We start from the raw sequence: 71,230 nt of genomic DNA on the forward strand, positions 1-71,230 counted from the left end.
AGACAGCTTCCCCAAGTGTTAACAGTATAATATCATCCTGGGTATTCTTTCACCATTTATTTCTCTTTGTTAAATAAATTATAAAATAATGTGTTGATTTAAACAGATTCTTTAAAATTTTGAAATGGACTGACTGTTCCAGACAGGAAAATAGTATAAGGTTTTTTTCTAAACATATTTGACCACAAAATCATCTACTTAAGCACATTTTAGGAGTAGGTGTTCCCCAGAAGATGTGTTGGCAAATTCATTTTAGGTGGTTGTTAGGTGAGCTAACAATCAGAGTGTGACTAACGCTCTGAAGAAGGAGGTTCAGAAGAAGGAATGATCACTGACTGGGTGAAGAAAATCAGTGGAGGCTTCATGAAGGAGGCATCTGAGCTGAGCCATGAACATTGAGGGAAATTTTGATGGGCAGGATTGGTATGTGAAAGCTTTTCAGTCGGAGGAAGAAGCATAAACAAGACCATAGAGAAGGGAAATCACAAACTTTTTTTCAAGAAATGGCAACTGTCCCTTGTTACATTTGCAAGAGACTCTTCTTAGGCTCAACCAACATTCACTGGATAATCACAAACCACACTTGGTCACAGACTACTCAAAAGGATATAGGATAGGAAAGATATAGCATCAGGCTTTCTGCTTTAGAGTCATAGTCATAACAACAGTCTATGAAGCCATCTATACAGCTGTTTATACAACTTTCCTGCTGCTGTTTTCTTTCCCCTTCTTCTCCAAGTGACAACTCAGGTTTACGGGAAGGTATTGGTTGGAAGGGGTCTCCCAGTCGCATAGTGGTAAAGGAGTCTTCCAGACATAGAAGCTCTATGCCTCCCTGAACCAATAGCTTTTGTTACAACTTCATGCTCATAGCTTCCAGCATCCCTAGAGGGGACATGTACAGTTACAAGCATCACCATACTTAAGTGCCAAGTGTGGTTTATCTCCAGGTATTTATAATTTCTCCCCATCTAGATGTAATTTACCTGCCAGAGATCATTTTAAATCATAAGCAATGTTGCCTACAGCTGAAATAATATCCAAGGGAATAGATATTGAATATTAACCAAAGTTCCAATTCTTATTCAGAAGATCTACTTTTTATACCTATACTCACCCCACCCCAACCCCCATCTCTCTCTTTTTATTGGGGAAGAGGCAGACACTGATCCAATTCTGGTCATAGATTGATTTTGAAAAGATGGTCAAAGTAGGAGTTTCTAAGGAGAAGCCATTGATTGTATCTAGAAGAATAAGAGGCCAGCTATATGAGGAGCCAGGCATGAGCATCTCAGGCAGAAGCAACAGCAGATATAAATACCATGAAGTGGCTGACTTTGTATACCCAGCTCTTAAATTTCAAAGTAGCAAAGGGGACTGGGACAATTTTTGTGGGATCTTGAATTCCAAACTCAAGAGTTTTGACCCAGTAACTTCCAGTTTTTCTGCTCACTATATCCTACCTTAAACAAAGCACAGAAAAAGACATGTTTGGTGCAAAAATACATAAATATATAAATATAACACTTGAATAGATTTCAGTGTATGTTTTAGAACCACTGAGAAGTTTAAATTAAGAAATAAATGTGTAGCCATCTTCAACACAGGATTAATCATCTGAAATAGAAATGACTGTGCTCTTTTAATCCATGGAAGTAGGCAGGTCTTCCTTTCCCTTTACTCCTTGTACCTTGAAGCACCCTATATGAATGATAAGCTTGTAATATTATAAGGTTTAGTCTCATATAGTCCATGTGAGAAATAAATATCTCATAGTAATAATGATAACCATCTGTTTTTTATTATGTAAATGTTAAAGCAGTATATGTTCCAATATTCTAGTGAAAAAAAAGGACATAATTTTCCAAATGATATTTCTACATAAGGAATCCCTGAGGTTTCACCCCATGGTTCTTTCAAGTAATGGTTGTTCAAAAGGCAGAAAGCAACAGGTGATGAAACTTTTTTTCTGTACTGAGTGTAACTCTTGAGTATTACAAAAAGATGTAGCACTTTGCACTTACTTGAAGTCCTTAATAATTGTTCAGTGGGTTTATGAATATCATCACCAGATTCCATATCTCAGGACACAGTGCCTGTACAAGAGCCTGTGGTTCAGTAGCTACCCCACCTGGAGACTGCCTGCTGTAGTAGGAATCTATGCTTCATGGCATTGATGCTCTCTCAAGTTCCCACATAACTCACTTAATCAGCCTCTCAGCCATACCTGACCTATCATCTGCTTTCCATAATGACAAGCAGCTCATCTGACAAACTGACTTGGGCAATATGGGTGAATGGTGGGGAAGAGCTGCATTTTCTTCCTCCAGGCAACATGATCAAGCTAGAAATGGAACTTAAAGACAATGCTTATGCACCACTCTCTCCCATCCTACATCCATGACTTTCAACTTCTATGACACATCTAATACATGGCTTTATGAACTCTGCCCATGGAAAGTCTTAGCCTACAGAGACGGCACAATCAGACAAGCCAGCAGGATATTTCTGAGCTGGACTCTTGTCTCCTCAGAAAGGAAAGGCCTGTCACATCTGCCTTTCCATATTCTAGCACATAATAAAAATCTCCATATCCATTGCCGATGTGTTAAAACCAATTGTGGTAAGCTCCCCTTACAGTCTGGTTTAGGATGCTTTTCATGTTCGTGTTTGATGATTAAAAACACACCATCAGGAGTCCAAGAAAATAAATTTATTAAAATTTGAAGGAAATAAATCCACAGACATAAGGAAAGTTAAATATAAACCGCAGGACACAACTAGTCATACTAGTGAATAATGGCTTCTGTGGCCAGCAAAGTACCAAAATGACATTCTGAGACCGATTGAGGTATTTAGCTATTTTTGGCTATAGAAATGTTGTCAGCCTATTGTGAAATTGTAAGATAGTTCTTCCAAACACACAACTTTAAGTAACTTTAGGTTCTACACTGATGATATTTAATATGAAACTAAATTATGTAGCTCTTGGAGAAAACCATAGCAGCAAGGTAGCAGAAATCTATTAAACATCTATTATAAAGTAACATGTTGAGCTTTAAACACCCATTCTAGCCTTTCATTGTCCTTCCTGCAAGAAAGAGGGAATTTAAAATTATCAACCATTAAGCTTGCTTCCTAAAAAAGTCTGAGCTAAATGGCAAATACTGTTTAAGTTAAAGCTAACGTCAAAATTTTACGATTCCCCCCAAAATGAGAAGAGATTCTTCTCTTTTAAATAAACCTTTTGGTGTGCTATTCCAATGCTCCTAAGAATGATGTTTAGGATATTAAGGGATTGGGAAATAACTTAAAAATTACTCAGCCTCTTCTTTTTCTTCTGACTACCTGCATTGAGGCCAATTCACTCAGAGAGGAAACAAAAAAATAACAAAACTTCTTTTACTATTTTAAATAAATTCTATAGAAGGTTTGGTGAGAAGTAATTACTTTGGTTTAAGTAATTTTGAGTTAATTATGGGGATTAAAAACTTTGTCCCTTGTTACCATGAAAAATGAGTATACCAGGGGGGAACCCCCCCAAAACAGGATTCATTTATTAAAAATTGTATATTCATTCATGTTTGTACATTCATTCATGTTTCAACTTCAGTCACCTTCAAAGTACTCTCTGATGTACTACACCTACCAAGATGCTTTTTCCATTGCTCAAAACAGTTTTTGGTGCCTTTTAGTGTTTCTGACATTTTTGTTTCACCTCTTCAACACTGGCAAAATATTTCTCTTTGAGGACTTTTTCATCCAAGGAAACAAAAAAACATCACTGAGTGAGATCAGGTGAATAGAGAGGGTGGGGTACTGTAGTCATGCCGTTTTGGGTCAAAATCTTTGAACACTCAGCACAATGCGGTCAGGTGCACTTGGGCAAACATGTTAAAAGAATCCCCCCCCAAAATTCACTGAAGCCAAAAGCAGCCCCTCACAATAACACTAGCTAGTACACTGATGCTAATGAGTTCCTAGAATGCTTATGTAACAAGGGGAAAGCCTGTACAACATGGGGCTTGCTCTCCAAAAATAATTCTGTTTTTTTGGCGGGGGGGTTCCTCTTCGTATGTGTCTGGTTAAAGGCTGTGAAACAAAAACCTATTTCTTGAACTCTTTGTTCCATTACCGGGTTAACTTCATTTGACCTGCTTCAACCTACACAATGCTTCTTGTACCTTATTCCCTTCTTAGGTAACTAAGAAACCAAATCAAGTTGAGTTTGAAGAAGTTCCACTGCAGAGGTTATAGAACTTGTCTCTTATAATCTGCGTTCACTGAAAAACTCACTCCACGTGCAATGCAGCATCTAAGCATCCTGGTCAACATGAGCCAGTTAGTTTCTACTTCTTTTAGCATGTAGTTCTCTTGCATGAGCTAAAAATTTGGTAAAGAAAAGTTTTGTCTTTGTTGGTCTTTTTTTTTCTTGTTTTTACTTTTTTTTCTGGTTCATGGTAAGTTGATCTGTGCAAACATTTGAAAGTTTTCTAAATTAACAAATCTGCTTAAAAATTCAGATAAAATAAGTATGTTTCAATAATGCAGATGACTACAGTCATTTTAGGATTGTTTAAGAAGTTTGTGGAGGTATAAAAGGGCTTTGTAAAAAACTAACTTGCTTATTTATTTTTCTTTAGGTGCATTGAAAAGCATTAAACCAGCTTTAAACTGTAGTTGCTACATTCCTTAGGTGGGTTGTCACAAACTACAGTACACAGTGTGTAGTGTAATATAAAATAGTCATGCTTGAAGACTAAATTATTAAAAATATCTTTATCAATTTTATGTCAAAATAAATGTTTTACATATCCAAACTATTTTTGCTTTCTTACCTGTGGTCTTAGTCCCCAATTATTTAAAAAAGAAAATAATTAGCCTGTGCTATGATTTGCACTCAATTTTCCTGAACTGTAAAAGCCACCTGATTTTTTTTTTTCTTTTTCAAAAAGCATGATTTACTATACATTAAAAACACAGTCATTCAATGCTTAGTATCACAAAATTAACACCCACAATAACAAGACAATCACTGCCACTAAAAGTCTTTGAGACAATTCTTTAAAATATTTACAATGCACAACAGGAATATCTATCTGATTAATCATTCTTCTCATTTTTTCTTTTTAATATCATGTTTCAACATTTCAGAAAAGGCATTTAGAATCCACATCCCATCTACCCACCCCCTCCAAAGGTTTAAACATTGTTTTGGTTTAAGCATTCATGCCCTAACCGATTCTTTGCCATTAAATACATAGCTCTTGAGAAATCAAAGGCTATGGCATAATTTTGTTCAGTTGGTCTGTGCTCACATAGCCACATGATGAGAGAAACTCTTTGTCAGGCAAGGGCAAGGCAGTCGCATTGAGTATGAGGCCCTGTGGAGACTGTACTATATGTATGGTGGTATAGTCTGGGACAGGCATCTCAGAACCCGGAGCACATTCTGCTGTCCCAGACTTCCCAGCAGTAGTGGTAAGGCTTTCTGTGGTGATATAAATGTCCTCCTGGTTAAAGCTTGGCACTACCTGTGATTTGACCTCGATGTGAGGGGTCACAGGAATGCACTTTTTGGCATCTGCTTCGCAGAAATAGGCATTGTCCATGATGAAGTTTGCTTGGCAGAGTGAGACCACTTCTGGATGCATGTCGCACTGGGATATCCCTGCCTTGCTCTTTTGACCCGGGGAAAGGACCACACTCCCTGCTGGTGTAATGTCGCTCACCTGGGCATAAAAGTCGATATTTGCCAGTGAACTCAGGTTGCTTAGCTGAGTATGGGCAGCTTGATGAGTTGACTCAGTTCCACCAATAAAAAGTGGCCGTGGTTTGTTTTCCTCTGCTAGGACAACACTGGGCTGTTGAGTAGCAGGGGAAGCATCAGGATAAGGTGAGTTATTTTGATTCTTCTGGTCAAGGCACAAGAGATCTGCTTCCCCTTTTAACCTTTGTGGCTGAGCAATCTCTGAGGTACCATCACACACATCACTGGCATTGAAATCAGCCTCCAGAATGTCAGGTTCATAACAGCTGGTACGTCCAGAGTCGTCATCCTTTGCCCCAAGGATATTAAGTGATTTCTGATGATCATTGCTTAGAAGTCTGTCTGTGTCTGATCCTTCAGTCTTTTCATCAGGGTCATCAATATCTAGCTCAATAAATTCAACCCAAGAGTCATCATTGTAGAATTCAGGTTTATAGTCATCATGAATGGCTAAGATTGTGTTAACCTCCTCTAATTTTCCTTCCTAGGAATCAGAAAGAAAATGAAGATGTATGAAAAGAACCTTATAATGATGAAATAGCTTAGCAAATAATGTTCAGAGATTAATTATGATTACAGTAAGAACAGTTGTAACTAAACATATAACAAAAAACAAGTGGAGAACTTTTAAATATAATGTGATATTTTTCTCACTTTAAGAGATATAATTTTTGGCCAGGCGTGGTAGCTCAAGACTGTAATCCCAGCACTTTGGGAGACTGAAGTGAGGGGATTGATTGCCTGAGCCTGAGGGTTCGAGAACAGCCTAGACAATGTGGCTAGACCTCATCTCTACAATCAATCAAAAAATTAGCTAGACGTGGTAGTATGTGCCTGTAGTTCTGGCTACTTGGAAGGCTGAGGCAGAAGGATCTCCTGAGCCCAGCAGATTGATGCTGGGGTGGCTGTGAGCATGCCACTGCACTCCAGCCTGGGTGACAGAGTAAAACTCCAACTCAAAAAAAAGAGAGAGAGAGAGAGAGAGAGAGAGAGATGTAATTTTTAAAGTTCTCTAAAAGATGAGGTACAAAAAAAATCAAACATTATACATATAGCTTACTAAAACTCTCAACATATTACAGTATTTATCAGGTATCAGTTAGTGTTGTCTATAATTTAGACATTTATTAATTACCTTGAGGAGATCTGGATCAATTCCTTTAATCTTTGGAACTGGAACTGGAGGCAGAATCAGCATCTTAATCCTTGAAAACAAATAGAATTCTAGTTTGACATAACTTAAAAGTCACATATTTTCTTATTTCAAAAGGTAGAAATAAGGGCTGGGCACAGTGTCTCATGCCTGTAATCCCTGCACTTTGGGAAGCTAAGGCAGGAGGATTGCTTGAGCCCAGGAGTTCAATATCAGCCTACACAACATCGCAAGAGCTTGTCTTTATAAAAAAAATAAAAAATTAGCCAGAAATGACAGCATACTCCTGTAGTCCCAGCTACTCGAGAGTGAAACGCTGACTCAAAAAAAAAAAAAAAAGAAAAAAGAAATAAAACATTGGCAATATTATTACTTTTCCAAATACTCTGGTATTTTACATGATTGGAATATGGAGAAGAGAAAGGAGATATTAAACAGTAAATGAAAAAGAAAAATTGTAGAAGAAAGGAAAAGAACAACAAAAAAGCCCTCATCTAAAGTCTATTTAAATTAAATTTGATTTTCTGATAATCTCTTAATGCTATTTATTGACAGTCAACTTTAGTATTTGAGAGTAAGAAATTTAATTCCATCTGAAGCTGATTTCCACATCAGCTACAAGGAAGGCAATTTTAATGCATAACTCATCAATAATTTGTAGAGAAGAGAAAGAAAGAGTCAGTCCTTATGGATCCAAGATTATTTGCACCCTTAAAAAAAGGTGAACTAAGATAAGTTAGCACTATATCATTCATTCTAATCATAAAATTATCTAAGATGATCTCATTAACCAGGATGTTACTTCAGGGTTCATTTCAGATGGAACAGACTAAATTAGAATTATATCTAACTAATCAGCATAGATTCATATATACAATTTTATGATGCATTTGCATGTTCTTTTCCTAATACTTAAATTATTTTCTTTGTCACAATTCATGTCAATGTCTACCCTGCCTGTCTTTTGCCTTGTTGTATGCCCAGTACATACATAGTACAATTTTTGGCACATGGAAGTTGTTCAATAAGTGTTTCTTGAATAAGTCTGAACAAATCATTTATCTATTTTGTTAATAGTGCAACTGGAGTTTGTGTTTTAAAATAAACATTTTTAGCTTTGGAAAAAAAGTTCAGAGATTATTCATTCCAACTAATGAGAATATTCATTTCATTGCTAAAAAAAACTTCTAAGTGTTCAAAGATCACACTATTGGACAGAGATGGTAACCTGATTTTTGGATATCAGGTGCTATTTCACTTAGTGTGAATAGATAGTCTGGTCTATTCATTGAAGAATACATTATGTGAACATTCCTGCCTGCCATTTTAATCCAAGGAATAAGCTAAATTCCATTTTATAAATTGCTTTGAGTAGACTCTACTATGCTTTACTCAGGAGGGAAAGTGTTAAAACAAACTGTTACTGAACAGCAGATCTAGAAGTCAATAATACAGATTATTAAAATAAGCATCATTTTTTAATGCTTCTGATAAATAAGACATTGTGAGATGTACTTTGCACTAATGACCTGTGGGCCTGTGCACTTGTTTTCATAAATAAAGTTTTATAAGAACACAAAGATCTTTACTTCTTTATATTGGCTTTGGCTGCTTTCATGCCACAGTGGCAGAGTTGAGTAGTTATAACAGAGACTATATAGCTCAAAAATTATCATCTGACTGTTTATGAAACAAGTTTGTTGACGCCTGCACTAACCATTTCATTTTGATCCTCACAACTACCAAGGAGGCAGATGACGTTATCTGTGCAAAGATTTAGAGAATTAAAGTCCAGGCTCTTTACTTCCTATAATTAGGGTTATGTTATAGCTTTTTACATTTTTGAGAATTTGAAATACACATTTAGAGATGAAGAACCAAATAACACAACAGCATGATAGGCAAAGGTTCCCAAAAGGCTAATATTTGATGTTGTGATGTGTACCTTTCTTTTTCAACGAGGATGATGCGTGTAGGCATATGTTAGTGATTTTCCAGGAGCTGTAGACCTTATGTTACAGTGACAGACTTTACACCTAAAGAACCCAAGCAGGCCATGCAAATGCATGAAGGAGGCCAGCTACAAAGTCATCAGGAGGAATGAGGATGGTGACAAACTGGAGAGCGTATGCCCTTCCCAAATGAGACAGCTGCTTCTCTGCTTCAGGACATGCTGCCATGCTAGAATATCAGTCTAGTTTCACTAGATCTTTCAGTTTTAAAAGATAATCTAGAAATATGGATTTTTGTGTGATAATTCTCTATTTTATAAAATACTTTGTAGCAAAATATTTGCTCTACAATAAAAACTAAACAAAATAAGATAACAAAACATGGACCAGTAGTCTGAATTTGGTTTTTAGTTTGCAACTTTTGTTTTACGCTTATTCAGTTACTTATTCCTCAATGAGTAATAGCTGGAAGGCTGGGTGGGTTGTAGGTTGGAAACCAATATAAAGAGAACCTGGCATGTAACTGTATTTGTGGCTTTATGTTCAAATATAAGTTACATTATACATTTTGCTAAAGTTGACTCTTCATTATCTGGATTAAGATGGGATGAAGTGTCTTGGATAATAAATTGTGGTCTCACAAAACCTCAAAAACATGTAGCACCTGAAGCCCTTCACAGTCCTAGCTATCTAGGAAAGACCTAATTCTTTGCATATCGTTTCAATGGTAGGCTACGTGTTCTCTCCTTGCCTGCTGACAATTACTTTCCACTATTTCTTACTTTTAGTAGAACGTGTAAATTTAGACAATGATAAGGTTTATAAGGGCAAAGAGAAGGAAAAAGTTAATTCTTTTTAACAAAAACTCAGTCTAGCACAGAATATTTGAGAGTACAATAAAGATTTCAAATCAATTTTATAATTTGGTGATTTTAACCAAATATTATAGTTAAGAACTTCATTATTCCTTAAAAAAAAGCCCACTCTTTTAGACAATCCTATTTGTTGAGAGAATGATTTTTCTCTCAAATATTGTTAGCTAATATAATCAAACAATATAATAAAATGACTTGGACTTCACAATGACTGGAAATTGACAGTGAATGTTCAGAGCAAATTACTTTATGTTCATAGTGAGCTTGTCACTGAAGTTATGTATAAGTTATTTCACCAAATGTACAGATCAGTGAACTCCATTTAATCAACAGAATAATTCAGCTCTTTTGTTGTTGGCACTACTTAAATACAAAAATTCCTTAAAACTAAAAATACACTTTTAAAATTTATGTTCCCCAAGCAATTGAAAACTGTGTTGTTCTGATTTATAACAGTTGTCATTGTAAAATAGAAATGTTGCCAGGGAATTAGATGCAAAATGAAATTCTTCAGAATGAATTTTGCTTTACCATTAGTTTACATTATAAAATTGGACGCAAGTCTCTATTGAAAATAATCCTTTCTGCACTCAGTTGGAGACTTTTAATATGCTTAACACTCTGGAATTCTAGCATTCCAAGAATTCTTTTTAATAAAATTCTATTTTTGAAGTATACAAATGCTCTCAAAAAACAAATTAAAATATTTTATAATATATTCATATATATTTAATTTTGATTTGTAGACTTTTGGCTTCAATTGGAGAACTTGTTTTAAATTCGGTAAGGTGACTGTGACCAATTGTCTTGGTTGCATGAAACAGATTTCCTGGGACATAGGACTTCCCATGCTAAAACCAGGAGAGTCCTAGGCAACCTAGACTGTTAGTCATTTTTTCCTATATTTTGTGTAAAAGATTTTCTGTGGTGTGTATTGAATTTCTTTTAGAAGAAAAAAAAGAATAATAGCATCTCACACCTCAAGGTAAATTTAAAGTTCATATAACCCACATTCTCATGTTACCCACAAGAATATAGATGCTTAGAGAGGTTAAGAGACTCAAATAAGGTCAAACAGCATTGGCAAAATAATAACTGGAAACGTAAATCCTTTGAATCCAAGATGAGACAGCATAGAATCTCTTCAAACTTAAAAATAATTTTAGCTGTGTTTACAAATGCAGGTGAAATAAAAAATCCTAATTACTCAAATAATTTAAATAAAACCATAACTTATTTGAAATCACCATCAAATGGTTTTATTAGATTAAATTATCTAGGTGGCTTTAGTTTGCCACTTAAATTTTCCTGTACATAAAGATTGTGTCACATTCAGTCAAAGGCACAGTGATACTCTGGGGTCCTGCAATGAATGGGTCAACTTGCTAGGGTCTTTAGGGGAAGAAGTACCTCTTTGATAAAGAGGTGTATATCACAAGGTGTGCACAGTCATTAACTTACGCCTCTTAATGTCCTATACAACTTCCCATATAGAATTTCTAAACCTGTGCATTTTCTATGATGAACACAATAACTTAAGTCTTATATAAATAGCAAATGTATAATTAGAGATAAAAAAATTTACTGGGTTAATTAAATTTTCCACTCATAATTTTTGTTATTTTTATTTTTATTTATTTTTTGTTTGCAGAGATGGTGTCTCACTCTGTTGCCCAGGCTGGTCTCAAACTCTTTGGCTCAATCAATTCTCTTACTTTGGCCTCCCCAAGTAGTGGGATTACAGGCATAAGCCACCATGCCTGGCCTCCACTTATAATTTTCAAAAGAAAATATCAAATGACAAATGGTAATACACATAGCAATCTAAACAACTTCCTTCATTAAGGAAGACTATTTCACACGTACCTTTGCTGTTTAGAAAATATGAATACAAATAGCATCACCGTTAGTCCAAATATTACAAAGATGATAATTAAGAACCATGGAAACCGGAAATCTGAAACACACAATAATATTTCATTCACAAAATTATGAATAGTTGAAACAAAATTCATTTTCCTTTGTATATAAAAATATTTCCTAATTTGTATTCTAGTGAAGTCAGTGATTTCACTTGATAACCACTGAAACAGAATGCAATGAGTTTTTCCTTTTCTAAGAACGTTTCTGTCCGCTTTTCCAATCCTTTTATATAAAAAAGTCAAAATAAAGAAATTGCATACAGTTCAAATACAATTAATATTTTTTTAAAAAAAACAAAAACAGCTTTAAGCATCTTATGTGTCCAGAAAATATAATAAAGGTTTTATTCAGCTTTAGGAAAAAAATGTATTGCTGGTTAACACACTACCTAGATAATGCCCACTTGGTTCCTTTCCTTTATATCTTTTTTTAAGTGTGATGCTATTTCTTAGCCTCCAGATTGAGGATCTCTCAAAAACATAGGGGCAGAGTTTTATTCATGAATTATAACAAAAATTTCTTGGGCGTGTGAAGCATATATTTTACATATTCAAATATATATTAACATATTAAATTAATAATATTATATCTATGTATATCTCCTTTGACAGAAAGACCACTACTGAGGCTCCTATCTTCAGGTTTTGGCATACTTTGTATCAGATTTATGGAATCTGGTAAAACTTCTATTTTATTCCAAAAGAATAAGTGCCTTCCAGATACCCTGCAGTTGGCTTTCAGTATCTTACCATGGTGGCAGAGGCTAATCACTTTTTAATAAGTAAGACAGGTGGAATTTACCTAAATGCTGCTTTTTAAAAAGTAGGCCTCTATGAAATCATAGTTTTTTTCTTATTTAACACGTTATTAAAATTCTTCAGAAAGATATTATAAGCATTTTAAAGAATTGGTAGGGGACCGAATAGCATTTGTATCTTGTGGTATCTATAATTTTATATCAGTGACATATTTTGGGAAATAACATAAAGCTTGAGTTTTTCTTCTTTTTTTAACATTGAAGAAAAAGTCAAATTTAAAAAATACATATTAAGTGAATTAAATGCCACCACACTAAGCTTAAAGGGCATGTGTCAATTGTACTTTTTTAAGCCAGAATTGTATTATATCAAATAGTTTGGAAACAAGAAGTCAGTTAACTAGAGTTTAGGCAAATGGTACCATGGAAATTTTCATTTCCGTGCTATGTAGTATCACGAGATTCTGCTTGTGGAGTAAATGCAGAAATATAAATATAATTTCTCTGTAGTCTGAGGTAATTCGTTAACAAACTTTAATTCCTCACATGACCCTATAAACTTTGTTTGCAATGAAGATGGACTATAGCCAATTTCCATTTGAGAGTGATACTATATACTTACTGCTCATTATTAATCAGTCTGCTTTATTTCTGTATCTAAAAGTTTTAATTCTTTTACTCTGAATTCATAGGTCTCATTTTTATAAAATTCAATCATATTTGTGGTTCTCCTACGTAGGGTCTTCCAATGTTCCACATCTCATTTGAGCATGACTAATACACAGCTTCTTAGGCTTCCTCTTGGTAAGAGCCACACCTTGGCTTTCTAAAACCGGTAAGCACCTGCCATTCATTGACTACCTATGCTGAGTATTAGGCTTTTTCTTAGATGCCACATCTATCTATATAGATACAGACTTTCTTCCCTAGTCACTAGAAATATACTTTTCTGATTATAAACTCAAAACAAACTCATTGCAGAAAATTTTAGAATTGTAGAAATAGATGGACAAAAGGATCACCTGAAATTCCACTATCCAGAGATAACCGCTGTATTCCTGTCTCTAAACTTCCACTTACCCTAGGACTTTTTCTGAATTAAATGATTTGAAAACTAAATCCTCCTGCTTTTGCAAGATGGTAAGCTTGAGGTTTCTCATCCTGATACCTGATGGTAATATATTTTGAATTAGACAACATGCTAACAGTGTGGGGATGTCTCCACTTTTATATTGACAAAAATCATGTTAGCTGCCATTTATATTTACATATATATTTTACCTTCTTCACATGCAAATGGGCTCATTTGAGGAAGTGTTACATAGAGCACCTCACTGAATTCACCATATTTTTCAGAGTTTCGTTGTCTGGTTCTTACACGCACTTCATATTCTTTATCCAGTCTCAACGAGTACACTGGAACTGATGTTGATAATACAGGGTCCATCTTTAAAGAAAAAAACATAGAAGCCTATTGGTTAGAGTCAACAATTAAATACAACAAACTCTGTGGGTGTTCCCCTATTTGTATTCAGAATAGATTTCTATAAAGTGGATAATATTTTAAAATGAACTTTTGGAGTTTGCTATTTAAAGGAAGACTGAGACAAATAATTATGTAAAGAATCAAGTCCTCAAATTTACTTTGGTATGAACCCAAAGATATCACAGATTTGTTTTTAAAACTGCAACTATATCTTTGCATTAGGCTTCCAGATATTCTACTAAGATTAAAACATGATAGAATTATTATGAGTCAGAATTATAAAGAAGACTACAGATATGTTGTCTATATATTTGGGATATTACAGTTTCTATAAAGAAAGGCACTCTATAAAAAAGATACCTGCACACACATGTTTATCGCAGCATTGTTCACAATAGCAAGAACCTGGAAACAACCATGCTGCCCGTCAAAAGAGAACTGGATTAAAAAAAATGTGGTACATATACACGATGGAATACTACGCAGCCATAAAAAAGAACAAAATCATGAACTTCGCAGCAACCTGGATGGAACTAGAGTCTATAATACTGAGTGACCTCTCACAGAAACAAAGATCCGAGTATCACATGTTCTCACTCATATAATGGACCTTAAACATCCAATGCAATACTATACGAAAATGACTGACTGTACTGGGAAACTGTGGTGGGGGGAGGGAGATGGGATTAACAGTAGCAAATATCTGTCTGGGAATGGGGAAACACCCCATATCAACAGGGTGTCTGAATGAAACGCAATTGTATACCTAACCCTAAACTGTACCCCACAACTTCACAATAAAAAAAAGAAAGAAAGGCATAACAGAAAAAAACACATATTTTCACACTAAAACAAATCATAGCCCTAGCAAATTCTATATATGTATTTATTAAATTCTGGGGTAATCATTCACATAATCTCAGAATCGATAAGGGTCCCAGAAAAATCATAGTAGTCCTTATTGAACTCTCAAATAATTGTATTAAAAGCAACTACCTAACTGATCTGCTTGTTCTAGAAGGCTTGAATCCATCTCAAAACAGTTTGCTATTTAAAATCTGCAAAAAAATTCCTAGAATCCGCTAGTAAAGAACAACAGGGTCTCATAACCCTTAATGTTAGGATATTCCTTTACCTCCCCAGGGAGTAAGTAGAGACTGTTAGACTTTTAAGACATATTCCTGTCAAAGAAGTAGACCCAACTAATGACATTTACCTCCAAGTCAAATATTCAAAGCAGATATTCAATGTGCTTTTCATATATTTTTAGGTAGAACACCTTGTTCTTGTTTATAGGAAACTTGGAACACTCACTTTTTCCAACAACATGGATTTTCACATCTAAAACAAATTTTTCTTTCTCCTTCAGTTAGTTTCTACTTACAAAGTACCTCTTTTTCCCCATGTGTATATGACATGGTTTGTTTACATCTTTTATAGGAGCCTTTAAATATATGGGACATTTACATGCCTAAAATGCTTTCTTTAAGGCAGGATCCCGAATATTATATCTATATTATTATTTTTCTTAAAATATTTAAAAAAGCCTATGTTTCCATTCTTGAAGCCCTTATTTCTCTGTTATTGCTACCAATACTACTTTCTTTAAAGATTTTATTATTGATAAAATAAAAAGGGGCCCTCAGTGATTCAATCTGTGGTCCCCTCTCCATCTTCCCTCACCTTTTTACACCAGCCACACCAAACTCAAATTTTGTCACATGGCTCCTACTGTACCTAACTCTGTCATCTGGGGATGCCTTTCACTAGTCAAAGTCTCAGTGCAAGTCATATTTTGCATTTCCAAAGCCCTGCTCAATGTCAGGTATACAGTGGGTATTCAAGACATGGCCTGAACATAGTAAACAATTCCATGCCACCCATTAAGTATTTACAGAGCCATAAGTATTGGTTTAGTAGGTAAATAGTTGTAAACAACTATTGATAGTACCTTTCTATGCAAAATGTATTTAATTTAAAAAGGCACAGTAATAAGTTAATTCATATTGTCAAATGGTAATATGAATTCCTAATACAAGCAACATACACTGTTTTCCTCTTTACTTACAAACCTCTATTCCTTTTAAACTTATAATATCTGTGATCAATAACCACTTATATTGTGAGTTACTTCAAGACATAAGTCAGTCATTATAGACAGGTTCTTGGTCTTTGTCTAACTCCCTTGCAAATTAACAAACTTATAAATATCATGAATAAAAGGTAAGTAACGGAAAAGTTAACTGACTATCTAGTGAAATTTAGCAGGAGTGCCATGAAAAGTGCAAGAAAACTATGTTGGGATATAGCCTGAAGAGATAATCAATGGGAGTTTTATAGTGGTGCCTCAGCTGAGACATAACCGCATGTCATGAACTTTTAGGGGTGAAACTTATGATTATTAAGTCTATGAATTCTAACATTCTGATTTATATCTTTGTTTTTTTGTAGGTGTTAAGCTTTTTTGTTTCAGTACTCCTCCACACTCTTAAAAATTATTAAGAATTTTAAAAATTTTGGTTTAGTTAGGTTATACCTATCACTTTACTATATTAAAAATTGAAACTGAAAATTTAAAATACTAATTCTTAGAATTAAAATAGTAAATTGACTTCATGTTAAAATAAATAATATATTTTTATAAAAGTTATTGTACTTTCCAAAACAACAAAAATTAGGGTGAGAAGAGTGACATTGTTTTACATTTTCTGCATATCTCTTCACTATCAGATTTAATAGAAGATGGCCATATTTTTATATCTGCTTCTTAATTAAATCTGTTAAAATATGTTGTTGTTGGCTGAATTGCCAAAACAAAAATGAAATCTGGTTTCACACAGATATATAGTGAGGGAAAAGAGGACTATTTTAACAACTTTTTCAGACAATTGCGGATATTCTTTAATACTACACCAAAACTAAAATGGTAGTTTCTTAAAGGTTAGTTGCTATGCGAAATCTGAAACCCTATCATTGAATTTTTAGTACTTGTTAACAGTAAAATCACCATTCTTCACCATTAGACCTGTCTTACAAAAAAATTCTAAAAAATTATTTAAGTTGAAAGAAAAGGATGTTAATTAGTACCATAAAAATATGAAAGTATAAAACTCAGTGATAAAAGTAAGTACACAGTCAAACTTAGGATATGCTAATACTTTAATGATGGCATGTAAATCATTTATAGCTTTAGTATGAGGGCTAAAAGACAAATCTATTAAAATAATAATAGCTACAATCATTTGTTTAAAAATACACAATGTAAAAAGATATAAATGTGACATTGAAAATTTAAAATATGTGAAAGGTATTATATGGAGTTTTTGTATGCAACAAAGTTGCTTTAACAGCTTAAAATATACTGTTATTACTAAGATGTTTTATATAAGCCTTATGGTAGCCAGAAAGGAAATAAAACTATACTAGATACACAGAGGAAGAAAGTAAGGAATACTTTGATATCCTATCTTCAACAATAAACAGATCATTCAGACAGAAAATCAATAGGGAAACATCAAACTTAAACTGTACTCTAGATGAAATAGACCTAACAGACATATACAGAACACTCCATCAGACAGCAGCAGGATACATATTCCTCTCAAGCACAGGGGAACATTCTCCAGGATCGATCATATATAAAGCCATAAAACAAGTCTTAACAAACTTAAGAAGATTGAAATTATATCAAGTACCTTTTCTGACCATAATGGTATAAGACTGGGAGTCAATAATAGGATAAATTTTAGAAAAGTCACAAAATCATGGAAAGTAAACAACATGCTCCTGAACAAGCAATGGATCAAAGAAGAAATTAATAAGGGAAATTAAAAAATATCTTGAGACAAATAAAAATGAAAACACAACTTACCAAACATATGGAATGCAGCAAAAATAGTTCTAGGAGGGAAGTTTAAACACTTCCATCAAAAAAATAAAGAAAGCTCTCGAACAACTTAACATTATACCTTAAGAAACTAAAAAAAAAAAAAAAAAAAAAAAAAATGAGATAGAGACTAGAAAAAAAAATAAAAGGGATCAATGAAACTAAGAGTTTTTTTTAAAAGATAAATGAAATAGATGAATCTTCAGCTAGGCTAAGAAAAAAGAGAAGCCTTAAATAAATAAAATCAAAAATTAAAAAAAGACATTACAACTGATACAACAGAAATACAAAGACCCATAAGAGACTGCTGTGAACTATTCCATGCCAGCTAATTGGTTAACTTAGAAGAAAAGAATACATTCCTAGACATGCACAACCTACCAAGACCAAATCTTAAAGAAATATAAAATCCAAAAAGATCAATAACAAGGAAGGAAATTGAATCAGTAATAAAAAGTCTCCTAACAAAGAAAAGCCCAGGACCTGATAGCTTCACTGCTGAATTCTACCAAACATTTAAATAACTAGTATCAATCTTTCACAAACTTTTCTGAAAAATTGAAGAAGAGGGAATACTGCCAAATTCATTTTATGAGGCCAGCATTACTCTAATACCCAAACAACAGAAGGACACTTCAGGAGAACTACAGGACAATATCACTAATGAACACAGATGCAAATATCCTCAAGAAAATACTAAAAAACTGAATTCAGCAGCACATTAAAAGGATCATTTACCATGATCAAGTAGGATTTATCCCAGAGATGCAAGGATTATTCAATATACATAAATCTATAAACATGATACACCAAATAAACAAAATAGAAGAAAAAATACATAATTAATAGATATAGAAAAAGCATTTAACAAAATTTAATATTCTTTTATGATGAAAACCTTAAAAAAATTAGATATAGGATGAATGTAGCTCAACACAATAAGACCATTTATGACAAACCAACAGCTGCCATCAAACTTAATAGTGAAAAGTTAAAAGCTTTTCCTCTAAGATCAGGAACAAGATGAAGATGCCCACTCATGCCACTTCTATTCAACGTAATGCTGGTAGTTCTAGAATCAGAGCAATTAAGAAAGAGAGAAAAATAAAAGAAAGAAGTTCAATTGTTCCTTCTTACATATGTCATAATCTTACATACAAATAACCCCAAAGATTCCAGCAAAAACAACACAAAACAAAAACGATTAGAACTGATAAAGAAATTCAGTAAAGCTGCAAGATACAAAGTCAACATACAAAAATCAGTAGTGTTTCTATACATTAAAACAAACTGAGAAGAAAATTTTTAAAATACCCATTTACAATGGCTATAAAAATAAAAATAAAATACTTAGGAATAAACTAAAATAAGGAAGTAAAAGACCTGCACACTGAAAACTATAAAATATTGATAAAATAAATTGAAGATGACACAAATAAATGGAAAGATATTCTATGATTACAGATTGGTAGAATTAATATTGTTAAAATGCCTATACTATCTAAAGCAATCTACATATTCAATGCAATCCCTACTGAAATTCCAACATCATTCTTCAAAGAAATAATAATTTTAAAAACCTAAAATTTGTATGGAACCACAAAAGCCTCTGAACAATCAAAGAAATCTTGAGCAAAAAGAGCAAAGCTGGAAGCATTTGCTGACTTAAAAACACTACAAAGCTATAGTAATCAAAAAAGCATGATACGGGCATAAAGACAGACACATAAACCACTGCAACAGAATAGAAAGCTCAGAAACAAATGCACACATTTTTGGTAAATTGATTTATAGCAAAGGTTCCAAGAACACACAATGAGGAAAGGATAATCTGTTCTAAATGATATTGGGAATACTGAATATCAAAATGCAGAAAAATAAAATTAGACCCTTATCTTACTCCATAAACAAAACTCAAAATGGATTAAAAACTGAAATGTAAGATCTGTAACTATAAAGCTACTATAGGTGAAACTATAGGTGAAAAGCTCCATGGTACTGACCTGGGCAACAATAAAAAAAAAAAAAATGACTCCTAAGACATAGGCAACAAAAGTGAAAATCGACAAATGGGATTGCATTAAACCAAAAAAATTTCTGCACAGAAAAGATAACAATCAACAGAATAAAGAAACAGTCCACAGATTTGGTGAAAATATTTACAGACCATACATCTGAGAAGTGGTTAATATCCAAAGTAAATAAAGAACTCAACTCAAAGGCAAGAAAACAAATGACTCAACTAAAAGAGTAGGCAAAGGACCTGAATAGACATTTCTCAAAAGAAGATATACAAATGGCTAACAGGTTAAGAAAAATGCTTGACATCTCTAATCATCAGATAAATGTAAATTAAAACCATGGTGAAACAGCACTTCATAGCAGGCATTTGTGTGCACAAGGACTTGGTATGGCTATTAAAAAAAAAAGAAAGATAATAAGCATTGGTGAGAATGTGGAGAAAAAGGGACCCTTTGCATACTATTGGTAAGAATATAAATTAGTACAGTCTTTATAGAAAACAGTCTGAAGCCTCCTCAAAAACTTAAAAATAGAACCACCAAAACATTCACTATATTATTCTGCTATTAGGTATATATCCAAAGGAAATGAAAATAAGTATGTCTAAGAGATATCTGCAGTCTCACATTCATTGCAGCATTACTCATCAAGATATGGAATCAACCTAAGTGTTTATTAACAAATAAGTGGATAAAGAAAGTGTGGTATATATACACAGTGGAATACGATCATCTTAAAAAAAAAAAAAAAGAAGTCTTGTCATTTGTGGTAACATAGATGAACCTGGAGGACATTATGTTAAATTAAACAAGCTAGGCACAGAAAGACAACTACTGCATGGGCTCACTTATATATGTGGAATCTAAAAAAGCTGAACTCAAAGAAGTGAAAAGCAGAATGATAGTTTCCAGTGGCTGCGGGTAATGTGGAGGGTTGGGGACATATTGGTGAAAGAATACAAAAGTTCAATTAGGAGGAATAAGTTTAAGAAATTTATTGCACAACATGGTGATTACAGTTAATAGTTGTGCTCTGTATTTTGAAAATCTCTAAAAGAGTAGAATTGAAGTGTTCCCAACACACAATAAGTATGTGAGATAATGCATATGTTAATTAGCTTGACTGAGCCATTCCACAACGTATCCATATTTCAAAGGATTCTTTTATATATAATAAATATATAAAATTTTTACTGGTCATTAAAAAATTCACAATTCCATCTAGTACGTTGAATGGGTCACTTTCCCTTGTATGATTTTGGTTGTAGTATGCACTGGTCATTTGGAAAATATTGGTTCACTGAGTTGTGAACTTTCTAAATGTTCACACATTTTATTTATTTATTTATTTTTGAGTTGGAGTCTCACTCTGTTGCCCAGACTGGAGTGCAGTGGCCGCTCCCGGCCACCGCAGCCTCGACCTGCTGGGCTCCAGCGATCCTTCCGCCTCCGCCTTCCGAGTAGCCGGAATTACAGGCGCTCGCTACCACGCCCAGCTGATTTTTTTGATTTATTGTAGAGATGAGGTCTCGCTGCCCAGGCGGGTCTCGAACCCGCGGGCTCAGGCAATCCACTTACCTCAGCCTCCCAAAGGCTGAGCCACCGAGCCCGGTTACACATTTTATTATACAATACAAAAAGTCATTTCTGTTAATATCACCATTTATCTCTTTGAGAAAAGCCTTCAAACACTGGCAAACTATCAAACTCACAGTTCAAATACAAATTTTCCAACATCCTGATTTTCCCTTGAGAGGTCACATTTTTCCATTGGCAACAATTACCATCAGATGTTTTTCTTGAAATGACAAGCTCACTTCATTCTCTTTGAAAAATGTTTGCTAACTCATATATGAGTAACCAATACTAGTTTATTTATTTTTAAAGTAAAAATGGTATACCATGCAAAAAAAACCAAACAAAAAACAACAAAAAAACAGCTAGTTCAGGGGCAACTCAGTCATTTAAGTGTTTTCTTCATGATAACATCAGTACCTTGGTATGCAGCAGAAGGGCTTTATCTGTACTTCCCATGTGACACAAAGAATATTAATAGGCTGCATACTCTAAGGTAGAGATTTAATAAAATTAATAATTTTTGCAGTTTTATCAAACACATTTATATGTGAAACTGGCTTCCCCCCACTTTCTTTACTGTAGTGCATGGTGGTGAAAAAAAAACAGTGACTAGTAGCATAGTTTGGTATTATTGCCTTGATCCATGCTAATGTGCTAAATGTTTTCCAAAAATTGTTTTTGTGCCACTAATGTAAATGCCAACATAGTATAAAAAGAAAATAACGTTTTAGTATATTGTGAACATAATATTGACTTTTGGACTTCCTGAAGGGTATCAGGGACCCTAAGGGTCTGTGGTTCACACTTTGAGAATCTCTGCCCCAGGTACCTAGCACAGTACCTTGTGCACAGTAGTTATTTCAGTACCTGGTTGCTGAATAAATGTTTGTAGCTTGGATTTAGAAAGTCTCATTTGATTAAGCATTCAACGAGGGGTTTTTTTTGCACCAATTTACAGAACAGATAACTAAATTAAAATGATTTGGAAAACAGAACCTCAAAGGCCAGCACTGTAGCTGTTCAAAGCTGCTCCAAATTTAACTTTCCTCTAATGACAAAATTGGCTTATTTTTCAGTGGTTCACTTAGTGGACATGGCTTAGTGACTCAAAATTCTGAGGGTGAGCTGTGCCAGCTTCCTGGGCACTACCTGATGCATGGTCAGAAACCACTTGGCTTGACCAGGGCTGTAGCTGTGGTTAGATAGATTTAGAATTAGTTATATTGGGAGCAGCATGATAATCTTGTTTTTATTCATATTATGTGCCATGTGGAATTTATCTAAGCACTGAATTCCATACACTTAGTAAGGAAGTGAGGGGTTCAGAGGTCAACCAGTAACATACTCTCTACTTGCCTACCTAAGAACCTCTTAACTTGATTCTTCTATGAGGTATGAAAAAAAATATCTTTCTGAAACCTCTAAAGGGCCAATTCCCTCCCTCTGTTTCCCTTCTGTAGACACTTATAAACTTATTTTAATAGGGATCTTATGAGTAGTAGCAACTAAAATCATGGGAAAATATTTGACTACAGTCCACTGATGAACTTGATCATAACCCTTCCCATGTTTAGCCACATCCCCAAAGGCAGCTAAGTGACCAGCCTTTAATTTTGCTCTAAAGTTAAACTGGACACCAAGAATAAGTAAAGAAATAGTTTTCCTTTCCTTCCATGGGCATCCATATAAATAAGCATGTCCTATCTTAAAGAATTCAAGATGATATTTTACTGATGAGATTAGTTTTTCTCAAATAAAAATTATGGAGATATAACATATGGTATTATGTCAAAAGGAAATCTAATATTTATAAATGAGAGAAAGATTGTTGAAATAGAAAGAAAAGTCAAAGTGTAAGATGTAGTGACATCTTACCATTTTCCATTGAGTTTCATTTACTTCTTTGTATTGAAGTTCATACTCCAGAACTATCCAACCTTTCTGAACATCCGCGTTGGGTGGTGGTTCCCATCTCACTTGGATATCCGCATGAATACCAGTTAAACTAATGTTCAGTAAAGTCCAGTTGAGGCCAGTGGGTGGATCTGGTTGTACTGTTCAATTCAACAGAGAATTAGTGCATCGAGAGACACAACTTGATATTAATGGAGTGTTTTCTTCTGGAAAGACCAAATTACTGTATATGTTTTGATTGTTCATACTCTTGATTCTTCTAATATTATTATAACTCTCATTTTATGAGTACCATTTTTTACTTTAAAATGATGTTTTTAACTTTTAAAAAAGACCCTCCAAAAATCCCTTTTTGAATAAAAAATAAGATCATTAAGTGTTTTTTTGAAGCTTTGCCATGTATTACATTTCTTTTAGCTCTGATAGCATTAATGCTTTGGGATTTTGGCAAAGGAATTCATTTTCACTTGAAACTGAAAAAACAGAAAGACCTACAGTATTTAGACATGGGACTGGTTTGGAGCTAGAAGCAGAAGAATCTTTTTGCTCCAAACTGTATGTGGCCTGGGGGAAGGAACCTTGCCTTATTCATTTCTGCATTGCTACCAGTACGTACCTTCTGCAGACCCTGATAACTTTGTGGTCTTCCTGGCCATATGTGGTCATTCCTTCAGACATAAAAAGGGTGCATTACATTGCTCTCTTAAATAATGATGATTCAGTGTTTTCTGTATTTTACTTAACTGCCATGTGAACAATCTGAAACACTGTTTTGCTCAGTGTCCATTGATATACTTTACATTCTCAGGTAAATTGGTTGCATTTTGCTTATGAGGACCTCAAAGATCATTATTTCCCAAAGGTTGATGAAGAAAAATGTAGATTCTAAAGCCAGGAACTATTTCTAAATGTATATTCTGGATAGTCCCCAGTAAATTAGTTCTACCTAAGTCTCATTACTGAGGGTTTTAAAAGTCACAGATACAGAATAAAATTTATTTATTTATTTATTTAATTATTCCATATGTAGAAGGTCACTTAAAGTGTTGCAAAGTCTGGTGCCCTAAGGTTGATCAGAGATAACCCTCTAGATATACACTGTGAGGAACTTTTACAAACTGTCATTTCTGGTGACCAAAGAGGGAAGTTTTTATATTCACTCAGAGAGAAGATAGATCTTCCAGTGGAGGAGCATGCTATTGACCACTGTAGACTAGACACCACTCTTTTAAAAATAGGAAAAGTTGCCGGGCTTGGTGGCTTAGCCTGTAATCCCGCGCCTTTGGGAGGCTGAGGTGAGTGGATTGCCTGAGCCCGCGGGTTCAAGACCCGCCTGGGCAGCGAGACCTCATCTCTACAATAAATCAAAAAAATCAGCCGGACGTGGTAGTGCGTGCCTGTAATTCCGGCTACTTGGAAGGCTGAGGCGGAAGGATTGCTGGAACCCAGCAGGCATGGCTGCGGTGGCCGGGAGCGGCCACTGCACTCCAGTCTGGGCGACCGAGTGAGACTCCAACTCAAAAAAAAAAAAAAAAAAAAAGGAAAAGTTTACATTTAACTAATCATGATTACATGATTACATTTGAAAATTAAATTAGTGCTAAACTATGTATGTCCACATAATAGCAGTAGTATCTCATCTTTGTGGATTTGTTAGAGATTGAGAAATTCCTGATAACCAAAATTTAGCCCTTTAAGTGACCCAACTATAAAATTATTTTTGATGGGAGATTTTCTAAAATTTATTACTTATCCTTTATCTTTAAAATTTCCTTTTCCACTTCAAATAGAGGACTGGAACAAGGTCCTTTTGGTGAAGGCCTGGTACCATTGTTATAAGCATAATAATAACTTCTTATTTACCGCTATACATGTGTCTATGTGCTATACTCGACATGCGAGATATTTAAAAAGTCTAATATATCCAAAACAAGCCCCGGTCTTCCTCTCCAAAACCACATCTTCTTTCCTCTTCCCTATCTCTGTTAATGGAGACAATATCCCTTCAGTCACTCAGGATAAAAACAATGAACACTTCCTTGACTCATCTTTTCCTCACCCAACCCACATTCTGTTAGCTATACCTTCAAGATAGATCCAGAATTCAACCACTGCTCACCGCCTTCACTTTCATAGAATGGAATCCAGCCATTTTCGGTATTCACCCCTCTTGCAGCACTTGCCCCCTCACTGTTTTCCTCCTTCAGTCTTTGTGGCCCTCTAGTCTATTCTCCATGTAATCATCATGACAAAGTAATTATCTTAACACTTCAGTTAGATCACATCATTCATCATCCAAAGCCCTCCAAAGACTTCCTTTCTCACTCCAAGTGAAAGCCAAACTCATTACAATGGCTTAAAAGGTCCTATAGATTTGACTCTTATCTGTGGGATCTGGTCTTTTACCAGTTTTCTTGCTCACTGTGTGCTAGCACCACCACCAGCTTGTTGTTTCTTGAATGAAGAAAGGCATGCTTCTGCCTCAGAATGTTTACCCTTGCTGTGCCCTCTTGCTGAAAATCCCTTTCCTCATATAGACACCCAATTATCTTCTCATTCCTTCTTTACTCAAATGTCACTGACTCGGGGAAGCCAATTGTGATAACCCTGCTTAACAAAGCAATGTCTCCAGCACTCCTAGTCTCTTTCCCTGTATTTCTCCACAGAATTGTCATTCTCCACCTTTCACAGGAATTAAATCTCATGAGGGAAAACATTTTATTTCTCCAGCATGGAGAACACCACCTGACCCAAGGAAAAGAATACAGTAAATATTTGCTACATGAATTGAATGAATGACAAAGGCCTAACTAACATATTACTTTAATCAAAAGCTTTATGAGGTAGCAGAATCTTAGCCCTATGAGGTAGTAAAATGCAAACATAATACATGAGGAAACAGGCTTGTAGTGATTAATATCTTTCTCAGGATCTACTAAGGTTGCCTTGGTTCTTTGCTTTTTCTCCTGTGAAGCCCCCTAGGCCACCAATTGTTTTATTGTAGTAATTTTGCCTGTCATCATATTTTGCCTTGATCATCTCAGTCTTCTAACCTCTCTATCTCTATTCTGTCCCACTTCAACCTACCTTCCATGCTGCAGCAAGACTAATTTCCCTGAGGCATTAATATCCTGACAGGTGGTATTGTATAGCCTCAAGAATAAGAGCATGGACTCTGGCTGTAGCTATACTGCCCAGGTTCAAATTCCAGCTTTACCTAATAGTTGTTTGACTTGAGTTTATCATTTAACTGGTCTGAACCTTAGTTTTATTGTCTGTAAAATGAAGATTGTAATAGAACCTATCTCACATAATTGTTATATTTGACACATGGTAAGTCCTTTTTGAGTGTTAGCTGTCACCATTCTCAGGTCTTTTCTCTATTTAAACATCCTTAAAAGCACCACTTGGCAGTAAGATGAAGTTTAAATTCCTTTTTGGAGCACATAAGACTACTGATGATTTCTCTAGTTGACCAGCAGACCTGCCTAACTGTTCTTGAATTCTTGAACATTCTGTGTTGTTTGTTAGTTTTGGAATTTAGTAACTGCTGGAAGGCACAATCCACTGTGATACCTGGCTTTAAATGGTAACGGAATGGTCACCTCTGTGAACCCCTTCTTCATCCCTCAGGCCCAGTTAGTCATTTATGCCTTTGGCTACCACATTGGTTGCTATGCATTCCACACATCTCAAGTCCAGCACCTGCTACAGTGTATCACAGGTATTTGCAAACAAACCTGACTCCCCTCTTTGACTATATCTTACTCATTCTGTAGCCACCATTTCCAGCACAATGACTGACACGTGGCAGGCACTCAGTGAAAGTTAGAAAGGTAAATGAGTAGGGCTTGGCTATTGGCAGGGAACAGGGTTAGAACATGGGTTTTAACCCAGTATTCTTACTACTACCCCATTCTACTATCTCATTTAGCTTCACCTCAACAGCTACACCCACTGATGTTAGAAAATATACTAAATTGTCTCTCCAAACTATGCAAGTGTGTTATCTTTTCTGCTTGGTACAGTTTTTTCAATTTTCTTCAAAGTCAGGCTATCAGATTTCATTTGTTTCTGTCTGCAGCTTCTAGCCACATTCTCCTGTCTCTTTAAGTCTGCTGATACCTAGGAAACTACATATAAGAACAGCACATCTGGGAGAAACAACAAGGAATTCCTATAAGCAACAAATGAGAGGCACCAAGGTCACCTTCTCAAAGTCCTTCTTTGATTCTATTTTGCTGTTTATACTATTACAGCATAAACATGAATATTCTCATTACAGTTGCTTATTTTGCTTTGTTTCTACCTTGTATCCACATGATAAGCAAAGGATAATTTGCTTATCTTTTACTTAGTTCATTAAGCTGATTATCTCCAATGTTTGTCTTGAGATCTTATAAACACGTCTTTATAAATTAATTGTGGTTGTTTTGTAAATGCAAAATTCCAAAATCATTATGTTTTGTGGTGGCTCAGTCTGTAATCCCGGCACTTTGCGAGGCCAAGGCGAGTAGATTGCCTGAGTCCTGGGCAACTTAGCAAAACAAAGAAAATCTAGACTTTGATTATAGCAATGACAGAGGTCAAAGGCCAAAATATTTAAGTAGATCTCAATATAATCATCATGTCAGGTAATTAGAAAAGAAGGAATCTCAAGAGTACATTAAATGTGCCACTGCAAAGGCATATAGATGCAATCCAGCTTCAAAGGCCTCTTAAAGGATAAGACTCCGCAAGGCTCCCACTCTTTCCTTTGGAGCATTTCCACCTGGCTGCTTTATGTCAACTTCACTTCCCCCTGCCCTTTTACTCTCGTTCACCAGTTGATCCCATGTCCTGTAAAACAGATCTCTTGTCCCTAAGAGCACTATCAAAACCTTCCTACTTGATTATACTTGGACTTTTCAGGCTTCCCCACTTACTTAGTCTAAACTATGCCAAATAAAACACAAACCTGAGATTTACCTATTTCCTCAACAGAGAAACACTTTTGATCCACCGTAACACCATTGTTAGTTAGCTTGATACAGTAAGGTATCCAAATGGAGGTATATGATGAATTAAAGTAACAGCTGTTTTCTCCAGCAGAGATATAATCGGGGCATTCTTTCCATTCTTGAGTCGATTCTTGAGTATTCCTTAAACGGAGGATAAAAAAATTAATTTTTCTGAAAATCATGCAATAGCTTAAGTCAAAGTGAGGTGCTTAACAGTCAGTTCAATAAATTGGAATAAAAATATTTTGTGGGAAAGTATTTTAGCAACATCATTTCCAAGAAGTATCCCATCCATGGACAATCTCATCAGTGTCTGAAAACTGTCAGGGGCCATTTGAGACTTCTGCCTATAGTAAAAACATCTGTCTATTGTATGCATATGCTATACCAGCTCCTTAATAAGGTGATTCCTAAGGTAGGGACTTCATTATACCCATTCTACAGATGATAGTTCTAAGGCTTAGGAAAGTTTCTAAAATGTTCATCTATTAAAACAACACAGAAAGTCAGTCTCCAAATTACAGAGATTCCCAGAGAACAGTGAAGTATTTCTCCAACTCATGGTAGAAGAAACTGAGGAAGCATGCTCAGGCTCCAGGCTGAGTGATACACTATATTCAGCCCTAGCACTGTATGAATATAATGATACATCAGATTTGGTTCCTAATTTCAGGTCAGAAGACTCACAAATTCCCATCTGAGTACTTTTTTTTTTTTTTGGCTTTTGCATTCATTACATTGATATTCTATGAGAATTGATTATGTATAAAAGACTTTGCTAGACAATACGGCAATTCTTTAGAATATAATAGAATTATTCCTGCCTTAAGGGAAAAAAAATTAAAAATCTGTATTACAAAGTTGTGTAAGTGCTCATTAAAGCCCTTGAGAGTGGCCGGGTTCAGTGGCTCAGCCTGTAATCCCGGCGCTTTGCGAGGCCAAGGCGAGTAGATTGCCTGAGTCCGTGGTTTTGAGATCAGCCTGGGCAACTTAGCAAGACCTCGTCTCTACAGTAAATCAAAAATTAGCCAGGTGTTGTAGTACACACCTATATTTTCAGCTACTTGGAAGGCTGAGGCAGAAGGATCACTGGTGCACTCTAGCCTGGATGACAGAGTGAGACTCCAACTCAAAAAACAACAAAAAAAGTCCCTGAGAATTCAGAAGAAGGAATGATTGTTTTAGCTCTTCATGGAAGACTTCAAGGTATAGGTGGGGTTTTTAGCAATCTGGAAGGATAACTAAAGTTTAATAAATGGTAATAGGGAAAGGAAGCGAACAGAGTGGTAATAGTGAACGGAAAGAACAGAGTGGTCAAAAGCACTGAGGTAAGGAAATATGGACATGAATGTGGTAAGGAAAGTAAGAAGCAGTGGAATAACAAGAAAGAACTTCCTTAAATTAGAATTGCTACTTTGATAGGGTAGTTCCTTATTCCCTTATTATTCACAAGCCTATTAGTTAAGAAGACTTATAAGACAAGGGGACATAAAACTATGTAAACTTCAATGAGAAAGAAGGAGGTAGGAAAGGCCCTGTGCAGGTAGAGGTGCCTGTGGTTGCCAAGCCAGACTATGGAGGTTTAGGACCATCCATCAGTGGGATGGGTTCTGGGCAATGAGAATATCACAGGCTGTAGAGAAGGCAGATCCTGGAAGGAAGGGAGGAGAAGCTGGGAGAATACACGTTTTCTTCTTTACAGCTGTTTTTCTGGCTGGTCTGTTTGTGATACTAGAAGGAAACTTGTATAGTAACAATGGGGTCCTTGAGACAGTTGCTCACAAGCTGTTGGAAAGAACTTGGTATTGAAATTTCAGACACTACAGGATCTGAGACTCTAAATTATTGCTTAAATTCTAGTTGAGATTCTTAAAAGTTGGACATCCTTGGATGAGAGGGAGATTCATCCCTGTTGGGAAAATATTATTCTTAATTATCCAAAATTAAGTTTTATTTTAAATAATATTTAAAACTTACTCTTTTAAACTATTAAATCTAGGCAAAAATCCAAATGGACTCATAAAACAGATAATCTGCCACCTGCTTTCACTGAGTCGAAAGCCAATTTATAGAAGTTACTCTTTCCTTCTCTTACTCCCAAAAGTTAAGTGCTTTAAGTTTTCTCCCAGACTATCTTGTGAAGTAAAAGTTAGAACTATAGAAATAAACCCTTATTAGAAATCAGAATAAAAAGCAGAAAACATGTTTTTCATCTACAGGTAACCAACTGGAAAAGGAATCATAAAAATACATCATTTACGTTTTAGGAGAGACTGCTATTCATGACATACAGTTCAGATATTTTTGGTTTAAATTTAGCCTCTCTCTTAGAAAAAAAAAAAACAGCAAGCAACAATGCCTTTTCTTCTAATTTCCCCCACAAGATTGCATGGAAAATGAATTTTCTTCCAAAAAGCCAGTGTAATTTTTTGAAGGGGGCTCAACTGGGAATGCTAAAGGGGTTGAGCCATAAGGGCCAAGTGTTCATAAGCCTACTTCCTTAGAACACAAGGCATTTACATGCAAGAAGCTGAGAACAGAGTAGCCCCAACGTGCTTCCCAGAGCCTTATTTTGCCATGCCTGTGTTTTGCATTCATGCTGAGTTGCCTCCAAGCTCAGGGGCTGAATTTGGCGCCATTTCCACCTCAGGGTGGCAGAGAGTGTTTTGAGTCAGCTGCCCTAACACGATGAGGCTGTTCTCTTCTGCCAGCTCACCTGGCAAGAAACAGAGTCAGGCAAAACACACGACTGCCTGTGGGCCACCCCTGGACTGTCCTGTTGACAGTCTGGTGTGTTTAGATTCCGTTATGCTTTAGCTATCAAGGTCAGGCCAGCAAAATGAAAGCCCACTGCACCACCCCCTCCTCTGTTCCTTTCTGCCTTCACTGACTTTAGTTTTGGATAAAACCCTGTCACAGTTTTATTTGTGTGTCACAGATGGGAAGTGTGTTTCTATAGTTTCAGGAGTTGCCTGGTAACTGAATTTGAAGAAACAATGACAAAAGTCAGAATGTGCATGTGTACTGTGCTCTTTGTGTTAGTGGATAATGAGAAGCCTAATATATTTGTACATTAATCATGCAGTCCAGCCCTGATATTCCTAAGCCCTCAATTCAACCCTTCTCAGATAAACCAGGCTATGAGTTTATGCTAGTTTGCCTAAGATATTTTAAAATGTTATATTTTTATAGAGAAAACACAGAATGCTAATTTTGCAAGTTTAATCATTAGGTTGTTCTTAGGGTGTTTAAGGATGCGACAATTCCTACCCCCTCTACCCTGGGATTTCAAATTCCACCAGGGCAAAAACTAAGACATCCTTCTGAATATGTCTAAAATTTTCCTGCCACCTGGTCATACTTTCAGCAGCACCCTTGTTAGCACAGAGCCTAGTTTGGACCAGGGATACTGAAAGGACTGAGTTGTGCTGAAGAGACCTGCAGACAGAGTTATGTGGGCCTGATGGATGAGGGTAAGGAGCAAATATATATTTGTGAAAGCTTCATTTCTTTGGATTTCTCCTTTTGCTTGTGCTCAAATTTGGTGAATATTATTAGGGTGGTTAAAAAAAAATGCCAAAAAGCTATTTCCATGAAGTGGGCCCAGTTTATGAGGTTCTGCTGTTTCTCTGTTTGGCTGATTAATTGTGCCTGTACAAGTAACTTATTTTACTTGTTTTAACTGAACTGGGTCTCTGAGATGCTGAAGTAAAGCATGAAATTGCACTTACTAAGTCTTTCTCTCTTCATTTACAAATAATATAATCAATTCTACACATATTCAAAAATGTTACCAAACATATTAGCTTCATGTTTGAATGTATTTATAGAAATCAGCTTTGTTTACTAGCCCTTATCTCTCTGCAGTGTCAGCCTTAAGAAAAAAAAATAGTGTATATGGTGCCCAACCATTTCATCTTCATGTGCTCTTTGGGTTATGTCCAAGAGACCTCTCTCACCCTGAGAAAGTATGGAAGGCCAGTCTTGGCCTTGAGATACTTGTGATCTCTAAGTGAAGCCCTCAGCTTTGCATTAAAAATAGTTATAATGCTATAAGGCATACTTATAATTACAAACAGTTAAGAATCAAAATCATTTTATAGCCCAGAAGTTGGAATTCTGTCATTATTATTTGAAATTATTATTATACTACCAATAATAACAGCAGCTACCGTTTACTGGTACTTGTTATGTGTGAAGCACTATGTAGAAGTATTTCTTAATGTACGATCTAATAATATCCTCACAAGAAACCGTGAGGCAAGTTTGTTATCTCTATTCTGCAAATGAGAAGGCCAAGTTATACACACACTGACTAATTTGCTGAGTATTCCTTGGTGAGAAAAGTGCCAGGCCCAGGCTGAAATGCAGGTTTGTTGGGCCTGAGCTCATGTCCTTTACTGCTGTCTGTCATCTTCCTTCCCTCTCCCAGCTCCTCTGTGGGGTAGAACATATCACCTTTAGGCTAATGAACAATAAGAGTCTAGAATAAAGGGTCCTTACTAACCTTGTAACTTGAAATGTTCAACACTAAAATTTTAAAAGATAAAAAAGTACAACATAAGAGTAAACAGCAAAGAAAATAATGACAGATGAAGGGGAAGAAAAAAACTACTTGGGTGGTGATTATATTGAAAGATCTTTGTTTCATTCTTCCTCTGTTATTTTACAGGACCACTGGTAAAAATGGAAAATTATTACAATCCCCCTTATTAAATTAACTAATTTGAGAGAAACATAAACTATTATCCACATAGCAACCAAGTTGCATCTTTTTTTTTGCCTTCCAAAACCCAGATTTTATCACATTTTTCTATGTTTATAGCCTTATTTTTATTTTTTAATTTTTATTTTGAAGATGTGGGGTACAATTCATGGTTAGGTATACAAATGGTCATTGTACAGGTAAAGTTTGGGCCTCATTTTGGTCCCCACATCACCTGGTTTGAGATCAGGTAACCTTATTGATGAAGTGTGCCCCTCCCCCACTCCTTGCTCCCTGCTTCCTCCCCTGGCAGTTTCCCACTATTGCCAATCAAGTTGCATCTTTTAAGACACACTTTTTTTCAAAAAACACCCATGACTTTCTACCAAAAATAAAGTAAAAATCAAAGCCCGCCCTGGCCTATGAGGTTTACTACAGTCTGGCCCTAAGTAACTCTCTGACCCCTGCCCATATCACGCTTTCCATTTTCAATCTTTTGCCATCAGTGCTGGCCTTTTGCTTTCCTCAAACATGCCAAGACTGCAATAGAGAGGCTTCCTATAACCTCCTATTCCAAACATCACTAAAGTCCTCTACACACACTCTCATCCACATGCACATACCCATGTGTATATACACTCAATCTCATGCACACTTTGACACAGTCACTCTCATATACACCCATGCACATATGCACACACACATATAGTGCTGAAACTCTTTATCCTCTTTCAAGCTTTATTTTTTTTAAAATAATGCATATTACCCACTGGCATTTTTAAAATATTTTAAATTATCTGTCTCCCTCCCTTTAAATAAATCTTGGCCAGGTACTGTGGCTCAGTCTGTAATCCCAGAACTTTGGGAGACTGAGGTGAGAAGATTGCCTGAGCCTGGAGGTTCAAGACCAGTCTGCGCAACTTGGTGAGACCTCATCTCTACCATAAGTCACAAAAAGTAGCTGAGCGTGGTGGTATGCTTCTGTAGTTCCAGCTACTTGGAAGGCTGAGGTGGAAGAATCGCCTAAGCCCAGCAGGTCGAGGCTGTGGTGGCCATGAGTGTGCCACTGTACTCCAGCCTGGGCAACAAGAATGAGACTCTAACTCAAAAAATAAACAAGCAAACAAGCAAATAATAAATCTATCTCCAGGAGGCCAGGAATTTTATCTTTTTGTAATCTTTGCTATATCTCCAGTGCCTAAAATAGTGCTCAGTACATAGTAAAGGGGCTAATTTTTTTCAATAAATTAATAAATAAATACATTTAAGTCATCAAGATAAACCACTTCTATTCCTATACTGCATGTGACTTAGTATACTTTAGTCAGCACATCCATGGAGAGAAAAATCAGAAAGGCATAAAGGTTGCACCTTCTAATATAGAACAGCTGTACAGATCCTGGGCTCTTTAAGCTACGATGAACCTCATCTGTCCAGTGGCATGAAAAGGTCTCTAGTTCAGGTGAACGGCACTTGGTGAATTTAGTCTTCCCAGAAGAATCTGTAGAATAAAAAGAAAAAGCAAGGCATGAAATCAGAAAGGTCTTATGTGGTTCAAATAAAACACCTACAGTATTGTATACAGAAGAAACAATTGGGATAAAGCCAATACATTCTGTATCTAGGAGGTGATGCCAGTGTCTTCCAGAAATGCTTTCTTTCTGGGGAGAAGTCTTAGAGTCTGTTAACTGCTAGTGCTAGCCCTTGATTCTAGAGACAAACCATTTTACCTTTATTTCAAGCATTATTTCTTAAGAGTGTTTAAGAAACCAGAGCTAGAGATGATTTGGGTACAGGTAGTTCATCTAGAAGGTGATCCCAGGAATTACAAGTGAAGGAATAAGGAGAGTAGGAAGGAAAGGGAGAACAGCTAATTATGTGTGTTATTGAGCTGGTTATCACAATGGTTAATTGCGGCCCAAACCCACTGAGGATCCTCTGAAAAACTGTACAATGTGTCCTCTGTATTATGTACTGAGTACCATTGTCCTACAAGGAATGGGAGCCTGGGACATTTCCCCAACAACTCCCAACACCCACTGGTTGAGGATACCTTGGTGATATTAACTCCTGTGCACTTGTAGGCTGCACCTGAACAGAGACTGAGGGTTCTTTCCTAGGCAGGCACATGGTGGTGCATGGTGCACCTGGGCACTATAGGTGGCTGTGCTGACATTGGGTGAACAAAGGGAATGTGGGGCTGGGACCACAGTATCGATTACAGGACCATTTTTCTTGTTATAGAATTTTGATAGAAAGTCACTTATGTTTGCATTATTTTAAAAGATTCAGCCAGTAAACTTATTAAATAGACACTAACTGTCAAAAAGTTACACATACATTTGTGTTTATTCTAACTTGGGAATTGGAGCGTGCCTCCTATGTTCGGATATTAGCCAAAGTCCCTTTGCATTAATGAAATCTACAGCTATAGATATGAACCAGAAAGGTCTGATGCAAAACCCATTTTTGTAGATTTTGGAGAGGGTCAAGTTGTTTTTCTTTTCTTTATTGCTCCTTATAGGATTAGACCTCAATTAAATTGTAAGCAATATATTTGTTCTCTTATCTAAAACTCTCATTCTTGGGCATTGGTGACACTATTTTAAAGTATCTTTATAAATACTTTAAAAGATCATTTAAAAATAAATACTATGCAAACAAACACATACAAATTCCTGACTTCAAATTCCAGGATATGTACCTGGTGTTCTGAACCAAAAATATGCCTCCCTTTTTCCTCTGGCAACACAGTCATAAGGGATGGAGGTTATAAATTTCCAAACCGATCCATTGTTTAGTCATTTATTCAAAAAACACTACTATACATCAGTTTTGTGCCAGAGCCTGTTCTAGGAATAGAGCAGGGAACAAACTGATAAAAATCTTGGTCCTTGTTGAGCTGCCATTCTACTGGGGTGGGGGATGTAGCGATCCTATGTAGAAGAGTGAGTTATGTAAGAAAAGATGACAGGGCTGGGAAATGGAGACTTCACCTCCCTTCCACTAACACCCACATTAATGTAATGAAGAAACTCAGGCTCAGGAAATATGCCCTTATCTGATAACACCTATTGCTCTGAATAGTCTGGCTACAATCAAATGAATCTTCAGAGAATTCTGAGTTGCAGATACACATCAACCTTGACATGTTGGAGACAGTAGGAATTTTTTTTATTAAAAAATTCCATGGTCATAATGTTGTAAAATATACTTTTTTTTTGCATGAAATGATAAATTTATAAGAGTTTTGGGGCATGGACAGCAGATGGACAGCCCTTTTTCTGTGGTCATTGTTTACTAACCCCTCTCATAACACTGAAGTGTAGGAGCCTGTGGTTACAAGTGAGTACAGTTAAAAAGGTGTGTATTTGTTAGACAAGCACCTATTATAAAGTATTCAGAAAAGTTCCTTTTTTCTATTAGTTAAAGCACTAAAAACACCACTTTAGGTTTTTCTAGAAAATTAGTGATTAATAAAAGTAAATATTTAAATCACAACATTTTTAATGCCTGCAGGATTGAGGAGATTATTTCACATTCTATTTGTACAGAAGACAAGAAGAAATGCACTAGATTACAAATTGAAAGATTTGCTTTCTAGAACACTAAATGCAAATGCCACCAGTTTCATATATTCCTTGTGTAATATGCCTGTCACATAATAGCAAGAATAAAAAAGCCACCCCCAAAACTTGAAACAGAAAACAAACAAAACCTTGTCAGCTGGAAACAAAAAACTTAAAAGAAAAAAGAACTAATATGAGACACATTTTAAACTTAGTATTCTTAGATTTATTGTTTCCTTTTAACTCCAGATGTATAGAAAGTCCTTGTTATCATCTCGTTCTAAGTGAGAAATAGGGCATTTATGGTTGTGGTGCTAATGTGATGAAATGTGTGCCTGCACAAAACCCTGATATAGAAGTATTGCAGCAAAACTATGTTTCTCTTCTTTTTTTTTTTTTTTTTTTTTGAGTTGGAGTCTCACTCTGTCACCCAGGCTGGAGTGCAGCTTTGACCTGCTGGGCTCCGGCGATCCTTCCGCCTCAGCCTTCCAAGTAGCCGGAATTACAGGCATGCGCTACCACGCCTGGCTGAATTTTTTATTTATTGTAGAGATGAGGTCTCGCTGCCCAGGCGGGTCTCGAACCCGCGGGCTCAGGCAATCCACTCACCTCAGCCTCCCAAAGGCGCGGGATACAGGCTGAGCCACCGAGCCTGGTTTTTCTTCGTCTTTTAAAGATCTTTTTCTCCCTTCCCCATTTCCTTTCCACCTTCCTTCTTTCTTTCTTTTTCCTTGTACCCTCCTTCTCTCTTTCTTCATTTGCTAGATCTATGTGTTAAGTGCTGTCACAGATAGCTCCTAAAGTGGTGCCCAATAATTCCTGCCTCCAATTATTCACAGTCTTATATATTTCCTTTCTTTGAGTAATTTGTTTTTAACCAACAGAATATGTCAGCATTGAGGTAATGTCATTTCCATGACTAGGTTACAAAGAACTGGGACTTCTGTCATTCTAGCAGACTCACCCTTTTGTTGATTTTGATGAAGGCACCTGTTGTGTAAGTTAGGACCACATGGCAAAGAATTGAAAGTGGCCTCTGGCCAACAACCAGCAAGAGAAAAACAACTTTTAATGACCTGAATCCTACCAACAACCATGTAAGTGTGCAAGGAAGTTAATCTTTCTCCAGTTCAGTCTTCAGATGAGACCACTGCCCTGCCTGATACTTTGCAGTCTTGTGAGATAGTTTGATGTAGAGGGCCTGGTTGATGGATTAACTTGGAGGTAGGACAGGAAATATTATTACCTGTTCTAAATGTTTGAATGTTATTGATACAGAATAAATTAGGTTAATAGATCAGAACTTGAAAGCAGTGTTCAAGAATGACATATGCCACATTTCTTAGCAAATGGAATGTATCAGGGTGAGTATGGGAAAGTGAGTAACTCTTGTTTTGGAGCCAAGAAGAACTGTATTGTGGCTGATTTCTTAGTTCTCCCTGTTCTAACTTTTACTGTTGTGGCTGAAGACATCCAACATTCCTAAAGTTTACCTCCTTTTGTCATCCTGAGGTTTTTCAAGTCTAAGAAGTACTGGCATAATCTTAAAATAAGCACTTTTGTGGTTATTTTTTTTATTTCACTATGAGGACAACAAATAGCCACTATGGACTCTCAGGTCCTCTCTGATGAGTCATTTGTGAAATAATACTATTTCCTGCTCTCTCATGATGTCTTACACCTTAAATCTAAAGACAGTGAAGTTAAACATCCATTTATAGCATCCCTGAAAAGAATGGTGCAATTGACAAGAAAGACTACTTTTGTACCTAAATTAATTCTAATTAAAATGAGTGTTCCAACTTAAGCAGTTCCACATTCTGAATACATGTTAGCATTAATACTGTTCAGCTCTCAAGAATATAGACAACAAATTAGGGTTTAATTTTCATTTCCTTTTTGAAGTCTTCATTTTGAAAATGAGAATTTTGACCCTTTATTAAGGTATTACTACTATTTATATCATGTCACATATTATATCAGGTTGAACAACTTCCACATATTATCTCATTTAATACTGACAACAACTCCCAAAGATTGGTATTATTTCTATTTCAAGATAAGTGAAACTAGAGGGTAGATAAGTTCAGTGAATTTCCTAAGTTCATACTCCTATAGGTACTGGAGATGGGATTAAAACACAGGTTTGTGTGAATTTAAACTAAACTCTGCACTAGCAAAAATAGTAGCTATTTAGTCACCAACCTTTATTTTTTCTGAAATAAAATTCCCAGAAGGAAAATGAGCTCAGATGTTCTCTTGTTATTAATCTCAAACAGAGGATGGGAACTTAGATATCTTGTATGGAGCAGGGGGTTGAAGGGAAAACTTTGCTTTCAGACCAAAATGTAGCTAAATACAACCAGTTTACAAATTCTTTTTGAGTTGGGACGGCCGTAGGTAAACAATAAGGAAAGGAAGAAAAGAAAGCAATAGTCCTTAATTTGGTTAAGAAAACCCATTGAATTAAACTTCTACAAAGATATACTAAAGAAAATATTTTATAGAATAGGTAAATGATCTTCAACCATGATTTTAATTCTAAATGATTAAATAAATTATAAGACCAAACCAGAATACGTGGTTAGATGTGCATGAAAAATGAGAAAGAACATACTGAATGAAAGAAAAGCACACTGGACCAAATGACTTCTGGGCCATTATGGTGCATTATGGATTCTGCTAACAAGTCTGCATATGCAGTCAGTCAAGATCTGTTTTAGAAGAGAAGAATAGTCACAGCATACTCAGTCACCCAGATCTGGATAAAGAATGATTATTGCTGTACATAAGCCAAAATGAGGAAATACTTATTATCAACTAAAATAACTTTCATATGTTCAGAGAATTGCATAAACTCACTGGTTCAGGCCAACTATGGTGAAATTGTAATGTTCTTTCCACAAATAATAAACAAGAGTTGGTGATTCCAGCAGAGCAAGGCTACATCCTTAATCATGCCTGCACAAACTTTGACTAATTTTTGGGTGACTGATTAGCCTAAATGTATCAATGATTTAAGAACACCTTTGTATTTAGCCTTTATATTTGAGTAAGGCAATATTACAGAATAGAACATGCATGATCCTCAAAGGTTTGATAAACGGAGATATAATTCTGCCATGAGAGAAAGAAACGACTGCATTCAACATCTCTGCTTTTCTAAGTCCCCTTTTTAGACAGGAATAGAATGAAGAGGGAATGACAATATGATAGAAATTAAGACTTCACAGGGATCACCACATGCCAGTCACTATTATATACATTATAGATATTCTTTTAATTCTCATAACTATGGAATGAAATGGCTACTGTTATTCTCACTATTGTATAGATGAGGAAACAAAGGTACAGAAAATTAAAATAACTAGCTCTGGGTCACTTGGTTACTAATTGTCACAGCCTTGATTCTAATCCAGCAGTCGCACTGCAGTGTCTGTATTCTTAACCACCACACTTGTGGCTTTCAATGGTGTTGAAAGTGACCTTCAGGAGAAATATTATACATATGTGTATATATTTATATTTAAAATATTTTATAATAAATAAGCACACCTGATACATACATATGTATATATGAAACAAAATATCTTAAAATTACTCTTATTACCTGCTGTGAATTCTGATTTCAATTTATAAATAATGCTGCCTACAATCCCATAAATTGATTTATTATGGGTCACAACTTTCAGTTTGAGAAACATTTCACATGAAGGTAATGTTACCTTCAGGACAGATGAAAATTAATAGAAATGTTGTTCTGCAATTATCTCAAAGCAAGGCAAGAAAGTTTTATTTATCTGGCATGGATTGTGAAATGATCAACAAAACTGTATTTTCCAGGTACTTCTTAATAATTTCTTAATATTTTTTCTAAAACATATTTTGAGATTCTCTGAATTATTAACAAAACATGTCAAATATCATTTGAACTTTTTAAAATGACTACATGGGGATCAGAAGTTATCCTGTTGAATTATGGTCTAATTACTTCTATACGTAGACTACTGGGAAAGACTGTCCTCTTGCCCCTACACTGAGTAGCTTCATTGCTTTTCTGGTGATATTCATGCTGTCACTGCAGTTTGGTATGACTCACACATAATTCCTTCCCAGAAATGATATAACTTATTAAAAACAATAACAATTATTTATCTGTGGAGTTGCCATGACAACTGATGGAAGATACCAGGAAATTATTTTGATAATACTGGATAGAAGCTGAGAGCACCAATTTTGACTCTTGACTGCCAGGTTCTAACCCTACCTCCATCCTTTACAATCTGTGTAACCTTGGGCAAATTACTTAACCTCCTCAATCTCCTTATCTGTAAAATGAAGATAATAATCATATGTCATAAGGTTATTGTGAAGATTAAAGGAGCTAATATATATAAATCTCTTCAAGTAGTGCCTGGTATAAAGTAAGCATTATATAAATGTTCACTGTTATTATTTCCAGCCTTATAGTCAGTTGTGATTGTCAGCTTATGATTTGCTAACTATTATTATCTAGGAAGAACAAAGGATGAACGTTGCTAAATCTGAGATTCATCCAATAATTATTAGTTTATTAGTATTAGTTGAAATGTGTAATTACAAGTCCATTGGTACCAGATGAAACAATGTGTAGGTGGTGATACTAGGTCAGCTATTTCCCTTGCTGTTCAGATTGATTTTCTTTGATTATGTTCTAGACAGTCATAGCTATTGAAACCTGAGTTCTAGATAATTGGGGTATCTTATTACATATTGGTATTAATATTTTAAAAATTCAAACAAAGGCTTTCTCTGTGTTTTCCTGATAAGCAAAACAGAATGCAGCAAGTCTATAAAAACACTCATGAGGGGAGGAGACTCATGTAGACATCCTGGGGCTGGCTCTCAGAGGATCTCTGGAACATTTAGAATGCTACCCGATGCTTTTCTCTGGTGACCTAGTCACTCTAGAATCATAGCAGAAGATTTATTGGTTTGTTGCCAATGTTCTTTTCAGGAAACTTATATTATACATGAAGAATGCCATATTGGAATTTTAGGAGTACACGTTCTCTCATTAGTAATTCACTCAACTCTTCTACCTCTTTGAGCCAAAGTCACCCTGAAAAAAACAGGCTGGGTGGTTGATTTGTTTTGTTTTTAAATTTTAATTTCTTTCTTTTTTCTTTCTTTTTTTTAAAGACATGCAGCCTACGTTTTTGTTGGGGGCTTCCTAGGTACTAGATTCTGTGCTATGGGGTATTGAGTTTACTGAGTTTGGACAAGTGCCTGACTCCCAGCAGGGTTACAATAAATACTAATGTTGAGAGAAATGAACCCCATTCAATTTGCTGGAGTCTTCTCTCTTGCAACTGCTTTGAGGCCAAACACCCTTCCCCAGAGTACTGTTGTCATTTCCAAAGTGCTCTTTTGTTTGAAGATCTTCAGGAGTTCAGGAATTCCTTCACTTAGGAGCACCTTAAACTACCTTTCTTTTTCTTTTTTTCTTTTTTTTCCGAATTGGAGTCTCACTCTGTCGTCCAGACTGGAGTGAGGTGGCTGCGCCCCGGCCACCGAAGCCTAGACCTGCTGAGCTCAGGCCATCCTTCTGCCTCAGCCTTCCAAGTTGCTGGAACTACAGGCGGGTGCGCTACCACGCTCGGCTAGTTTTTGATTTATTGTAGAGAGGAGGTCTCGCCAAGTTGCCAGGGCAGGTCTCAAACCCCCAGGCCTCAGGCAATCCACTAACCTCAGCCTCCCAAAGCGCTGGGATTGCAGGCTGAGCCACCGAGTCCGGCTAGGCTGCCTTTCAATAAAGGTTATAACCTGCATGAATGCTGTCAGTCTACCAAAATATGGTAAAAGATATCTGTAAATGTCTTGGTTTATTATTATTGTCAAAAGTACTTGAACTATCCTATAAATAATAAAATGTCAAAGAGCATATTTGAAAAAGATTGGTAGACTTTTTTTTTTTTTTTTTTTGAGTTGGAGTCTCACTCTGTTGCCCAGACTGGAATGCAGTGGCTACTCCCAGCCACTGCAGCCTCGACCTGCTGGGCTCCGGCGATCCTTCTGCCTCGGCCTTCCAAGTAGCTGAAACTACAGGTGCACGCTATCACGCCTGGCTAATTTTTGTGACTTATGGTAGAGATGAGGTCTCACCAAGTTGCCCAGGCGGGTCTCGAACCCGCGGGCTCAGGCAATCCACTCACCTCAGCCTCCCAAAGGCGCGGGATTACAGGCTGAGCCACTGAACCCGGCTAACTTTTTTAAACCTATGTAATTGCCAAGTGATTATGAAACTACAAATACTCAGTTTCAAAAATAATATAGGTTATTAACAAAAAAGGCTTCAAACCAGTGATGAAAACCAGCAAAAAAATTAACAAAATATTTTCAATTGGACAGTACTGAATGTAAAGAATTCACATTCAAACTTGATTTCCTTCATGTTTCTCTGTGGAATTGAGGAAAGTACAGCTGTGAAGTCTTCCGCTTTGGCACTTATTGGTTTGGGGTTGAGAACAAGAGTTCACAAGTTCTCCCCTGAACTGTTTATTTCTTCCTTTTCTATTATTTTCAATTAAACTCTAGTAAACTTTTCAAAATAGATTCCTGATGCATTAAAAAATTGTAGGACTGACCCAAATAAATGCATAGTCTGCATTCCCAGTTATTTTATGATGAATTTCAAATCAACTGAACTTTGTAATGTTTTGGAAAAGTATTTACAGTACTTACTTGTGGTCTGGCAGGCAAAGTTAACTGGACACAGCCTACAGACAGCGCATCTGTATAGCAGTGTCAGAAGACAGTTGCACATGTACAACTGTGATATTTATCATTTAATTTGTCACCAAAACTTGGTTTTTGTTTTTTCATTTAGCTCTCATAGAACACTTTCTTCAAAATATGTGTTGTATTTACTTCCCTTAGTACTCGTGATTGAACATAGTTTATACTAGTTTTTGACACTCAATCATCTTGCTTCTCTTTCTTTTTTCCTTCATAACATTTACATATTGCATTGAGTTTACTTATGAATTTCAAATTATTTCATTCAATCATCTTGGACAGAGGATCATATACTTCCTCATCTAATTTTAAATTTTTTCTCTTCTCTCTGATTTCAGGCTCTTTACCCATCAGCTCTAAAAAAGCAAAGTGATTGCTAATAAGCCATCTTAGATTGAAAGGTGGGGGCACTATTTCCTTCATGCTCTTTTCTCTGCCTAGAGAGAGGGTCCTGCCAAGGTAGGCAGAGCAGCTTAAAGTTCCAGTGATGTAGCCTTCTGGAAGACAGAAACAACATAACCTCAAAGACACATATTTACTGCCCTGAAGACAAAAGAACGTAGGGAATATAATTGCTATGGTTTCATTATAAAAAGGTATTCTGCATAGCATAGTTTTGAGATGTCAAAGGCAATTACACTGAACAATTATGCAAAAATAAGTAGCACTAAATTCAGTCAGATTGATTTTCTAGGGTAAAGGTAAAGATAATATAATTAAATAATATAGAGTATAAAGCAAGAGGATGCAGAGAATTGGAACGCTTATACATCTCTAGTAGAAATGTAAAGTGATATAACCACTGTGGAAAAGTTTGGTGGTTTCTCAAAAAGTTAAACACAAAGTTACCATATGACCTAGTAATTCAATTCTGTTCCTAGGTAGATGCCTAAGAGAAATGAGAAGATATAGTCACACAAAAATATGTACAAAAATGTTCATAGCAACATCATTTAAAATAGCTCAAAAGTAGAAATAACCCAAATGTCCATCAATTGATAAGTTGATAAACAATATGCGGTATAATCATAAAATATTGTTCAGGTATACAAAGGAATAAAGTACTAATACATGCTACAACATGAACCTTGAAAATATTTTTTTTTACATGAAAGAAGCCAGACACAAAGACCCCCTATTATAGCAGGGGGTAGTAGTCTTTTTATATAAAATGTTCAGAATAGTCAAATTCATAGAGACAGAAGGTAAATTAGTCGTTGCCAGGAATGAGGTGACTGGGAAACAAGGAATGGCTAATGGGAACATGGTTCCATAATACAGTCATGAAAACATTTGAGAGTTCAATAGTGGTGATGGTTGCACAGCATTGTGAATATAGTAAAAACTACTTTAAGATCATTAAAATGGTGAACTTTATGCCATGTGAGTTTTATCTCAATAAAAAACTAAAATATGTAAAGTAAAAAATTATGGTTAATGCTAACATTTACTAAATATAATTTTAGTTTTCTTCTTAGTCTGTATTGGACAATCAGGTTTTCAATGTAGAAACCATGGCTCACTAATTTAGGCCTGTCACTGTCACAACAGCAGGGATTTATCACTGCACAAAAGACACTACTAAATTCCTTGGCCATATAAAAATATCCTAAATGAAATTTAGTTGAAGCCCTTATGAATGGGTTTGTCAGTTTTTTGTTTGTTTGTTTTTCAATGATACCATTCACATTTCTGAAAATTAGTATCTGGCAAAGGATCTACAGACAGAAATACCACATTGTATGTTGGATTCATCTGAGAAATTTTTTAAAATATCAGTGCTTATGTTCCATCTTTTGAGATTCTATTTTGGTTAGTAATTAATGAAATCATTAATTTAATTATCTGGGCATTGTACTTTTATTGTATTTATTTTACTTGTTAAAAAATTTTTCATGTTTATTCATCATTATCCTTTTTTATTGTCTGAATTTTCTTTCACGTCCACTGCCAACTTTTCCTTTTTATAGTTGTATTTTATTTTAAATGGACAATAATTGTATAAATCTATAGGGTACAATGTAATGCTTTAATACCTGTGGAATAGCTGGGCTCGATGGCTCAGTCTGTCATCCTGTGCCTTGGGAGACTGAGGTGAGTGGATTGCCTGAGCCCGCGGGTTCAAGACCTGCCTGGGCAGCGAGACCTCATCTCTACAATAAATCAAAAAATTAGCCGAGCATGGTAGTACGCGCCTGTAGTTCCAGCTACTTGGAAGGCTGAGGCGGAAGGCTCGCTGGAGCCCAGCAAGTTGAGGCTGCGGTGGCCGGGAGCAGCCACTGCACTCCAGTCTGAGCGACGGAGTGAGACTCCACCTCAAAAAAAAAAAAAAAAACCTGTGGAATGATCAAATCAGGCTGAAATGCATATCCATCATCTCAGGTGTTATCATTTCTTGATGGTGAGAACATTTTACATCCTTTCTTTTAGTTATTTTGATATATGCAATATATTATTAACTACATACTAACTATAATTATTAACTATAGTCACTGTGCTGTGCAAAAGAATGCCAGAACTTATTCCTCCTATCTAACTGTAGCTTTGTATCCATTGACCAATGTCTCATTTTTCCTGCCCATTTTCCCCTTTCCCAGTCTCTGGTAACTACCATCCTTCTCCCTACTTCTATGAGCTTAACATTTTTAGATTTCAGATACAGCATTAGTGAGATCACTTTCATATGGAATTTGTCTCTTTGTGCCTATCTTATTTCACTTAATATAATGTCCTCAGGTACATCCATTCTGTAGCCAATGACAGAATTTCCTGTTTTTAAGGCTGCATATTATCACATTTTGTATATATATCACATTTTCTTTGTTCATTCATTTGTTCATGGACACTTAGGTTGTTTCCATATCTTGGCTATTTTGAATAAACCCTGCAATGAACACAGGAGTGCAGACATCTCCTCTGCATACAGATTTCAATTCCTTTAGGTATATACCCAGTAGTAGAATTGCTGAATCATATGGTAATTCTATTTTTAGTTTTTTGAAAAACCACCACGAAGTTTTCCAAAATGGCTGCACTGAACTTACAATACCACTAACAGTGTATAGTGTTCCTTTTTCTCCACAGCCTCATCAACATTTGTTGTCTTTCATCTTTTTTCTAATAATCTTACAGGTATAAGGTGCTATCCCATTATGGTTTTAATCTGCATTTCTCTGATGATTAAAGTGTTGAGTATTTTTTCCATGTATCTTTTAGCCGTTTGTATGTCTTCTTTTGAGAAGTATCTATTCAGGTTATTTTGCCCCCCACCCCCTTTTTTAACTGTGTAGGTTGTGTTTTATTTTATTTTTTTACTTTAAAGATGTGGAGTACAATTCAGTGTTGTCCTTTTTTAATAGGGTTATTTGTTTTCTAGTTATTGAGTAGTTTGAGTTCATTGTACATTTTGGATATTAGCTTTTTGTCTAATATATGATTTGCAAGCATTGTCCCTCAATATGTAGGCTGCTCTTTACGCTATTAGTTGCCTCATTAACTGTGAAACAAAATTTAGTTTGAAAATCCTATTTGTCTATTTTTGCTTTCATTTCCTGTGCTTTTAAGATAATATCCATGACACCTCTGCCCAGACTAATATCATAGAGCTTTCTCCTGTTTTCTTCTAGTAATTTTATTATTCAGGTCTTATGTTTAAGGCTTTACTACATTTTGATTCTTGTATTAGGGAAGAGAGAAGGGACTTACTTTCATTCTTATGCATATAGATAGCCAATTTTCCCAGCACCACTTATTGAAGAGAGTGTCCTTTTCCCATTGGGTGCTCTTGGTACTTTTGCTGAAAATCAATTAACCATAGATGTGTGCGTTTATTTCTGGGTTCTTTATCCTATTCCATTTGCTGATGTGTCTATTTTCATGTCAGTACCACGCTGTTTTGATTACTATAGCTTTGTAATATATTTGGAAACCCAGGAGTGTGATGTTTTCAGCTTTATTCTTTTTCATCAAAATTGCTTTGATTATTTAGGGTCTTTTATGGTTCCATATGAATTTTAGGATTGTTTTTCCTAGTTCTATGATGAATGACATTGAATTTTGATAGAATTGCATTGAATCCATAGATTGCTTTGGGTGGTATGGACACTTTAACAATAATTCTTCTATTCTATGGATACAGAATATCTTTCTATTCATTTATGTCATCTTCAATTTGTTTCACCAATGTTTTATAGTTTTCAGTAAACAAATCTTTCAATTCCTTGGTTAAATTTACTCCTAAGTATTTTTTTTTATGCTTTTGTATATGGGATTGTTTTCTTAACTTCTTTTTCAGACAGTTTGTTGTTAGTTGGGCACTGGATTTTTAAAAGATCCTCTGTGATTTAAATAAGTAGCATTTGATGGTTAATTTGAGAACCACTGATTTATATCATCTTTTCCCTTCCGTGCTCAGAAGGCATCCTGCTGGCTACCACTGGAGCCTTGTGTCTGGTTCTCACATATCAAGTTTTTAGCCAGAAATGGTAGGAAAGAATAAATGTGGGGGCACTCTGATCCAAGCCTGAAAGTATGGCAATGCTTTGCCAACACCAAGTCTCTGTCAGTGAACAGGAACCTAGTGAAGTCTAAGGGGAGCCTTCTATTGCCAGAAGAAACCAACAGACAAATGAGACTTTATTTTCCCCATCTTATAATTTTGCTGAAGCCATTTAATTCTGATTGATGATGATACACTCTTTTATGTATTTTCATTTCTAAGATTTGAAGTTTCAAATGCAACAAAACAGGGTCTTTTGTAATGGCTCATAAAAGTTTTGTAGTTTTAGGATTTAGAGCTACAGTCAACATGCGTTCATTCATTTGTTCATTTACTCAACAATCATTGAATACCTGTTTATGTGCTTAACACCATTTCTTGATGAAACAGTATATTCAGTTCAAAGATCATAACACACTGAAAAAAATATTTTATGTAAAGAGGCTGGGCCAATTCTCTGAGAAAGAGAATCATCTCAGTCATTGTTTCTTAATAACTTTTGCTCTGCGTACATTCACTTGCTTGGTGGAATCCCTACCACTACAAATTTGAATTCCTAAGTCTATATTCAGATTTTAAAAATATTTCCTGTAAAAGTTTCCCAACTTATGACGGTTCAACTTAAGACTTTGACTTTATGACAAATTTATTAGAGTATTCAATGCATTTCAACTTATGGTATTTTTGGCTTATGATATTTTTTATTAATGAAAGGTTTATTGGGATGTAACCCCATCATAAGCTGAGGAGCATCTATACCTATACACCTCTATTTTAATAAAAAGAATGACTAATACAACAAATACAGAGATTGATATGATATACATTAACATGGACTCCAAAATGTAGAAACAGAGAACATTCTTCTATTAATATTTATAAATATGCATATTACTCAGAACATAGTCTCTCATTCTCTTATGTGTACATTTTAAATTTTGGTTTTTAGCTTTTGCATATATTAGTGCAGCAAGACAGATGTGTTATACTTCATTTTTCTCAACCAAATGTTCTCAACCAGGGGTGAGTTTCCCAGGAGACATTTGGCAATAACTGGAGACATTTTCAGTTGTCAAGACAAGGGGGTAAGGTTATATTGGCATCTAGTGGGAAGAGGCCAGGGATGCTGTGAAACATATTACAAGGCATAGGACAGTCTCCACAACAAAGAATGATCTGGCCCAAAATATCAACAGTGCCTTATTCCAAACCATTGAACTATAAAACAGTTCCTCAAAATTTAAATATATACCCAGAGTGAACTAAGGTAACATAAAAATCTAAAGCCCCAATCTCCCTTACTCCCTTAACTATTTAAACTTTTTGTGTTCAACAACAACTACAAAATCTTATATTTTAAGTCCTTTGCATTTTTTGAAATGATCACATCACATATTTTATGTTTCAATTAATCACCAAGCATTTATGCAGCATTTGTGTGAAAGGTATTCTTAGGTAGAGTGAGAATTATAAAAATAACATAATATATGTGTTTGCCTTGAAGAGCTGTGATCCGGTAGAGGAAATAATACATGTATATACACATATGCAGAAGTAAACACTAAAAGGCAGTTAGAGAGAATAACTGCCTTAGGGAATCAGAGAAAGTAGTGGTTAATAAGAACTGAGGGTAAGAGTGTCAGAGAGAAGGAGAAAGTTTTCAAAGAGGAGTAAGGATTGGGTCATCAACTCATCCCAATTTCCCTGAGATGAAAACATACTGATGAAGGTCACCAGCCAAATATCACCAAAAACACATCTACACACAAACTTAGGTGTATTGACCCCCATACCAACTCTTTCAAAATCTGCTTTATAACAAAATCCTGGGTATCTATATGTACATTAAAAATTGAAAAATGTTGATGTGGACACCCGACTGCCAGCTAAGGCTCTTTCTAGTTGGACTAGTAATTTTCAACTTTGGCAGCACATTATAATCACCCAGGGATCTTTAACAAAATACTTTGCACAAGTGTAGTTTAATTAGATTGGGGTGATGCCTGGGCATTGGTATTTTTCAAAATGCCCAAGGTGGTTCTAATGTGCAAACAAGGTTGAGGACCACTGAATTAAAACAAAGAGCTTCTATGTTAGATTAGAACAATGAATTCCTTAAGCAAAAATATTGAAAGGCCCATCAAATACTAAGTCCTGTGAAAAACAAACCAAATAAGGATGAACAAGGTGAAACAGCATGCACTGAATTCTCGGGGGGAACTGGATCAATCCCCTATAAAAAAGGATGTTGAGTGTGCCTGTGTTAGCTCTCAGGGGATGACACTGTGGCAGACAGCACAAGTCCTTCCTGTGGGTGATCTTCCTAAGGCCTCCCAGAGAGATCTGGCCTTAAATTCCACTTATGTGGAGCAGAAACATATGCTCACAGCTGTATTTAGGGGGTTCTAAAGTTGCAGCTTCAAATATATATGGTGGTCAGGAGTGTAGCTGCCTTAGTTGCGATATTCATGGAAGTTAGCAATTAGATTCTTTGATGTAGATCCTGGGGGTAGACCCAACTTTAGGTTCCAGGATGGCCCTGTGTCAGTGCAAACAGTAGAATAGCCATAGTTGCCTTTAAATGAAACATGTGACTTTTTAAAAGAGCATATCATTAATACCAACCCGGCACCACTCTTCTTTGGCAATTTCCTCAGTCCTCACAGTTATTGATTCATGTGCTCTCTGGAGTTTTTTGTTGGAGAGAACTAGGGTTTAGAGAGATACAACTTTAATGTGTATAAGCATTACCTGGGTTCCTTGTTAAAATGCAGATTCAGTAGGTGAGGTCTAAAAGTTTGCACTTTTGACAAGTTCCCAGATGTTACTGCTGATGCTCTGGGGACCGCACTCTGAGTAAGGTCTGTGTTGTCCAATATGGTAGCTACTAGCCTTTCATGGCTATTGAGCACTTGAAATGTGGTCAATGCTACTGAGAAATTAAATTTTTAATTTTATTCAATCTAAATTAATTTAATTTTAGCTTTAAAAACAGAAGCAGCTGGGCTCGGTGGCTCAGCCTGTAATCCCGCGCCTTTGGGAGGCTGAGGTGAGTGAATTGCCTGAGCCCGCAGGCTTAAGACCCGCCTGGGCAGTGAGACCTCATCTCTACAATAAACAAAAAAATCAGCTGGGCATGGTAGCGCATGCCTGTAATTCCGGCTACTTGGAAGGCTGAGGCGGAAGGATCGCCGGAGCCCAGCAGGCGAGGCTGTGGTGGCCGGGAGCGGCCACTGCACTCCAGTCTGGGCGACAGACTGAGACTCCAACTCAAAAACAAACAAAGAAACAAACAAACAAAAAAAAAACAGAAGCAGTGCAAAATATTTTTCCTTAAATATAACGTTATGGTTTTGATAGGGTATATTTCACTCTAATTGTTGAAATTCAGCATCCCAAATGAGATGTACTGTAAAGTAAAAATATGCACCAGATTTTGAAGATTTATTATGAAAAAATAAAGTAAAATACATTTCATTAATAATGCTTTTATTTGTTTTATTACATGTTAAAATGATAATATTTTGGATATAATGAGCTAAATAAGCCATATTGTTGAAATTAATGTCATCTGCTTCTTTTACTTTTTTAATGTAGCTACAAGAAAATTTGAAATTGCATATGGAGCTTGCATTATATTTCTATTTGACAGTGATGGTTTAGATGGTAGAACTTAATTTAAAAATACTTATATAAAAAGAAAGAATTAATAAAATGCCTTGTGTAAGGCTTAAATATAGAAGACCTGAAAAAGACGCTGAATTGGCAAATTGTATATCTGGTATAGTAAGTACTAATACCCATTTTGATGAGTCCATATCCTTTGCTCTATCTTCCTGAGAAAGTTTAGAGTTTTCATTTAACTCATGGATACTCAAGGACCTCTCTGCAAGAGACTCAACCTAAGCATCCTGAGCAGAGTCCCTAATATTCTAAAACTTTCCTATCTTATTTTCTTTAAAACACACCCATCCCCTTTTCCAATCTTAGAGTCTTGCTAGGTAGAGGTGATATGGAGCAGTAGAAAGAGCACAGGGTTAGCAACCAGCTGGATTTAGGTTTAAGTCCTGGGTGTGCATCTTAATAATACTATGTAAATTCTCTCTAAGCTTCAGTTTTCTCATGTGTAAAATGAGAGTAAAATACCTGTCTTATATAGGTGCTGAAAAATATCAGGTTATTTGTACAGAGTACTTGGCATATGGTTAGTCTAGAACAAAGAACCACTGTGATTATTACAACTGTTCAAACCTTCATCTTTGATAAGAACAGATATTACACTTGATCTTAGCCAAAAGACCGAGAAGCAATACCTTCATCTTTGGATCTCCAAGAAAATTTTTGAAATGTATCAGGGCCTTATAATTGCAATGTTTTTGCCTAAAAGTATGCCTCATGATGAGAATCTGAAGTTCTAGACTAGGCAAATCTCTTCATAGCCATCAAAATGGGCTGTTTCTTATCTATGCATCCAGCTTCAAATGCAAAACAAATTTAGGTGAGAAGCAAAGGATGCCCTAGTTTTTATAGCACAGTTTCTCAACCACTGCACTATTGATACTTTGGACCATATCATTCATTTCTGTGAGGTGCTGTCCTGTGCACTGTGGAATGTTTATCATCATTCCTAGATGCCAGTAGCACTCCTCTCTCCTCCAGTGTGACAACCAAAATGTCTCTAGACATTGTCAAATGTCACCAGGGGGACAAAATCACCCCTGGTGAGAACTGCTGCTGTATGGGAATGTTATCATTCACTTTATAATATATCTCAATTACAGATGCTCTGATTATGTTTGAATTGCATAATTACATCAGATTGTATCATTTTATTAGATACAAGCAAAAGCCTTTTACTTAATGCCTAAACATTCTTTTAAACTACCATTGATTGAGCTTCTACTGTGTGCTATACTCTTGCCATCTGCTTTCTCCTTTCATCTTCACAGTTTTCTGTGTGGAATGTGGTATGATAGTATTATAATCCTTATTTATACAGATAAGGAAACAACTTCAGGCAACTTAGATAATTTTTAGCCAAAACACAAAGCTAATGAGTAGCATAGCTGGGATATGAGGACATATTTTTCTCACTTCAAAGCTTTTTTCCCCACATGCAGCACACTTCTTTCAGTTTTGAGTTTTCTTTTTATGGTAAGGTTGCTTTATCTTGATTAGACTGAAAGATATCGGCTTCCATGTGCTGTTAGATAGCTTGTAGAGACTAAAGCCTAGAGATTAACTGTCTTGTACTTGATTTAAGATGGTCTTGTGCTTCACCCTTTGCCCTCATTTATATAAAATGAATAGAATGTAATGAATATGCATGTGTACCCCCTGAATCTAAAATTAAAAAAATTAAAAGGCGAATAGAAAAAGCATCTCTATCATCAGGACCATACGTACTCCCTAGATCCTCTTCATAAAAATAAAGAACTAAAGACAGTTTCTGCCTCTTAAAAGTTTTCAGTTTGGTTGGTCAAATGAGATTTACACATATAAAATGATCTGAAAATAAAACCTGCTAGGATCAGCTACTCTGAGGTTGGGTGGGAGGAGAGCTTGAGCCCAGGAGTTAGAGGCCAGCCTGGGCAACAGAGAAAGTCTGTGTCTAAAAAAAAAAAAAAAAAAAAAAAAAAAAGGTAAGATATACTGGAGTAGCTATATAGAACTGAAAAATAAAGAGAAAGATCAGTATAAGTTACAATTGACTTAGGACACTTCATAGGGGAGTCATGGTAGGAAACAGACAAAAAATGGGGTTACAGTTTAGAAAGTTAATTATAACAGGTACTGCATGTCTACATTTCTTTTGAGTATAAAAAGAAGAGGTTAGACACATAGTGGCAAGTGTATGATTATCTACTAGTGGTCAACATTCCACTGTACAACTCTCAAGAATAAAAAAATAAAATCATGGGCCATATTTTTCTCTCCTTTCTCCCTGAAGGGCTTCTGCTTACTTCTAACTATTACCAGAGGATAGACAGCCACGTTCATTTCAGGCATAAAAAAGGATTCTAGAAACATGACTTTCACAAAGAAAATCATTTGTATGTAGTCACAGATTCTTAGAGCTGAAAGAGATCTTGACAATCATCTGGACTCACCATTTCATTTTAGATATGAAATGATGTCCCCCAAAGAGAAATGAATTGCCCAAAATTACACTGCTGGTAAGAAGACAGGTTGTGTGTTTCACTGCTTCCATGAAGTGAAAATCATGGTCACTAAAATGAGGTGACTCCTTAATGATTACTTCATATCAACCAACAGCTGAGCCCCTACTTCATATCAACCAAGAGCCCATACCCAGTTTTCAAGTGTCATATTCATAGGGAGCAAACCAAAGTTGATCCTGAGCCCTAGACTCTATGATACAATAAGACCATGTTCAGGGTCACAACAATAAGAAAGACAGGTCACTTACTAGGTGTTTTGAAAGCTTATAAGAAACCAAAAATAATAATCATCTTGAGTACTAATATGCAACTCTGTAATACGTGCAAAAGTTTATGTATGATCAACATACTTTATTACACTAGATGGCAGCAAATAGGTATCTCGGTATATAATCAGCTAACTAGGAAACTGAAAACAAAATGAAACTACACACAGACTGGGTCTCCATTTGCCTGAATAAAGTAAATGTTTACATGAGCATTAAGCTCTTGCATGCTCTCAAACATTCTTTAAAACGTCATTGTTCTTCTCATATAGTTTTTTATTGAGGGTCCTTCTTATACACGTAGGGTAAACTGCTGTAACTTTGTGGTGAACTGCAGTAACTTTGAATTGTATAATTGCTGACTCCTGGGCAGTTAGGGCAATACAGTTTGTATCTCCAGATTTTTTTCTCTGTCCATCAGAGGCAGCATAATAATCAGAGAATAGGGGATAGGCAGGAATGAAAAGATAGCTTTTTGGTTTTTTTTTTTTTTTATAAAGATGTGGGGTACAATTCGGGGTTAGGTATACAAATGTTGATTATGCAAGTACCCTTGTTGATGAGGTATGCCCCGCCCTCCTCTAGCAGTTTCTCTCAATTACCAATCCCATCCTCCTCCCCTGACAGTTTCCCACTACTGCCAAACCCTTTCTTATAGTATTATAATAATTGTTCAAGGTCCACTTATGAGTGAAAACATATGGTACTCTGTTCTTTGTTTCTGTGATAGATCACTGAGTACGATATGACATCAGGATTCACAGGACCGAAAAGGACATTAACAAATGCTGGCTATGAATATTGAGAAACAGAGATAACTGAAATTAAGCAAATTTAGAGACCTCAGTTTATTGTCTTAAAAATAGTCCATGCAAGATGATCCACTGGGGAATAAGAAGATACTAAAACATTTATTTATGTGAGTTACTTATCTAAAATAAAAAAGGAATGACAGTTATTACTGAGCTTGTAAGAGTCGCATAAAGACTTCACTCAGCCTGTGTGTCTGAGTCACATGTCACATTTGCTATGAAAGGAATTCTGCGGGAAGAGTGGGAGGGTTACAGTTCAGAGGGATTGTTTGTAATATCTTTAGTTATCGCTTTCATTCAACATGTTAGAGCATTCTTTACAGGTTCTACATGGCTGATTTGATGGATAAACAGATTCTACTGATATTATGCTGGTTTAACTAATGATCATGCAACAAACAAGTGACTTAAAAAGATTAATGTAAGCAAATTTCATACTAACGGGAAAACTAATAATGCAAGCCCAAATCTACAATAAGAAAATATCTGAGCTGATACTTTTCTTACCACTAGAATAATCTTTCAAAATAGGAAATTATCCCAAAGACTATTTGAAATTAAGATTTACTCCTACTCTGATTAAGAATGAACCTCGAACTTAGCATATATTATGCCTTTTTCAAGAATGAGACAGAGATAGTCACTAAAGCCAAATATTGAAATACTGTAAATGAAACACAGTTCTAATCTTCAAATTGTTGTTTCATAAACTATTAATGAGGAATCCTTCCTCCAAAAGAAGTAAACTTGTTCAAACACATTGCAAGAAGTACTTTGTCCTATTAGACATTAAAAGTAAAATATTTTAAAATATTGCTTGGTTCAACTTTATCAAGATTTAAAATTTTATATATGTTTTATAATGAACACAATATGTTAGAACATTGTACATGCTTATAATTTATAAATATGTAAACATGCATATTATGTGTGTTCAAAAATTATTCTACTAATGAGATATAGAATCCAAATTTCAGTGACTTATGACTGAGAATAACCCCTTTAAGGATGAATGAGTGAAATCATGCAAGAGGCTTAGAGATCGCCAATGTCACCACAAAGCATAGATTTCCAAATTCATATTATTCAAATATATTCTGTTTCATTCTACTCTGCTACCATACTTTGCTCAGGCTTAATTCATCAAGTAAACACTTAGGTACAAAGAATCTAGGAAGAAATATGGGATCCTTAGACTCTTACAACTCTTCAAGTGTATTCTCCAATACATTCTAAAAGAATTGCTGTATTGGAAGCACAATGACATAAGAAATAGTAAAGAAAAAGCATCTGACCATCAGAGAAAATACAACTATGTGGAAAGGAAGAAGCCAGACATTACAGCAGGAATACACTACAGGATAAGCTAAGTATTTAATCTTAGAATTAAAATTTTTCAGATGAACACCCATAAAGCAAGAGAATTTCCAAAAATATATTTGCTATTTTGGACTGTACAGAAAAATGAAAAATGGTTTACTAATAAGAAGTTGACTTGGGTATGGAGAAAGTAGCCGGTGTTCTGGGGAAGACACAAAGAGATGAGCGGATGAAAAGAAACCCTCTCAGGTAAGGAGTTTCATAGCCCTGATGATTTTATTACATGTTGGCTCCTTTTTCTTTTTACAGCTTTGCTGCAAGACTGTGATAAATAGTCTGAACAAACTCTGCTAAAAAAGTCCTATAGGCCAGTGCTTGGAAAATATGGTCCTGGGAGTCTGGTCTATCTGCACCAGGACCACCAAGGGAGCTTGTTAAACATCAGGTTTCTGGGCTCCACCCCAGACCTATCAAACACTCTGAGAGAGAATTGGAAATCTCTATTTTGTATTCCACTACTTGACGTGTATCTCTTTTGTATTTCTTTGGGTCTCAACTCTAAGGCAGACTGTAACTGGAAAAGGAGAAAAGACAAGATGAGAGGCTCCCCTAATGGTCTGAGATCATTAGAGGCTCACATCTGAAAGACAATATTACATTCATGTTATGAGATTTGATAAGATGTAAGACAACTTCATACTCATAAAGGAAATTAAATGCCAGAATTAGGTACCTTTAAAAAGAGACTGTAAATCTTCATCTTGAAAAGGACAATTTGTTTTGGGTCTTTTAAGAATGTGCCTTTGCCTACATGCAGCTATGTTCCAGAAACACATTTACTGCTCAATATGATAATAGAAAGTAGTTATTATTAACCCAATTTTATTAATGGGGAATGTAGATTGAGAGGTTAAACATCTTATCAACATTCATTTGGCTAGTAAGATACAGAGGTGGGATTTGAACCAGCTTTCTGAAATCACAACCAATGCATTCACTTCTACTACTACCTGTCTGGTTCTAAAATTCAGGATACCACTGGTAAACAGATGAGGGAAGAAGTAAAAATATAACGGAATATAGAAAAAAAAAAGAGGGAAATGTTAGTGTGTCTGACAAAAAGGAAATATGCAAGCATTCCTTTGGTCTATTTGATGGAACTAAATGACTTTTACAACAGAAGGGAAAAAAGGAATCTTTCTAGACTGACAACTTAGTATCCTTGAAGTAGCAGGTCAACAAACAGGAAATACTCACTTGATTTGAACTAGAACACAGAGTTCCTATCTTAGGAGAAATTTTACAGGACTGACAAGTAGTCGGGTCAAGGTTGAATTTCACATCTCCCATGGACAGAGAATGCTTAATATCCCCCTGCAGCAATGGTTCAGCACCAAATCAGAAGCAATATCTCTCAATCAGCAGTCACAGCTGCCATTTCCCATATCAACCAAGATTTCCTGATTGGTCTCTCGCCAAGTCGTAATTATTAATGTAACTTTATTTACAGACTTAGATAGGTCTTAGCACCGAGGTTAAGTGTGGTTGTTATTCATTGCACCAATTTTGCTGCATTACATTGATTACCATGCCCATAATGCAATTTCACAAGCTGGGTATTACTTTTTTCTCCTCTGATTTGTATTGGTGCTTCTTGATCAACGAACAGGGACTGGATGAGAAAACCTACGGCTTAGCACAAGACAGGGATGGTAGAAAGAGCTGAGGCTTTGGGGACAGCACACCCTGAGTTTGAATCCTTGCTTATTTGATTCAAGAAAATTAATGATATGTTTTCTTGCAGTCTGTGTTTCCTCAAATTCGTAAAACGAGGATGGTAAGAACACCCCTACTGAATTACTATAAGATAAACTCTAAAAAGTACCTGCTTAATGTTTATAAACTCTCACCCAGGAAATTCTGCTGTCATTATCTACAAACTATCTTTTTTTAACATATTTATTATGTTAACAAAAGCTAACATTTATTGGGCACTGTCATCTTCAGACCCTGTTCTGACATCGATTGGTTGTTCAATCCTCTTAACAATAGTATGAGATGGGGGTTGGTAGTAATCTTGTGGTAAAGATGAGAACACTTGGGCCCAGAGATGAGAAGCACCATGGCTAGGTAGTCCTACTTCCAAGCCCACACTTCTAATTATTTCTCTAGAACAAGATTTCTACATCAAGACGATGTAAGGAGGCACTAGCACAGTAGTACAGAGCAAGGGTGGTGAAATCATGATGCTGGGTTTGAATCACAGCTCCATACTTAGCTGTGTGTGCTTTGAGCAAGTCACTTCTCTTCCTTGTGCTTCAGTCTCCTTATCTTATAAACAGAGATAACAGTACCTACCTCAGAGGCTTGTTGTAAGGACTATCAGTGACTTAAAATATGTAAAGTGCTTAGAATAGCACATAGTAAATATTATCATGATAATAAAATATTTTCAGGTGGTAAGTCTGATGATGGATGTCTCAACGCTGGAACTGAAAACAATCTGCATTTTCTTGCTTATTTTGATGACTGCAAAACTTTCTTACAATTCTGTATCAAATAATAACTTTGCTAGCACTTTATGAATTAAAACACCTAGCTTTCTTCTTAATACAGTAACCAATTTTGGCCTCTCTGAGACTTGAACAGCTCTAAAACCCACTTTAAGTCAATGAGATCAAAGAGTAAGAAAAAGAAATACAAAGATGTCTTTAGAATTAGGCATCTATCAAACCAAAGCTTTCATCTGACTTCTGGCCATATCACCAAAGAGTGTCAGTCCCATAACATGTAGACTGTAATTTTGAAATTTTACACTGTAGCTGTTTTATCAGTTTTATTTTTCAGGGCCAAAACACTCAAGTTTGAGATATAAAAGTTGCAAGTTCAGAATTCCCTATAGTTGCCTAAACTTCCTGTGACACAAAATCTAGGACTTTCATTCCATCTACTTGGTATAATATGTGTGCAATATTTTACTAATTTTTACAGCAAGGAATTTATCAAGTTCTAATTGTATATAATATTTTCTTAATTTTTGCAGCAGAAAGTTTATCAAGTTTTAGCTTTTAAATTTCCTCTGGCCCCACAAATCTTGGTTTATGATGTGGAATTTAAAACCCGTACAACAGCACGGTTATAAAGTAGCACCTACATGTATCCTTTTTTTTTTTTCATAATCCTATACAAAATTAAACAAAATTGAATCATTCACTGAAATATTTTTAAATAATAGCTCATTTATCAAATTTAAAATAGTGTCATTTTTCTTTTGTACTTTTTTTGGCTAATTTTTTTAAAGCAGGAGTTTAATTCAAGAGTGAAGCCAATATACTTACCAGGTTTAATACCACATTCTAAACAATACTCATATTGGGACATAACACTGAGGTTGAGATGATAGCAGAAGTCTTACAAATGGAATCAGCTTTTCCTTTTAATAAAAACTACCATCCATCATCTGAATTGATAATATCTGTCTGGAAAAAACTGTTGAAGAAACAAAATTATTGGACTGCTATGATGGGGGAATAAGTGGAAATGGAGAAACAGAGAGGAGAGAGTAAAAACAGTCCAGAATGTCATTCTAAGTTGTCCTCTCTTGTTTCTCATTGTTATAATACACTGTGGTTTGGCCAAGAGAGAAGCCCATTTCTTGCCTATGTGCCTGTGTGTGTCTACTCACTTAGGGGCTCTGTTTTGCTTGCCTTAACCCCCACTGATAGTGGGCTACCATGCACTAAAGTTTCTGTTTCATTCTCCACACTGCACATGGTATCTATTTATAACTGAACCCAGTCTTAGGAAGCTGGAGGTTCCTTAATCCCTTTGGAATCTGCAAGATGCTGGAAAGGCAAAGCAAAGATTAGAGATGTGGTTGGGGGGAGTTTGAAGGTAACTTAGGACCAAACAATTACAAAGCATGTAGAGCCTTTGCCTCTCAAATGAGAACAAGGCAGACCTTATGGAAACATGGATGCGGTGTGTCTTCTTCTTCTCTTTTTTTTTTTTTTTTTGAGTTGGAGTCTCACTCGGTTGCCCAGCCTCGCCTGCTGGGCTCCGGCGATCCTTCCGCCTCAGCCTTCCGAGTAGCCAGAATTACAGGCATGCGCTACCACGCCAGGCTGATTTTTTTATTTATTGTAGAGATGAGGTCTCGCTGCCCAGGCGGGTCTCACCTCAGCCTCCCAAAGGCGCGGGATTACACTCACCTCAGCCTCCCAAAGGCGCGGGATTACAGGCTGAGCCACCGAGCCCAGCTGCGGTGTGTCTTCTTTAGCCTCCAATCACAGGAAGCTGAAGCCTTGTCAACATTTCTGCAAGTCTCCCAGAATCACCGTAGGGGTCCTCAATACCCAACTAGACATCAGGCAAACCTCATATCATTACCATGATTTCTCTCCCCTATTCAACAACTCCCGTTTTTCCCCAGCAAAGTACTCTTGGAGCAGATTTAGATAGTAAACCCAGCTCATCCTAAAGAAGACCTATAACCTTTCAGACTTTAAAATCACCTTAGAGTTTATAGTTGTAAGCTGACAGTGGCTGCTTCAACTCACAAATTGCAATGCTTGAAAATGTGCTCAAGACAAATGCTGTACTGCACACTTCTTTGGGCAATCTGGTTCAGGGTTCCAAAGGGCAACAACAATTACAACAATCACATGCTTCATAGACAAAAACTTCCATATGCTATATATTGTCATTGTATTCACTAATCTAACAGTTTATTTCAGCGATCAGTGGCTCTTGATGTGATTACAAAGTAATTAAACTGATAATTTTAATCATTATGACAGTGCTCATATATTTAAATATATTATCTGTAAAAGTGAGTACATTGGGAAGTTTTAAATAAATTCTAATGATGTTGCTATAATTCAAATGATTTTTAAGATTTTTTGGGGGGGAATTATCTTTGGAGTTAAATTAATTCATGACCCACATAAGAAAATGAGCCGTATTACTTTTTAGTCCTAGTCAAACTAATTTAATGACACAGTAAAAGTTTTTGGAGCAAATACATTCATTATCTAGAGCTGGCTGGTACTGGCATTTTCCTGTACTTGCTTGCAAATCCCCCAGGCAACTGCAGATAACTGGAATATAAGGCAAGCATTTCAGTGTCACTGCTGCTTTCTGTAATATTATGCCATAAATGCATGTACCTTCTTATAGGACTTTGAATGATATATGGTCTAAGGAAAATGGGGACAAGAGCCCTCAAATGACTGTAAGAACTTCAGATCCAGAGGCCATGTCTTCTTTCTTTCCAAGCCCTGGCATCCTCCCCGTCCATTCCCTAGATTACTTAAGATAACTTTATGCTTTTAATAGGTGCCTATTAAATACTCCTAATTCACTAGTAGGTTGAAGGTTAAAATCTACTTCTATTTTTTCTTCCAACAACTTTGAAGTTTATATTTCTTAAAGTAAGGGACTCTGGTTTCTCTTCTGGATGGCTGACCTGCCACACAAGTAAAAAGCATTTTCTTAATAGTTTCAATCTCTCAACTTGTCACATTGTTCTGTAACAGTCAAACTAAACTCTTGTTTGGGGCTACATTATTTTCAAAATATTTGCAGAAATCATACCACTCTATACTCAGGTGAGAACACTTAAGATTGAGTTTAACTAATTCTGATAAATCATTTCATCTCCTTAGTTATTTTGGTGGCTCTTTTGTATACAAGGATGCTGCCTGTTCAGAATAGGAGATAAGATCCAGGGAACAGATGACAATTTTTCAGATGTCTGTCACTAACAGTCCTTCAAAGAAAACTGGTCATTTTGAAGTTTTTGCCTCTTAAACGTGGTGTTATATCTTCCATGTTACTTTGCAAACATCAATATCTTGTATCTTATTACTTTGAGAATTTTCTCTTTTTATGAATATTTTTATTTCTCCCCCAATTTATTAAAGTGCTTTGTTTGTCAATTTCAAATTAATCATTGTTACTATTATTTTACAGATATTCTGTATTCCATTTATAAAATTCCAAACTCAAAAAAAATTCTGAAGGATCTCAGATTCTAGGTTTATAAAATGTTAATGACACTACATATTTTCAGAACTGAACAGAAAAAAAAAGAAAACTGACATCATGCTGGGGGAGCATTTTCATGGACACTTATAAATTAGTATTTATATTTATTTGTAGATGAGCACTAAAGACAAGGGGTTAAATGACTTGTTCAAAATTTCACAGCTAGTAAGTAACAGTGTTGAGACTGAAGTCCAGCCTGTCTGATGTAAAGTCTGAGTGTCCTGGTCAAGCTCCTGAGAGAGCATCTCCTTTGAGTTTCATTTTTCAAACACTCCTTTCATTTGAGGGCAATGTTAGCAAAAGCAGTTGTGCTTTGAGAATTTCTCAGACAGAAGAGATTATCATTATGGTTCAAGAAACAAGGAATATTGGTCAAGTTTAAGAGAAGAATCTTAAGGGCTAAAGGTACTACAGGTTATCACAGTTTGGTGATAGTTTGCTGAGGTTGCTACAAAATAAGCAAAGTCAGAAACAGCCCATATCTGCAGAAAGTTACCATATAAATTGACAGTCAGGTATAAGAAACCTTTCTATTTCTACTTCTCTTCCTCCTCTTCATCCTCTTACTACTACTAATACTACTACTATTAATTATTATTGTTGTTGTTGTTATGTATTTAGAACAGAACAAGAGAGTAGGGTAAAATACAGATAAGCGATATTCCAGATTTCTGATATTAACAAAAGAGGTCAAGGAGTCTCTGTTTTGAGGTGTGGGGCAAAGAGAAGAATAAGGTTCTAGGAAAAGCCAGGAATAGAGATGAAGTCAGGAAAACAAATTATTTTCCTTTTCATCGGCCAAAATACATGCTGTTGATAAACCCTCAACCTCCCCATCCCAAACTCCTTGCACTGCTGGCTGTGTTCCATTACTCTAGAAAACAACCTGAAAGCCTGTGTGCATGACAGAGATTCCCTGCCACTCAGTTCAACTGCCTGGGGCAACCCACAATTTCCTCTAATTGGAGTGAACCTCAGAACTCTATGATTTACAGATTCCTAGAACACTTGTAAGAAACTTGTACATCATTGTTATACTTGATCCATGAGAAGGTGAGAGTGTAGATATAAACATTGCTGTTTTGAAAATAAAGAAAATAGGCTTCAAGAGACACATGGCTATTAAGTGGTGAAGCAGATACTCTAGGCTAGGTTTCTTGACTATGCTTCTTTATATTACTTGTTGAAAATTTCTGGTCTTTAAAAAATTTTCAAACAATAATTTGAAATAGCCTTTACATATAGAGAAAAGCACAATTTAAAAAGAAATTAAAATCAGGGAGTACAGGTGAGGATTTGTTATACAGGTATGGTTTATGAAGGCAAGGTTATGATGAGCTCACCCTCCCACCTTTCCCTCTCCCCCTCAGTAGTATGATACCCAATAGGTGATTTTACATTCCTTATTCTCCCTCCCAACCCCCTCTTTTAGCAGTGTCCAGTGTCTGTTGTTCCCATTCTTGTGCTCGTGTATGCCCAGTGTTTAGTGCCCACTTATGAGTGAGAACATGGTATTCAGTTTATTGTTTCTGTGATAATTTGCTTAGAACGATGGTCTCCAGCTGCAAAGCACAACTTTATCTTTCAATGACTTGATAAATTCACAGTGTCACCAACACTCTGATCAAGATATAGCTCACTACCTTCTTTAATTTATGGTAACATAAAGTCTAGAACCACAGGACACATCTGATAAAGAAGAAATATTTAGAGAAATACAGCTGTAAAATACGCATTTAATGCCAGGTTTGGTGGCTCACATGAGATGAGAGGGTTGCTTAAGCCCAGGAGTTCAAGACCAGTCTGGACAACATAGCAAGATTTCATCTCTACAAAAAAATAAAAATAAAATATAGGCATTTGATATGCCTTATATGGTCCCTTGGCCAAGAGGAAAGAGGAGACAAGCAAGCCATAATATGAGAAAGTACAATGTTGATTTTCTAAGCTAGCTCCTTGGTGTGATTTCATTCATGCTTTCTTCAAATTAGTAAGCTTCTACTCTGCATTAGACTTGTATATAAGACTCCTAGGTTCATATGAAAAGTTTTAAAAAGCATCAGATTTTTCCTACATTTTTACTTTTGCCCTTGATTTTATTATATTATTAATAACATGCTACAAAGCTCCAGGTTACAATTGTCTAATCAGTCTTTCTCATGAAAAGACCCATAACCCCTCCTTAAACTTTGCACAGTGCAGCTCTGTGTTTTCTACTCAGACAGTTCTCAACCATAATGTTATAATTATACCATTTTCTCAGTGGAATCACCCACATACTATAATTATAGTCAAAGCCAAAGCTGTGTTTATAGTATACTAAAGCAGATGGAATTGTTTCATATTAAGTGATTCATTTACCTCCTCTGTTGGTAACAGAAATGCACAGTAATGGAAGAGTCATTGTCTTCATATGCTTCTCTGAACAACAATTTCAGATATCAATAAGCCAAAAAATGAAATAAAACCTCAAAATTCCAAACCCGAATATGAGAAAGTAGGCAAGATCATTCTCAATCTGGTCTCGCAAATCTAGGGTGAATGAGGGAATGGAGGTTGGCATGCTGCTGGCAACTGACATTTCAGGGATACCCTCACCCGGTTTGCCTTGCTACAGAGACCTCAGGTCAGTTTGCAGGATTGATAGCGGGGTGATATTTTCTATCTAAGCTCAAAACCTACAGGATCATCACTTATCCAGCACAAAGGAAGTCTACTCTACAGAGCCATCCATTCTCTTGATGGCTCTTATATTCACTATGGGCCTGGCATTGTTCTAGGTGCCAAGTACACAGCCACAAACAAGGCAGAAATTTCTGACTCATGGAACTTAAACCTAGTGTGTATATATATATATATACCTATATCTTGCTTAAATGGAAAGAAAGCTTTTACTTTTATTTTGGGTGATGTACACTCACTCATATTAGCTTGCATATCAAAATCTCACCCAGTCAGCCATCTACTGAAATGCACTATTTTCTTGATATATGGGCCTAGACCTTATCTGGCAAAGATGAATAAAGCATGAATGGAACATGCTGGGATTCAGTTTTGCTGGGTTAATTCATAATAGCTATGAGATCATCTTCCAGTTCTATGATAGTAATAGGAGCAAAGATAGACAATTCATTTCCAGTATACATCTCCCTTGCTTTCCCAAAGCCTCTGGTCTAAAAGGAGCAGTAAAATCTTAACATTCTTCAACTTGTCTTGCCCCATGGAACCTCAAGCACAGAAGGAACAGAAGATAACATTGTGGGAAACCATAAAGTATGATTTGGTAGAAGGTGCGCAGTGTCTAGGCACGTGTCTACAAGCTGTATTTTAGGAATTATTTTTAAGAGTATATATATATTTAAGCTTTTCAGAGTAGGCCAAGCAGTGAACCAATTTTGGTAGCTTATGTCAACAAGCAGATGCATATAGTGCAAATGATCATTCTACTTGGCTCTGAGACATCCAAGAGCTAAGCCTGGGGCTCGAGGAAATCTGTTAACAATACAAAGCGAACTGAATCATCTTTGAAATGAAATTATTTTTTAGTTGTTATTTGGATTTCATCTTGTTTATGTGAACTTGAATGCTACCTGTAGTGCTCTCAGCCTCTAAGACTGACCTGGAAAGGTGGGACAGGGGTGAGTAGAGAGAAAAATGGCAGAATGGTATGGTCAAGGGTGGGATGGCTATATCTCAGCTGTTCTCTGTGGACCTGTAAACACAAGCTTGAAAGCTACAGATTCAAGGGCAAGTAGTCAGAAGGCAGAAACAAAGAAAAGTCTACATTTAGAAAACTGCAACTAACTGGTTCTTTCCTCTCTCTCTCTTTTTAGTTTGTGATTAAATTAAAAGCATAGTATTGGTTATCTTTTTCTAGTGTGTGTGTGTGTGTGTGTGTGTGTGTGTGTGTGTGTGTGTGTGTGTGTGTTTGTTTGCTTCAGAAGTGGTGAAAGGCTGATCCAAGGGAGCAGAATATCAAGGTTTCATGGTCACAGAGTCTTAGAATCACTCTTGGGACAAGTTATGTTAGCTATTATGTGATTTAGTTCTAAGAAATAACTTACACCAACAGAGCCCGTGTGCCAGATAATAGCAGCCATGAGATTTTCAGCGCAAGTTGAGCTCAAGTGGACCTAGAGTCATCCTTGTAAATTCTAGCTAAGTTATTTATTTTTTCTTGTACCTAGAAAACAGGGATGCCTTTCAACATCAACCCTTCAGGACCATGCACTTTAGCACAACTCATTCAATATACAGTTAGCTGAAATTCAAGTATTTTCTGGTTTTCCCATAGTAGTTCTCTAAATGAATGCTTTTCTATCAGGGCTTTTCCTATTTTTCCAAGATGGAATTCTGGTAACTAGTAAGGATAATTTTGTAGGTTCACTTAGACTGTGAATTGTATTTAGTTGGGGAAATGAGGGTTCAGATCTGTTCATAAGGGATTACTCTATTTTCATTTGGAATTTGAAAATAAACACAAAAATAGGGAGTATAGTTTAATAAACCCCTCTATGTGCATCACGATTGTTCACACAATTGTTAATCATAGTATGTTCATCACAATATGTTCAACAATTATCAACATTTTATCTACCTTGTTTTGTGTACTTTCCCTACCTTAAAAAAAAGTCATATGCTTTCACCCATAGCTATCAAGTTCTGTATCTCTAAAAGGTAAGAGCTCTCTCTTTAAAAATATAATACTAACATCACACTAACAAATTAGTAATGATTCCTGAATATCATATAAGATCCAATCTGTGGTCAAATAAACATCTTTTGACAGTTCTTGTGTTTGAATTAGGATATCAACAAGGTTCACACAATGTCTCTTAAGTCTATTTAAATCTATTCTGTTCTCTCTCTTTTCTTTTTATTATATCATTCCGTTGTTGAAGAAACCAGATAAATTCTTTTAGTGTACTACATTCTTAAAGAGTCATTTAATACATTCCTCTAGTCTTGTTATTTTCTATAAACTGTCAGTTAGACCTAAAAGCTTACTGGATTCCATTCAAGTCTCATGGAAAGAATTCATCACAGCTGGTGCTATGAACTTCTATATCAGGAGACATTAAAAATCATCTGATAAAACTGATTTGTGCTCAAGGTGTTGTCAGCCTGATTCACCCAGAATAAAGTATACCTAAATATTTTATCACTCACTAATCATCTTGCCTAAATCCATTGTGTCATCAGAGGTTGGAGTGATGCATCTATAAACCAAAGAACACCAAAGGTAGCCAGCAGTCACCAGAACCTAGAAGAGAGACTCCCTCAGAGCATCCAGAAGGAATCAGCCCTTATGACACCTGGATTTTGGACTTCTGGTCCAGCACTATGACAGAATAAATTTCTGTTATTAAGCCACCAAGTTTGTGGCACTTTGTTACAGCAGCTCCAGGAAACAAAATACAATACGACTGAGCTCCATCAATGGAAATAAAGTTAGTACATCTGAGGTAGAGTTCTGGCATTAGTATTTATAGAAAACACTTATCCATAGAGGACTCTGATGGGCAAACTCAACAAGAACCACCACTGGAATCTTGAAAGCTTAAGGGTTGGTTGCCTGTCTATACTTAGAACTGACTAGAATTTTAGGCTCTTGCTGTGACCCTGAACTGACCAACAAAGTCCCTGACCTTTATCTGCAGGTTTCTTTCTCTTTTTTTGTTTTTTAGAGAAAGTAGTTCCAAGTAAAATAATTTTGTGTCATCCCCTGAGGGGTACATAAGAACTAGTTATTTACTATATGTAGTGGTGATAATCAAGGTTATGTAAGTAGAAGAAGGTAATTATGGATTCGAGGGGGAGAGAGAGAAATCAGCATTTATGAAATTAATCATACAGTTCTTACTTGAAGAGAAGTCTCATTTTGTAGCCTGAACAATGTCAAGCCTTTTTCTTTTAGTAGTTTGGACAATCTTGATCTCCTATGATTTCTCATCTTTCTAATCTACTTTTGATCTTTCCAGACTCAGTTTCTCTTTCCATAAGCTGCTAGAAAAGATTGCTTTCATTCTCAGATTCTGTTCATCTGAAGACAATGGATTTCTTTTCCTAACTGTTCTTGTTTTAGCATCCTAGCCTCCTTTGATATTTTTTTGATGTACTTATCCCCTCTTAGTCTTTTGGTTTCTCCAAGAGGAGCCGAGTATGTCTCTCTAGTCCTGTCAAAAGCTAATGACAAATAAATAAGGCACCTGCTCTTATAAATACTTCAGCAAGCAGAGGTTTGCAGGGTAGGAAAAAATTGTTATGTGTTACTCAGGTTTTCTGATTTGACAGTTTCTCACACTGAGGCTGACTATACCCTAGAAGGTATTTATTTATTTATTTATTTATTTATTTATTTATTTGAGTCAGGGTCTCATACTGTTGATCAGTCTGGAGTGCAGTGGCATGATCACAGCTAACCAGCCTCAACCTCCTAGGCTCAGGCGATCCTTCTGCCTCAGTCCCCTAAGTAGCTGGGACTACAGGTACATACCACCATGACCAGCTAATTTTGTAGGCTTTTTGTCTCATTGTGCTAACTAGGCTGGTCTCAAACTCCTGGGCTCATACAATCCTGTTGCCCTGGCCTCCCAAAGTGCTGGGATTAGAGGTGAGAGCTACCACACCGGCCTTCTAGGAGGTTGTTTACTTATGATATAAACAAGTCTACATTCAGTTAAAAACTAAGTTTTTGAGAAGGTACCAAAAATATATTTCACTTAATTCAAAATTGTCACAGCTGGCCTTTTAACCTGGAATTTAGGGAATGACAGAGGGTAGAGATAGTGAAGGAAGAAGAGATAGTGTGATAAATATTCCTTCCTCTTATACACTACAAAGCTCCTGATCTAACTCTCCCAGCCAGTCATAATTCACTTGTAGCATGAGTCAAATAGGTTGCCCTAGGCTAGCCTGGGTGCCTCAACTTTAGTTAATACATTGATCAGTTAATGTATTATTTATTGCTGCTGTTGATCCACAAAGCCTCCTTATATCTGAACTTCTAAAGCAAAACCAAATTTTAAGTTAGAGACTTTAGAGGCTTATAAATGTAAACATATAAAAGAACCCTACCCATACAATAGTACATTATTTTTGACAAATGACTCATCCAACCAGTAAATGTTCTAACAGCTCAAAGAAAAAAGTTTTAAACTGAGTTTAGTCTAGTAAGGGGTGAAGTTTGGAAAAGTAGTGAAAATAATGGCATAGGTTTTAGCTATCTGCTATCTGTACAGCCTCATCTTTTTTAAACCTAAGAACAGTCTACCAAGAAAGAAAGAGAACAACATTCTACCAGGTACCAAGCACTGTAAACATTTTATCTCATCTTTCCTAAGGCATCCCTGAAGGCAGACGTTGAAGCATTTAAACCAGGCCCCAGGCTGCCTCTTTGTGTGTGTGTGTGTGTGTGTGTGTGTGTGTGTCAAGGAGGTTGATTCTCCTTACATTGCTTTGTTTTTGAGTTGGAGTCTCACTCTGTTGCTCAATCTGTTGCCCGACCACCGCAGCCTCGACCTGCTGGACTCAGGCGATCCTTCTGCCTCAGCCTTCCAAGTAGCCGGAATTACAGGCATGCGCTACCACGCCCGGCTGATTGTTTGATTTATTGTAGAGATGAGGTCTCACTGCCCAGGCGGGTCTCGAACCCGCGGGTTCAGGCAATCCACTCACTTCAACCTCCCAAAGACTTGAGATCACAGGCTGAGTCACCGAGGCCGGCTGACATTGCTTTTTTAACCTAAAGAATATATGAATTAGCTTTTGCTGATATGTTTTTGCCTATGCTGTTAATTTCTTCCTAGGATATCATAGCTAGCATAGGCTTCTGAGAGGATAATGAGGGGTCAGTATGACACATTATTTAAAAAGACGTTTTTCCATCTGAAATAAAGAAAAAAATAACTGGAGATCTATGAAATGTTTTAAAATAGTTTTTCCTTGGAGTAAGCCCAATTTCAAAGTTTTCCTTTACAATAAATGTCCTTAAAAAAAGTCTTATTTTGAAATGTTGGTTATGATATTTGGAGAGATTTGCTAGAATCGCTTCACTTAAAAGTTCAAAACTTAAAAGTTCATTTTATATGACTTTTCTCACTGCTTGCCCTTGACAGTCAACATTGGGACAAAATATTATTTACTTATTGATGAAGAAGCATTTAGTTAATAATATAAAGCAGCGTAATCTCTAGCTCCATCATCGTTTTATCTCAATTGAAAAGATTTCTTTGTCTCACTTGCTACCTGCTAATAAATTATTTTCCTCAGGGACAAACTCTTGGTCTTCAAATAATGTTTTTTTAAGAGGATAGAATTCCATGTTATGTGCACATGAATGCTTCTCTTGAGTTGGGGGAGGACAGGTGGGCTCATCAGGTAACTACTAGTTTGTTGACAGTCTTTGGATTTACAACTATGAAACTAGTAGTGTAGCATTTTTCAATTGTTAAGTATTTCATTGATAAAATCGAAGGTCTTTTATTATTAGTTTTGGTGACAATAAACTTTTATGCAATCACCAAGAATGTTTACCTTTTCATGGTATATGCCAGTCAAGCATTTTAAGTGATTTTATTATATTTGCTTTGGTTTTCATGAGGCTTTGGGTATCTCAATGTCAAATAGACCTGAGATTTGCATTTGTGTACTTTTATCTGTAGAAGAAATGTTCAAAAATATACAGTAAGCAACCATAACTTTTCAGCTTCCATGTCAGGCTAAAGAGATGTGAACTG

General features: G+C 36.0%; 1 protein-coding gene across 1 annotated transcript; it reads right to left on the bottom strand.

Moving 5' to 3' along the window:
- Positions 1-4,856: 4,856 nt before the first annotated feature.
- Positions 4,857-38,095, bottom strand: GHR (growth hormone receptor). The gene is made up of 8 exons (XM_021709815.1): positions 38,083-38,095; positions 34,392-34,521; positions 28,284-28,456; positions 23,277-23,455; positions 13,712-13,877; positions 11,617-11,707; positions 6,906-6,975; positions 4,857-6,254 (listed from the first exon to the last, which is right to left on the bottom strand). The coding sequence occupies exons 1-8, from the start codon at positions 38,093-38,095 to the stop codon at positions 5,283-5,285; spliced, it is 1,794 nt and encodes a 597-aa protein (XP_021565490.1). The 3' UTR covers positions 4,857-5,282.
- Positions 38,096-71,230: the final 33,135 nt, after the last annotated feature.

This window comes from Carlito syrichta, unplaced genomic scaffold, assembly GCF_000164805.1.
Source record: "Carlito syrichta isolate Samal-C Ts95f unplaced genomic scaffold, Tarsius_syrichta-2.0.1 Scaffold287357, whole genome shotgun sequence".
Classification (NCBI taxonomy): domain Eukaryota; kingdom Metazoa; phylum Chordata; class Mammalia; order Primates; family Tarsiidae; genus Carlito; species Carlito syrichta.

Bases quoted from the DNA above. Each gene is read 5' to 3' on its own strand.
- GHR (XM_021709815.1), bottom strand. The intron at 28,457-34,391 runs GTGCAACCTTTA...CCTCCGTTTAAG, and splicing joins CAGCTGTTCTATATTAGAAG to GAATACTCAAGAATCGACTC. The intron at 13,878-23,276 runs GTAAGATGTCAC...TTTTCTTTAAAG, and splicing joins ATGAAACTCAATGGAAAATG to ATGGACCCTGTATTATCAAC.